The sequence below is a fragment of the Monodelphis domestica genome, chromosome 8 (genome assembly GCF_027887165.1).
Source record: "Monodelphis domestica isolate mMonDom1 chromosome 8, mMonDom1.pri, whole genome shotgun sequence".
Lineage (NCBI taxonomy): Eukaryota > Metazoa > Chordata > Mammalia > Didelphimorphia > Didelphidae > Monodelphis > Monodelphis domestica.
In genome coordinates this window covers 88849356-88921444 of record NC_077234.1, presented here as the reverse complement: position 1 = coordinate 88921444, position 72089 = coordinate 88849356, and the positions used below count along the sequence as shown (strand labels likewise).

At 37.1% G+C, this 72089-nt stretch overlaps 1 pseudogene; it reads left to right on the top strand.

Annotated features, from left to right (window-relative positions):
• The first annotated feature begins 16986 nt into the window (after nt 1-16986).
• Nucleotides 16987-67981, top strand: LOC100619575 (purine nucleoside phosphorylase-like; annotated as a pseudogene).
• The last annotated feature ends 4108 nt before the right edge of the window (nt 67982-72089 follow it).

Here is a 72089-nt window from a genome sequence, read left to right as displayed (position 1 = left end):
TGAACAGGTTAACTGATTGTGGTTTTCTCTCTTTACAGGGTTCTTTACCATAAACACTTTAAAGTAATAGAAAGAAAATGGAATTGAAAATTGACAATCCTACCAATGGACAATGTCCTTATTTTAAGGGTTGTTAGTATGTGCTATCCACCTCCAGAGAAAGAAGTGTGGGAGCAGAAATGCAAAAGAAAAAAATATGATCAATCCTATAGTTTGATGGGGATATGATTGGGATTCTGGCATTAAAAAAACATTCTACTGCAAATATGAATAACATGGAAATGAGTTTTGAACAATGATACATATATAACCCAGTGGAATTGCTTGTTAGCTCCAGGTTGGGGAGGGGGTGGATAATGAATTATGTAATCATGGAAGAATATGCTAAATTAAAAAATTAAAAAGGAAGGAAGGGAGAGAGAGAGGAAGAAAGAGAAAGAAAGAAAGAAAGAAAGAAAGAAAGAAAGAAAGAAAGAAAGAAAGAAAGAAAGAAAGAAAGAAAGAAAGAAAGAAAGAAAGAAAGAAAGAAAGAAAGAAAGAAAGAAAGAAAGAAAGAAAGAAAGAAAGAAAGAAAGAAAGAAAGAAAGAAAGAAAGAAAGAAGGAAGGAAGGAAGGAAGGAAGGAAGGAAGGAAGGAAGGAAGGAAGGAAGGAAGGAAGGAAGGAAGGAAGGAAGGAAGGAAGGAAGGAAGGAAGGAAGGAAGGAAAGAAGGAAAGAAGGAAAGAAGGAAAGAAGGAAAGAAGGAAAGAAGGAAAGAAAGAAAGAAAGAAAGAAAGAAAGAAAGAAAGAAAGAAAGAAAGAAAGAAAGAAAGAAAGAAAGAAAGAAAGAAAGAAAGAAAGAAAGAAAGAAAGAAAGAAAGAAAGAAAGAAAGAAGGAAAGAAAGAAGAAAAGAAAGAAAGAAAGATACAGTTGTTAGTATGGACCTGGAGGTTGGGAGTCGACAGTCCTTTACAGAATTAAAATATTGGACTTATTTGCAACTACTTAAGAAGGAAGCAAGACCTGATGTAGTCAGATTACATTCTCAAGCTCCTTGAGGAAACACAATGTTACACTTTTGAAGAATAATAGTAATAACTAACATTTATATAGTGCTTACTATGTACCAGACATTGTGTTACATGCTTTACAAATATTATTTCATTTGGTCCTCACAACAACCATGTGAGGGAGGAATTATTATTATCTCCATTTAATAATTGAGGAAACTGAGGCAGACAGAGGTAATTTGACTTGTTATTTGACACAAGTTAGTGTCTGAAGTCAGATTTGAACTCGTCTTACTGATCCCAGTTCCCACAGTTTATCTACTACTCTATCTAGGTGATTCTTTGTATCTCCAGTGTTTAACATGGTACCTGGCATATAAGTGCTTAATAAATGACATTATTTCTTGACACTTCACCTTCCTCTGAACATAAAGCCATGCAAACATACACCTATACATATACACATATGTGTACACATAATATACATATATGTAACTCAATAGAATTGGTTTCCTTTGTAATCCTATCCATTTTATTTTATGCTTTTAAGTGCATAATTCTGAGGAGCCCATAGACTATAAAAGACTGCCAAGTGAGTCCATTACACACACACACACACACACACACACACACACACACACACACACAGAATTAAAAACCCGTGGCCTATACCAAAGCTTCCATACTTGGCTATCACCCTTCAAAATGTGCTGTATTGCTCTAGTGAGATATACAATCCTTCTAAAGGATGGAATATATCATTTTATATTTGCAGGCCCTGTGGCTAACATAATACTTGACATATAGTAGATTTTTAATAAATGTTTTGGTTGATTGACTAAGGCCCCATCCAGTGCTAAGATCCTAGAAATTTATTTTAGAAGAAAGGAAATGGAATATTAAGACATGGCCAGAGTAAACCTTTGGAAGGGACTTCAGAGGCTGTCTAATCTGACAGGAACGTCTGAATAAGAAAACTATCTATGAAAAATGCCCTTCCCCCAAACACTCAGAATAAACCTAGTGCCAAAAAAGATAAACCAACAGTAATACTCTGAAAGAAGGAAAACTGAATAGAAGTTCAGAAACATCACAAGACATTGAAAGATATTGTACAATGAAAGAAAATGAAATTAAAATGCCAAACAAAAGAAAACTCTGCAATCTCTCCAGAGAACAAACAACAGAAACTCCAGAATGGTTCAATGTAAAAAAATCAATGTAAAATAAAATGCAAATGTAAAATGTAATAAATATAAAAAATTATAATATAAATTATGTCAGAAATCAAAGGTCTCAAAATAAAATTAATGAAGATGAGCAATTAAGATATTTAGCATTACAACAGAAGAATCTCACCAAAGTACTGGTGTGGGAAAAGAATATAATATATTTGGCAACAAAAAATACAGAAATAATAGAACATTTGGCAGAAGAGAAGAAAAGTTAATAACTTTGAATGATCACATGAATTCCTAGATAAGCCAAAGTGATCTTAAATTGAAGAAAGGATAAACAGGTATAATAAAAATGATAAATATCTTGTAAGAACTTATTTTAAGAACTTGTTCAGTTGTGTCTGACTTTTCATGACCTTGTTTGGGGGTTTCCTTGGCAAAGATCCTGGAGTAGTTGTTTTTTTTTTTTCCCCAGCTCATTTACCAAGGAAACTGAGGCAAATAAGGTTAAATGGTTTGCCCAGGATCACAAAGCTATTAATTTTCTGAGGCTAGAATTGAATTCAGGTCTTTCTGATTCCAAGCCCAGTATTCTATCCACTGTACCACCTAGCTGTCCCTTAAGAGCTTGAATATGTAACTATGGGAAAAACATACTATAGGAGATGATACAAGAAATTTCTTCAGAATATTTGGATATGGTGGATTTGCATATAGATAAATATATGAATATATGTATACATATATTCACACAAAAAGAAGGAATATAGAATATTTGAATACAGAGAATAAATAAATCCCTGAAATATAAAATCTACAAATTACCAACTAAAAAAAGTTCCATGGTTGAAGTTACAAGGCACATAACTATTTTAGTTCCAATTTGTACCAAAAACACATTCTGTAAGTAGTAAGATGAAAGATCAGTTCAGGTAACACAGGATTACTCCACGGTTTTGATTTTGAATAATTTGAATAATATGGACTAGTATATTCCAAAAAGCAAAGGAGCTCAAACTCAGAACAACATATCCTTCAAAGCTGTTTAACTTATAAACAAAAAAAGATAAGCGCTTAAATAAGTCATACATTTGAAGCTGGCCTATCAAAAAAAAAGTCATCTTTAGTGAGCAGAATATTTAATTTGTAAATATCCATGAATAACAATAAGTAAGAAGGGATTAAGTGGAGAAAGAGAACTCTTTTTAAAATTTATTCATTTTGATTAAATTAATTAATTTAGAATATTTTCCCATGGTTACATGATTCATGTTCTTTCCCTCCCCACCTCCCATAGCCAATGCACAATTCAACTAGATTTTACTAGTATCATTGATCAAGACTTATTTCCATATTATTGATATTTGCACTAGGGTGATCATTTAGAGTCTACTTTCCCAATTATATCCTCATCGAGCCATTTGTTCAAGGAAGTGTCTTCCTTCTGTGTTTCTACTCCCACAGTTCAGAAAGAGAACTCAACAAATATTATCAATACATATTGATGCAAAAATTTTCAAAACAATTCTAGGAAATCATTCACTATGGTCATGTTGTTATAACAGAAGTTATAACAGAAGAAGGATACTTCAACATTAGTATGACAATTAACCTAATTATCTTAAAAACAAAAACTTTCAAAGCAACATGATTAGACACTGAGGCAAACCTATGTCTCAATTTCATATATATATATATATATATATATATATATAAGATTTCTTTCTTTTGGAGGAGCAGATTATTATCATTTAAAACTCTTTATCTTCTGTCTTAAGATGAATACTAAGTATAAGTTCCATAGCAGAAGTAAGGGCAAGGCAAGTGAGGTCAAGTGACTTGCCTGGGGTCACACAGCTAGGAAGTGTCTAAGGCCACATTTGAACCCAGGACCTCCAGTCTCCAGGCCTGGTCCTCTATTCATTGAGCCACCTAGCTTGCCCTGGAGTAGAATATTCTTAAGAAAGGTCAAAAAATTATTAGCTTCTTTGCTTTTGGTATAGAATATTCCATCTGATAGCTCAATATTTGCTTATCATACTTCCTCAAAGTAAATTCACCTCTTTTTATTAGTATTTTACTAGTGTATATTTTTTATTTTAAAATATTATTTAAATTATCAATAATTAAAAAATTTTAAATCATAAAAAATTTTTAATTATTGATGCCTTTAATTTTCACATCAGTTCTTTCTGGATATATCACTCCCAAAATCTTCCTTTGTATCAAATTAAAAACAGTTAAGTAAAACCTACCTCTATTTGCCTCTGTCAAGTTTAAGAAGTATCCTTTAAATCTCATGAACAAGTCAATGTTAACCCTATGTAAGTGTTAGAATTTCATTAACTCTGATTTTATGCCCTTTAAGCCTTTATCTTTCCAGCCTGAAAAGCCCTCCTCTTTTAAGTCTTATTTCATATAGTAGCCTCTCCATCACTTTAATCAACTTCATTGTCTTTCCCTGGTCCTTCTCCAGTCTGTTATGCACTGAGAAAAATGAAGCACTGAAAGGTGAAGAAAGCTTCCCAGAAGTTATTCAGTGAATCACTGCTCTAACCAGTAACAAATCAGGTCTTTTGATTGCCATTTAATTTGACCAAAAAACAGATAAAATTGTTGCACCTAAACTCTCAGTTACTGGTTTTCCTCTAAACTAACATTCTGTTGGTCCAATTGCCAATTTCCTGCTTTGGGGGAATCCAAGTTAAAACTCAAAGTCTGATATTCTCCGTATTTAAAATGTGGGAGAATATTCATCATGAGTCATTACAATAGGGAGGGAAATAGTTTCTGCAGTTGGAAAAGGGCAGTAACCCTAGAGGGTTAGCACTGAAGAGCAAAAGCATAATTTGATACATTTTCTTCCATGATACATTATGTTTAGGGTATTCTGTATCTAATGGGCTAAGGATTTCTAAGCTTAATTTTCTCCAAACCTGGATTTCAGAGACCAGCCCAAGGGAGCAAGAAGGCAGCACTGAAAGAAGCAATCAGAACAGGAACAGGAACAAGTGGAGGTACCTACTGATTGTACAATCTCTGAATTCCCTCCTGTTGCTAGGGTGTATTTATTAAGTGCCTACTATGTGCCAGGCACTGTGTTAAGTAATTTACAAACATTAGCTCATTTTATCCTCACCACATCCTGGGGAGGTAGGTACTGTTCTGATCTCCAGTTTACAGTTGAGGAAACTGAGGGAGACAGAAGTTAAGTGTTTTGTACAGAGTTACACAGGTAGCAAGTGTCTGAGGCTGGATTTGAACTTGAGTCTTTGGGACTCCGGGCTCTTCTACATTGCCTGGATACCATTGGAATCCTATGTGGCTAGGGGATAGAACAGGTAAGACTTTGGCACAAACAGAAGAAGGACCCCAGAAGTAGGTGTTCAGTAAACATGATAATGATGAAATCCTAATAGGTAGATGCTACCTAATCTGAAGCTATCGCACGCCCACATATTACCATTCTGCAATCTTGGTTTCTAGAAATGCCTGTTTTCCTGTCCTCCTCCACATCAACCTACTCCTCCTTTCTCTTAAAGATACACACATTTCCCTTTAGCTCATAGCTCTGCTTCCCCCTCCTACCTTCACCCCCAAACACCACCCCCAGCTTTTGGTCATCCTACCTACCTACATTTGGCATGACCCAGTTTTCAACCAATGTTGCGTCTTGCTCCAACCCTTCTTTTAAATCTGGAGAATTTTGTATCAGCAAAGACAGCCTATCCTAAAGATCTGAGGTGTCTCCAAGCTCTAATGCATTAGCAGGTTTGAAAATGCTAATAAGAGCCTGTGGAAAGAAAAGCTAGTTAAATAGAAATACTGAGCATAGGAACTGGGGGAGGGGAGGGAAGGGTGGTAAAAACAAATTGTGTAAAGATGAGAAAAGTGTTTCCAAAACTGGCTGTGATTTAATCTTACATTGGGGAATTCCAGAAGGGAAGGGAGAGACTTATTTAAGCTGGAGCTGGGGAGGCCCAAATCAACACTCTTTCCAAAATGATCAAAAACCCTGTAGATCTATTAAATTAGCCTCATAGAAAACTGTCACCAGACAGAAAAACAATAGGGATCACAAGTGTGTGAAACATATTTTCTGTTCACTTTGATGAGGTGTTAACTTCAAAGACTGAAAAAGCAGATTTAAATGCTATTAAACATGTCAGGGTGGAGAATGAAACTGGGTTTGGGTTAGCAGGAATTTTTTTTCTTTTTTAAAAAAATAACCAGAGTGCTCTGCGGTGCCTTGAAGTTTGGCAGCAAATTTCAGCCTATCGTAGATTAGGAGAAAGGAATACCAGGTCTTGCTAGCTCTATCCTGTATTCAGGAAAGTGTTTCCCTGACATACACCATGCTTCATCCAGAATGACCATTCTGTAACCAAAATGTTGCAGTCATTTGTAAGAACACCTACATTAAGACAAGAGTTTAAGTAGTGTCTCACTTGTCAGGAAACCCCAAAAGATTCCTATCTGTGTTATTGTTTAATGTATATTCATAGGATGCTTGTGGGGGAAGTTAAAGGTTGATGTTAACCTTTTTTTTGTATTTTTTTAAATTGGGATCAGGAAGCTAGAATAGAGATTTATTTTATTTTTTATTGTTTTATTATTTTATTATTTATATTTATTTCATTATTTACATTATATTTATTATTATTTTATTTTTATTATTTTTTAAATTTTATTTTAAACCCTTACCTTCCATCTGAAAATCCATACTGTGTGTTGGTTCCAAGGCAGAAGAGAGCTAAGGGCTAGGAAATGGGGGTCAAGTGACTTGCTCAGATTTGAACCTAGGACCTCCCATCTCTAGGCCTGCCTCTCAATCCACTGAGCTACCCAACTGCCTCCTGGAATAGAGATTTAAACAAGATCTTATCCATTTCTATTGCAGAGGTAAACCCTCACAACATAGGACATTTGATCTACTTTATGACGTGTGATATATAATTAAGAAAATGGTACCAGACCTGTGATTTCATTAGTATATGCAATTATGCCAATTGTAAAGACTCTCTTCACCAGTGAAGTTCAGCAACTCAGATGCAATTTATATGCTCAGAATTTAAATGATTTACTAAGGCAGAAAGACCATCAGAGATCACTGGATCCATTATTGTACGGATAAGGAACCTGTAACCCAGAGCCATTAAATACTTCAACTTGAGTCACACAAAAAGTAAATATCAGAGATGTGAATTGGATGAGTGTTCTGTGTTTAAAGTTTTTTTCCCACTAAACCATGTGAGAAGTAGGATTTGAACCCAGTTCTCCCTTATTCCAAGGAAATACGCTCTCTTTCCATTACTTCTGCTACTTTTCCTCCTATAATGTAGTTGCCAGCTTGGTGAAATTCCAGTGAGCCTTTGTCATTCTAACCTTTTTCTGAACTGAAGGCAGTGCATGGGCACATAATTATGCTGAAGTCATGTCCCCCTGAGTGTCTATGCAAATCCAGAACCATACACTAATCAGCATACAGTGAAATGAACAACATATAGTTGATGTATTGATGTATCGATGTATCTATGTATTTAGCTCTAACATTCTCTAATTCTGTTATAGCAATACCATTTGTGGGCCCCCTTTTAAATTCTGTACCCACTGGGTCCCCAAGTGAGCAAGTCAGGATGATGACAGAGAGATTCTGAGTTTGAATGTAAATGTTATTCAGGCAAAGCTTTACCTAACCACCTTGCGAGACACCTAAGGTGATGAGAAAAGACTGTGGGAATTGTATTCCTTCCTAGCTGTAAGGGGACTGCATCTAGAAGTTTCCACTGTAGCAATACTTTTGAAAATTCTTTGGAGAGTTATTTACAGAGATTGGATCTTTCCAATGCAAGCAGCAATAGTAGTAGCAGATGGAGGTCACTTTCCAGAAGAGTTATTCTAGGCCTTGTTTTGACTGGAGTCTTTCCCTTTCCTTGGCTCACTGAGAGAATCCAGTTCCAGTTCTGCCTTTTCTATGTCTCTTTCTTAGTAGAGACATAATGCAATTTCCAGGATCTTTAGAATCTACAAGGTAGCTAGATGGTCCAAGTCTGACCTGACAGTTACACAAGACTCAAGACTTTGACTTCTAGGTTTACTTTCCAATCTTGGCATCAACCTTGACTCTATACCCATAGTATCAAATTCAAAGAGAAACAGGAACCACTAACTTGTGTGTAAGGATCCCTGTGGGCCACATATTGACTTAGAAAAACCACATCTTTATATATTTCCTTCCTTATTGATTTATTTATTTTGCAAAATATCCCTATTACATTTTATCAGGTTGGCCACGTGTACCATGGGGCCACATGTTTGACATCTCTGCTCCACACTGTCTTTAATCCCCACATTTAATTAACTGTCAGATCATGCTGATTTCTTAACCCAAATGGGATCATAAAGAATCTGAAACAACAACAATAGTGAATTGTAAGCAGATCAGAGTCAAAGTGAAATAATGGAGAATATTCACTCCAGAATGAAAGAAATTGAATTCAGTTCTCGTCTCTATTCCTGACTCGTCCTTTAAAGGCTCAGGTCAAATGCTCCCTTCTTCATTAATTCTTACCAAAGCCCTCCCCATTGGTCAGCAATAAGTTCTTTCTATCAATCTTTACAGAGTATTTGGCTAATTCCTCCCATATACACTCAACTTTGTACCTTCTCAAGAGAGTATTCTACACACTGTAGATTCTAAATGACTTTATTTCTTAGATCCTCAGGGAATTCTAAGATATTACATTTCAAACAATGATGGAGGGATTTTCCACACCATCACTTTCTTACAGCAATGAAATCAAAAGTATCTCCACCTCCTCAATGGGAATACTGGTACTGATACCCCTTACTTCAGAGTAGCTTCAAGAAAAATAACCCTTAAACCTTAGTGTTATAAAAATACGCTATTATCATCATTAATATTATTGCATGCTTAAACAAATAATAATGCAGACAGCTAGTTACATATTATGAAAATATTTCAGATATGCAGAGCTCTTTCTTTTGTTTCCCTTACATGGAAGTTTATCTGCTAGTCATTATGATTTTCATCATTTTATCCTTTTAAGTAAAAAGTCCTAACTGACTTCCTCTCCCCTTGAGCTCTTTGACCCCCTGCCCTATCAGCACTCATCATTCTCCAAACCCAAATCCTGAACTATTCCAACCATCTGCCTTCTCTGTTGCTACATGCATGTTGATGAACACAGATGGAGGAAGTCATGTAACAGTGCTGCCTGGGTCCACTATAAATTTATGATTCATAACCCCAACCTGTTGCTTTGCCTCGAACCTTTTATATTTCAGCAATTAACTAAAACTGACTCCCTTCAGCATCTGTTCCAAAACCTATCTCAGATCTGAAGACACCTATATTACCCCTTCTCCTTCCCTTTCAGCAGAGAATTTCACCAAATAAATCACTGGGGAAAAAATGAAGCCATCTGTTGGTGTCCCTCATGCCTGGAATGCACTCCTTCCTCACCTCTACTTTTAGGATCTCTAGTCCCCTTTAAATTCAGCTTAACCATCTCATTTCTCCTGATTCCCATAGCCACTAGGGACTCCCTCGACGCCATGTTCTTACATTCCTATATATATTTTTGATGTGCCTTTATTTATACATTTTGTGTTTGACAGAACGTAAGCCCCCTGAAGGCAGGGACTTTGTGTCACTTTGTATTCATAGCTCTGAACATAGTGCCTCAAGCATAGTGGGTACTTATTAATGTTTGACCTATTAAAAGTTTTCTCTTCTCTCCAATTCTACTCTCCAAATCACCTCAATATAATTTGCTATTCTTTCTTCCTTTTTTCTAGCCTCAGTCTTTTCTTTTATTTGAGTCCTTGTCTTCATCCCATTCCATTCCCTACAGCAGCTTGGCCTTTGGATTTTCCCTTCCCTCTTCAATTTTTTTATCTCTTCCTGTGCACTGGTTCCTTCCCTACTGCTTAAATACATGCCTGGAGGTGCAGCTAGGTGGCTCAGTGGATTGAGAGCCAGGCCTAGAGATGGGAGATCTTGGGTTCAAATCTGAACTCAGATACTTCATATCTGTGTGACCCTGGGCAAGTCACTTAACCCTCATTGCCTAGCCCTTACTTTTCTTCTGGCTCAATAGTATTGGTTCTAAGAAAGTTGGTAAGAGTTTAAAAAAAAACATGACTGAATCTCCCCTAACCTTAAAATGCCTAAACTTACTTCACTTCACCTATTGTTCCCTCAAACTATTGTTTTAGTCTTTCTTTTCATAGCTAAATACCTACAAACTTGCTATGTCCTGGCCTCTTCTCTCTTCATTGTTCCCCTTGAAAATTTTCATTCAGTTTTTTCTATGAATTCTATGGGTGGTTTGGTGGCAGAATTCTCACTTGTCACATAGTAGGCTCAAGTTCATTTTCCAGCTCCATGCATATATGCTTTTTTGAGGCATTTAGTTTGCACAATGGATATAGCACCAGATCTAGAGTCAGGGAGGCCTGAGTTCAAATATAGCCTCAGACACTACCTGTATGACTCTGGGCAAGTCACTTAATTTGCTTTCCCTCAGTTCCACATCTGAAAAAAAGGATCTGAAGAAGAAAATGGAAAACCACCCCAGTATCTCAGTCAAGAAAATTCCAAATGAGGTCATGAAGAGTCTGAAACAGCCGAACAACAATAGTAAATTCTAAGCTGATGAGAGGCAAGGTGAGATAGTGAACAATATTCACTTGGGAGTTAGAAAAACTGAGTTCAAATCTTGCCTTTATCGCTGACCACCCATACTTTAAGGTCAAATGCTCCCTTCTTCATTAATTCAAAGCCCTTCCCAGTAGTCAGCAATAAGTGCTTCCTAGCAGCCTTCACAGAGTACTTGGTTAATTCCTCCCACATACATTCATCTTTGTACCTCCCTCAGGAGAGTATTCTCTACTCAGTAGCTACTAAGTAAACATCTTTAGAATTGGATTGTCAGGTACAGTCTTGTCTTATCATTACTAATTCATAGAAAGACAATCTTTATCAGCCCAAAGCACATTGCTCTCCATGTGGAAGCTTACATTGTGGGTCTGTGACTTCACTGGCATATGGAACTTTGGGTGAGAAAAGTTCTTTATTTATGGCAGCTCTTTTTGTGGAAAGCATTGTTCTCAGAAATAGCAATATTGTACAATGATCAACTGTGAAAGACTGCTATTCTCAGCAATACAATGATCCAGGACAAGAATTGGAAATTGAGGGGATGTCCCTCAACTGGGGAATAGCAGTATTTGTTGGTAGTAACGGAAAACTATTATGCTGTGAATGATGAATAGTAAAATCCATCCTGATTAGAGAAATGCAAATTAAAATAACCTGGGGTACCACCTCACATCTAACAGACTCTCCAATATGGCAACAAAGGAAAGTGATAAATCTTGGAGGGTTGTGGCAAAATTGGGATACTAATACACTGTTGTGAACCATTCTGGAGGGCAATTTGGAACTATGCCCAAAGGGCGCTAAAAGGCTGTCTGCCCTTTGATCCAGCCACAGCACTGCTGGGTTTATACTACAAAGAGATAATAAGGGAAAGTACTTGTACAAAAATATTCATAGCCATGCTCTTTGTGGTGGCCAAAAATTGGAAAATGTGGGGATGCCCTTCAATTGGGGAATGGCTGAACAAATTGTGGTATATGTTGGTGATGGAATACTATTGTGCTCAAAGGAATGATAAAGTGGTGGAATTCCATGTGAACTGGAATGACCTGAAGGAATGGATGCAGAGAGAAAGGAGCAGAACCAGGAGAAGATTATACAAAGAGACTGATACACTGTGGCACAATTGAGTGTAATGGACTTCACTACTAGTAGCAATGCAATGACTCAGGACAATACTGAGGAACCCAAAGAACACTATCCACATCCAGAGAAAGAACTATGAGAACAGAAATGCAGAAGAAAAACATATGATCGACCATATGATTTGATGGGGATATGATTGGGGTTTTGATGTAAAAAGATCACTCTACTACAAATATGAATAACATGGAAATAGGTTTTGAACAATGATACATGTATAACCCATGGAACTGTTTGTCACCTTTGGGAGGAATCATGAATCATGTAACCATGGAAAAATATTCTAAATAAAAAAGGGGGGAAATGATGAACAGGATAATTTCAGAAAGATTTGGAAAGATCTGCATGAACTGTTGCAGAATGAAATAAGCAGAACCAGGAAAACATTGTTCTCAGTAAAAGCAATATTGTTCAATGATCAACTGTGAAAGACTTTGCTATTTTCATCAATAAAATGATCCAGGACAATTCTGAAAGACTTATGACAGACCAAAACATTCTATTTTTCAGGTTAGTTTGTGTTTTTATTTTGACGTTTTGTTTTTATATGGGTATTCTCTTACAACAATAGAACATATAGAAATATGTTTTGTATGATTCTCCGTGTTTTATCCAAATCATTTATTTATTATCTCCATGAGTGGGGTGGGAAGGAAGGGAATGAGAAATTTTGAATCTTGTAACTTCAGAAAATATTATTACTTATAATTGGAAAAATAAATAAAATATCTTTTTTATAAAGAAAGAAAAGTTCCTCTTGATATGTACTTCATATAAAGGAGACAGCTTAATAGTTCAAAGGACAGAACATTGGACCTGGAGTGTAGAAGATCTGAATTCAAATCTAATCTCAGATATTTACTTGCTGTGTGACCCTGAAAAAGTCACTTAACCACTGTATGCCTCAATTTCCTCATCTGCAAAATAGAGATTACCATAGCACCTGTTTCCTAAGATTATTGTGAGGGTAAAATGAGATATTATATGAAAAAACACTTTGCAAAGTTTAAAGGACTATACAAATTCTTGTTACCTACTTCTCTACTCTTGGACATTAACATTCCTTTATCTAATCACAAACTTTTATCATTCTATCTTTCCTTGTTCCTTATAATCTCTAGATAAGAAGTAGCTCTTCTCCTTTCCAAGGCAAACCTCTCTACATTCAGCCAGAACTCTATCCTTCTTTGTGTCTCTTCCAACAAATTTCTCCTGCTACCATCCCTTTTCCATCTAATCTTTAATCATGCCTTATCTACAAGCTCCTCCCATGCTGTCTACAAACACATCCATATCTACATCAACCAACAAAAACTTTCACTTGATCTGATTATCCCTGCTAACTATCATCTAGTATTCCTATTCTTGCCTAACCTCTTTGAGAGTGTCCTTTGCACTAGATGTCTACTTCAAAGACCCTCCTTTATTTTTTTTAAACTTATCTTTAGTCATAGAATCAATACTGTGTATTGGTTCCAAGGCAGAAAAGTAGTAAGGACTAGACCAGTGATGGCAAACCTTTTAGAGACCTAGTGTCCAAACTACAACCTTCACACCACATGTGAGTGACCCACATTGCCCCCAGACAGGGGAGGTAGGAAGTGCTCTCATTGGGCTGCTGGGAAGAGGGATGGGTAAAATGAGGAATGTCCTCAGGTGCTCATGGAGAGGGGGAAGGGAGCAGCCCCCTCTGTAATACTCTGGCATGTATGCCATATGTTTGCCAACATGGGGCTAGGAAAGGGTTAAGTGACTTGCCCAGGGTCACAAAGTTAGGAAGTGTAGAAGGTGAGATTTGAACCTAGAACCTCTTATCTTCCTCCCTTACTTTTAAACCCACAGCAATCAATTTTCTAACTTCATTAGGTATTTGAAACTACCCTCTCCAAAGTCAGTAGTGATATTTTAAGGGACAAATCTAATGGCTCTTCACAGTCTTCATCTTTCTTGACCATTCTGCAGTTTTTTAACACTGTTGATAACCTTTTCTTGGATACTCTCTGCTCTCTGGCTTTTCATGATATTTGTACCCTCCAGGTTCCCCTCCTACCTGTTTGACCAGATTCTCATTCTCTTTCAGTGACTCTTTATCCAGGTTATACTTACTAACTGTAAGTATTTTCCATTTTTGTGCTCTAGAACCTTCTTTTTTTCTCTCTTTACACTATCTCTACTGGTTATCTCCTATGAGTTTAACTATCATTAATCTCTCTCCTGAAACACCACATATGCACAGAGAAACACACTCCCTCTCTGATTTTTTGACATCTCTAACTAGATGTCCAGTAAGCATGTCAAATGGAGCCATGTACCAAATAGACCACTTCCCTTCTATTTTCTCCCCTTCCTTAAGCCTCCCCATCTCCAAATTTCTGACTATTTTTGAGAATATCACCATTTTCTAGGTCCTTGGGCTTACATGTTTGGTATCATCCTTAACCTCTCACTCTCAACCTCACATTTATTGTCACATTTTCTCATTTATACCTTCATATCTCCTATACAGATACTTCCCTATTAAAGACCATCTTCTCTTGTCAGATATATTCTAGTGTTCTCATTGTTTTTCCTTCTTCAAATCTCACATCAACCCATTCTCCATAAAGCTGTCAAATTGAATTTCATGAAGTTCAGGCCTAATCACATCATCTGCATATTCCTATCAGAATATTCCAGAAGTAAAAAAGAATATCCCAGTAGCATCATTTTTCAGAGATGTTGGGGCCCAAGACTAAACCCAGAAGCATGAAAAGCAAATCATGCTATTGCTACTCACTCACTAAAACCTTTATAGGAAATCAGGTTAAAATTAATATTAAGGGCAACCTTAAAGGAAAATCAAATTTATTTATTTTTTTTAAATATCACAAGGAGCAGGTTGGTGGCTAAGGGGATAGATATCCAGGTCCAGAGACAGGAGGTCCAAGGTTCAAAATTGGTCTCAAAATTTCCTAGTTGGGTGACTCTGGACAAGTCACTTAAACCCCATTGCCTAACCCTTACCACTCTTCTGCTTTGGAACCAATAAACAGTTTTCATTCTAAGATGGAAGGTAAGGATTTAAAAAAATATCACTGAATCTAAGAGTGCAATTTAATCTTCTTTGCTTTCATTGACATTCTGGTTAAGCCAGGGCTTATGTGTATGTGTGAAGTAAGATTGACTAGGTCTTTTTGCATCCAAGATAAGTATTATATACCCCAATTGGGTCAAGAAACATTAGTCTTAGTCCCAATAATCTTCTGAGATGGAGCACTAGAATGTCAATCATTGCTGGGATGGCTAACCAATGTTGGTAAGAATGGGTGAAGGAAGATGGCAAAGAGGACAGAATAAGAAAGATTCTTCTTTTGACTATTTATCCTTACTAAATTATAGTGCTCAAGCACTATCTTCATTACTATCATTGCCCTTTATATTTTATTCCCTAGGGAAAAATCCTAATCATCCCACCATCTTTATGACTCTGTCTAGAACTCTCAGATGCTTTTAGAATGAGATCATAGGAGTGAGTCTTCTCCTTCCATCCTTTGCTAGCCAAAGAAAGGTGTTCACATTTGCCCTTACTTTTGGGGGTCATCTACTAAACTTCAGCTTTAAATTAGTGCCTGGAGCATAGAAGGCACTTAATGAATGCTTGTGATTTGACTAGACTCTTATTGTTATGCCATCATTTCAATTGTTTCTGACTTTTCATGATCAATTTGGGGTTTTTCCCTCTATTATTTTCCTTCCACAGAATCAGAAAAGAGCACTCAAATAATGATCTTTTTCAGAGATTTTTGCAGTCCCCACCCCATCCCACCCCAGTCAAATACAACTATTCCTTGAATATTATTTTAACTCCTTAAGTACTGCAGAGGCCAGGTCTTGGCATTACATTTATAAATCAAATAGGGGAGTTTGACCAGCTTCCTATAACTAGTTTCCAGGCAAAGGTAATGCTCAGAATACACAGGCCTCCTTCCTCCTGAGATGTGAGACACTTATTCTCTGAAACACATTTTTTTGTTATCTCATGGTGTGAACACACCATTTAGAGCAGAGCTTATCTAGCTCTCCCTTGACATGCTTGGAGAATTTCGAATGGGCACTTCATTCAAGAGGGTATGGCTTTTCTAATATTTCATATCTTCCTAGCTCAACTCAGAAATGATTTTTGATATTTAATGATGAGAACTCTCCGAAATCTCATTCCTCTCCTCCTCTTTCCCCTCATGTAACATGGTAAAAGATTTATTTAGACTTTGAAGTCACAAGTATTTTTATGTTTAAGAACAAAAACAAAGCCAGGTGGCAATGTGGACATTTGGGGCTCTTAACTTATAGACAAAAAAAAATTGCAAGGCTTATTTTTTAGGAGACATTTCAATGTCACAAAAGATAATTATTAAAGATAATATATCCTAAGGTGAATTCCCTCATTTGTGACTAATTTCTTCTCTGTCTCTGTCTCTTTCTTTTCATCTCTGTCTTTCTCTTCCTCACCTTCTTTTCTTGGTAAAGGTGTGATCAATGTGTTTTAGACACAGTCTTCCTATGGGACTAGACTGAGGCAACACATAAAATATATATATATATATATACATATACCACTACTGATGTGTACAACTTGATCATCTGTGCTCCAGTTATTCAGTTTGAGTTACTGACTGTAAGGGGTAAATTTTTTTAACTGAATATAAATTTAGTTGGCCGCCAGGGATTAATTCAAATCCCAATAAAAACACTCAAGTCAGTTTGGGAATTTTATGGTGTTTTAATTAATATAGAGGAAAGGAATTAAGAAGAAGAGAGAAAGAGGTATAAGAATTTCTGGCCTAACCTAAGCTAAGGGAAGTTCATAGACCTCAGCCACGAGGCCTCCTCCAAGATTAAAACTAGCTCAGCTTCCAGCCATGAGGTCTACCCTGAGATGAGGGACCTCCTAAGAGGATAGTGCTTTTGAAGGTAAAGGAAAAAGGAATCAGTCTAAACTCACTCACCTAGCATGCTTACGCCAAGACCGGACAAGAGCTGCAAGCACTCCAAGACACCAAGGCACCAAGATGCTCAGCACGATGCCACCAGCCACGTCTCAACTGCGAAAAAGAGCACGGCAAGAGGAAGTAACATTAATATATATAGACTTTTTATTCACATCACTTCCTGTGATTCACCTGTACCAATGGTAGCTTAAGCTCAACTTAGGACAGCCCAGGTGATCTGTCAGTTACCTCTCATTTGTCACTTGCTAGCACATGTCTGTCATAGGCCATCCTCCTCAACACTTAATCCTTAAGTAGGGGTGTATACATTGTAATAATTAAAATAGTTGTATGCCATAAACTGTGGCAGTTAAAAGAGTTGGGGTCATAAACTGTAGTGAGTTAAAATGTGAAGATATAATTTGTGATAGATATAAGAGAGGGTGAGTAAATTTGACCGCAGAAAATATGTTTCACTACAGTGTCTTGGTTTTTAAATCAAATATAAGGTGGTCACCAGGGAATATATTCCCAATTATGAATATGCCCAAGTCAACTGGGTTTTATAGAGATTTTAATTAACAATACAATGAGTAATCAAAGAAAGAGAGAGAGAAAAAAAAGGTATAAGTATGAAGGGCCTTAAGCCAATATGGCCTAGACCTGAGTCTTAAGAGAGAGAGAATCAGTCAGTTTTTTTATCACTCACCACAAGATTTGTCTTAAGCAAAGATGTCTGGGGAACAGAGTCTCCCCAGAGGGAGTTCCAGCCAGAGTCAGCTTCCCAAGGGACTTCTCAAGAGATCTTCAAAGGGCCTCCTCCAAAAGGATCTATCTCCAAAGATCTAAGGATCTCCAAGCCTTCTCTCGCTCAAGAGATACCTTTTCTTATATAGGGTTTTTTTTCCTATGTCACCTCCCCTAAGTTCTTCCATCTACCAATCACCGTAGATGTTTCCTAAAGGAATCTGAATTCCTGCTAAGTCGACTAATCCCCTCAGTAATTCTGAACCAGAGAAAACACAGCTGAGTCGACTAATCTCATTAAGAGAAAACCTGCCCGACCTTTATAGGTACCTAGCATCCCATTGTATAAATTCTAAAAACAGGCATGGCTCAAAGAACTCCTTGCCTTATTATAAGCATGGGTGCAAGTACTTTCATTGTTTAGCAAGGAGTTTTCTCCCCTAAAGCAGTCTTAAGTATGGGTGGAGTAGAGGTCCTCCCATTTCTGATCCTGGGGAGTTCTCACATCAAAATGGGGAATGTTTCCAGTAGGGAATTTGTTCCAATGGAGGATTCCTCAATGTGGAAATTTTTAACATTCACAAGTCTGAGAAATTTCAAGATTTACAACATTCCTGATTGCTAGACTAAGCAGGGTTGAATTAATCTAAAATTCATATGACAATGTTAAAAACAGATGTACATGTACCATTCATAAAGTAAGAAGAGAGGGGAAATAATAGGAATAATGAATAAAATAAGTAATTACAAAGATATTTATTGAGCATCTACTACATACAAATATCTGCTATAAAAACTTCATGAAATATATATATGATTAAGACATACTCCTTATCCTTAAGACATTTGTATGGTTGGAGTATTTGTATGTGTGCCTATTTTTGATTTTTAAGAATGTATCAATGTAGAGATACTAGTATAAAGAGTGTTCAGGGATATTCTGGTAAATATTTAACAATGAGCTCTCTGAAAGAAATGCACACCATATACTTTTAAGTTTAACCTGTATTGTTGATATTTTCTCTATTGTTTTTTAAACCTTTACCTTCCATCTTACGCTCAGTACTGTGTATTGGTTTCAAGGCAGGAGAGTGCTAAGGGGTAGGCAATGGGGTTAAGTGACTTGCCCAGGGTCATATAGCTAGGAAGCATCAGAGGCCTTCCCATTTCTAGGTCTGGCTCTCATTCAACTCAGTCAGTGGGCTGCCCCCTATTATTTCTTAATAATAAAAACAATAAGTAACATTTACATAATAGTTAATGCATACTAAACACTATGCTAAATAAGTTAAAATTATTTTCTCAGGGGTAGCTAGATGGCTCAGTAGATAAAGAGTCAGATTTGGAGAAAGGAGGTCCTAGGTTCAAATCTAACCTCAGATATTTCCTTAAAAAAAAAAAATAAATAAATAATTATCTCATTTGACCCACATAACAACTCTGGAAAGTAAGTACTATTATAACTCCCATTTTAACAGATGAGAAACCTGAGGCATATAGGGATTAAATGACTTCCTCAAGGTCACACAGTCAATGAGTGTCTCAGGTTGGCCTCGAACTTCCTTACACTTTATCCACTGTGTCACCTAGCTTGATTATCTAGAATTTTTAAAGTCTAAACAGTCAAGAAAATAAAAAATCAAACCCTAATTTGTTTGCTGATCTCCAAGGTGCAAATGATATCGGAGATGTAATAATTGGCTTTTTTTCCAGAGAGGTGTTTCAGGTGGTTCTAGCACCTCTTAGTGAACCAAGACTTTTGGAACACCTGGAAGGTACAGCTGTTGGCAAAATCCACAAAAACAAGACTAATCACTAACATTTATATAGCATTTCTATGTGCCACACACTGTGCTAAAACCTTACAATCATTTCTCATTTGACCCTCACAACAACCCTAGAAGGTTAGTGTTATTATTATCTCCACTCTACAGATGAGGAAAATGATTGAAACTCATTAAGTGACCTGCCCAGGGTCACACCGTGTCTGAAGTCAGAACCAAACTGGGGCCTTCTGGACTCTAGATCACTGGCTGCATCACAAAAAAAAACCTGAAAAACCGTTGTGAAAATTACTCTAGGCAAAGAAGCAATACGCAATCCTTCTTTAGATTCTACACTAGCGTTTTTCATTATTCTTGGGTTGGAATCTTACTAAAAGGCAAATTAAAAGCCATTCTCTTAAAATGGCAACCCAATTTGAAAACCAACTGGAAACTGGACTCCGGGGTGAAGGGGTCTGCCAATTCAGCTCATTGTGTAGCAAAGCAGGCACACCACCTGACTAGTTGGCTCAGCTCAGATCAGGCAATTAGGCCTTCATTACGTGAGTACCCAATTTACTCGCACATTTTAAAGTTGTAAAGTATAAAATGATTTTTTTTCATTTCCCAATTACAAGTAATAAAAATTTAAGGGAATATAAAGCTTAACTTGTCCGTTAATTGAGGGGAAAGAGCCATGCTAAATCAGTCAAAAAGAGAGCGGTCACTAAAAACTTTGATAGAAGAACTGCCAGGGGAGAGTGGGGATGCTAGTTTAATTAGTATCTGTCAAAGGGAAGAGAATGACAGAAAAAAAATAATCCTGATTAATGAAATCATCGGCATAACTTGAAAGGAAAGGTGAAAATGAACATCTCTCAGCTGACACCACCTTGCCAATCTTTACTTCAAATTTCTGGAATCCGTTTTTAGACCCCATCAGACCAAACTGTTCATCTAGCTCCTCAATTAACTTCAGGCATAATTAAATGCCTTCAAGGACCTGCTTCTGCAAGGACTGAAGCTCTAAGTCAGCAAGAATGGGACCTGCCTGCCCGCCCGCCTGCTTGGGGGGAGAGGACAGGATCCAGCTTCCCAGCTTTCAAGGGGAGATGGGAGAGAGACTGCCAGCCCTGTTCTATGCTATTTCCCAAATCGTGTATGTGTAGACCAGGGATGCTACTAGGATTATCTCACGACATAAATGGGAATCCGGGAACAATACAAATTTGTACCATTACAAGCTACTTTTAGGGACTGAGATAGATGTTAAAATGTTCTAAATTATGGAGTATTTTAAAGCAGAAGTTCCCAGTATATAAGGTAGTGAGGTTAGCATGCTAGAGTAGATCTTCACCTGAGTTCTAAATTTATCTCCCATCAACTAGATACTGCTATGTGATCGTGGGCAAACCGCAGAGCCTTTCCATTTTCTTATCTGTATAATGGACATCATAACAGCACCCACTTTCAATGTTGTTGTGAGGATAAAGTGAAATCACATGTAAAATACTTTCAAAATCTTAAAGTGTTGCAGAAATTCTATCATCATCTTTAGACAGTCAGCCATTAAGTTTTATTGTAAGAGTCTCAATTCTTTATCTACACACATAGAAATTATATTTATGACCATTTTAAGATGTATAGGATATCATTATGATAAATGCAATTAAAAATGCTTAAAAGTATTACTTAACTCATAGTAAATTTTTGACCATTGTGGTTTTTTGTTTGATTTTGATTTTTTGTTTTCTAGTCAATAAATATTCAGCATGCATGCATGCATCCATCCATCCATCCATCAACAAGCATTTGTTAAATACCTACTGTATGTCGAGTACTAAGGATTCAAAGACATCAGATAATCCACAGAATTACTTTATTATGTCTACATTTTTATGTCATTGAGGCCTCATATGCAAAAACATTGGAAACAGCTTGAGAATATTTTTTATTCTTAAAAAAACAGTCAAGAGAATTTTCAGTGAATGATTTTTGCCTTTGAAGTAAGCTTGGCATCCCTCTCCAGTATTATTAAATATTCTACAGACATGCTTCAGAATAGTTTTGCTTTCTTTGTTAATGTCATATTCATGCCACAGACAAATGACTGGTAAGTTATCACCTCTGACACTCAGTTTTCTCCAGGCCCACTTACAAATTAACCTTTATATAAATACTAAGATTTGAAAACTGTAGGCACAAAAGGAAATGCTCTGTTTCAAAAAAAGGGATTCTCTGATAGATTTGTTTCCGTCAATGTGAAACTATCACCACCAGTCTCAACTTTCCATAGAAGATGAAACAGAGTAAGAGATCTTATCAGGCTGCCATGGAAATGAATTTAAGTTGCAAATGTTTGGGAGTACCCTGATAATTGCACTTTTCAAATCATAGGTATAAATTCAATTCAACAAAAAGTGCTAGATACAATGTTTAATGACAGGATCCCTTCCCATTTTTTTTAAACTTTATTTTCCATCTTAGAATCAACATTAAGTATTGGTTCCAAGGCAGAAGAGCAGTAAGGGGTAGACAACTGGGATTTAGCTAGGAGGAGTCTGAGGCCACATTTGAACCCAGGGCCTCCTGTCTGTCTCTCAATTCTCTGAGCCACTTAGTTACCATGATCCCTTCCTTCTTATAAAAGTCATTTAACCATGGGATCTAGAACCAGAAGAGACCTTAGGCAATATCTAATCTAATTCTTAAGTGACTATTGAGTTCATAGAGATAGTAAGTAATCTGGGAACAATTTGAACCCAGGACCTCTGACTCTGAAGATAATTCTTTCCATCATGATATTTGAAAAGTTTTAAAAGTTCTATGCGGTGCAAGGCATCAATGTGGTTATTATTATTGTGCTATTATATTGGGCATTGGGTGGATGTGACAAAAGTTTCCTTGGGGGGAAAAAGATATTAAACTCTAAAATGAGAAAAGTTCAGTGATCATTTTAATACCATCATTACACTTCATTTAAGAGCACCCCATTCAACTACAGGTCCATCTATGGAAAGAATTCTACACTTAAAAAAGAAGATGAAATGAACAATTAAAAGGTAGGATAAAAAAATAAATTCCCCTTGGAAATGCAAGAACATGGCGTGTTCAAATGGCAACTGACAGAGTGAGGTGAAATCTCTCACAATTATCAGATTGGTATGAGATTCAGAAGGGGGAGCTGTCTAAGAAGGTCTGGGGAGAGTATAGCTAGAAGTGAATTTGTGAAACCCAGCAAAGAAAAATAATCACTTCTATAGTTTTCTCCCATCAGAACCAATTAGCTCATGGAACAGGCACAAAAAGTGGCAAAACCCTTGTTGCTTGAGGAATCCCCACCTGGAGAAGAGTGGAGCTCTGTCAAATCGGAAGCCTAAAAATGAACCCAAATGGACCAGTGAGAATTAAGCCTCTTTCTCACTAGAAATACTCCCCTTAAATAAGTGTGACTGAAGTCAAAGTCTATTGAATATAGTTTCCCACTAAAACCAGATGGTTTTCCTAATTCACTTTTTATAGTCTTATTCCATCCCTTCTAACCTTTAACATTTCCTCCTGCATTTGGAGACACCAGAGACGGGAAAATTCCAAACTCACCCCAACCTACCACTCTGAGTGTTAAGCAGCTTCTATGCCTGGACAAGGTCTCATGTTAAAAGAGAACAGAAAAGCTCACTAAGCCAGATTTGTTCACTCTGACACATTTCTGTAACATCTCAGCAGAGATGGGGAGAGTTAGGAATATTGATGGAGGTTGGCAGGACTGTAGGGAGAGGAAGGATGGAAAAAGAGACAGAAATTTATTTTTAAGTCAAAAATCATCTAAGCCACAGTTGAGGGTTTTAAAAGTAAGTGAAGGGTCAGTTCATTGAAAGCAAGAGAAAGTCTTTTTTATGAGTAAAATAAATTATCTCTTCAAATAGATGGTAGTAAAATGTTAATGGGGGCACAAAATAAATATGGGCAATGGCATGCATGGACCATGTTCCCTGAATGCTAAGCATGGAATGAGCTTATTCATAACCTTCCCTGACTAAAAGTAGTTACAAACACACCTTGCTTTCTTTTAGGCTACCATACTGCTTTCTTCTTTAGCCATTATGATTTCTGCATGTGATCAGATGGCTTATCCTTGTTTACTGACCCAGCATCCCTAGCACTGCCTCATAAAGCAGAACTCCTGCCCTGTGTATTGCTGGATCCTGTCATGCCTCATTCTTCACTAGTTTGGGGAAAGGTTTAGCCAGTCTAGTAAACCATTTTGGATGAACACTCTTCTCTGCTTTATAATTTAAAATAGATTATTTTCTTTTCCAATTAGAATGACAGGAAAATGCTGGTCTATTGGCAGTTACTGTAATGATTAAAATTTAGGGAGATGGGGAGACTGAGGCAGGTAGAAGTTAGTTTCTCTCTGCAAGGAGTATTATATTTTTTAGAGGCTTATTAAGGATTAAGGATTAAAGAATATACAAGTAAGAAACATGTGCCTAGGCCAGAGGCTTAGACAAAATAACCTCACATCATGGAAGAGACGCCTCTGCTCCAAAATGGAAGTCCAAAAGCCCCAAAAACCTTTGCCACCAGCTTAAATCCTTCCTCCATCTCGGCCCACCTCAGAATTCCCTTGAGATTACAAAGCATTTTGGGGAAGTGGAGCAAAGGCTTGTGGGGATTGTAGTCCTGTATTCGAGTCTATTTTTTACATCACTATGGTAACCAGCAGCAACTTACTTCTCTTTTAGAAGAGTGGACACCAACCCCTAAGACTTCATTTTATGGACCCCAAACCCAGCCCTGTGAAATAGAGAGGGTGTACACTATATCATAAAATGCATGTAAATATATACGGCATGAGGGTTTCCATACCTGTGGCTATGTGAAATATTCATGAGAGCCTAGTCACAACTCACTTTATGAAACACAAAGGTTACTTTGCCACAGAGATCTACACAATTTATTTGAGTTGCAAAAGAAAACCAAGAGTTGCTTTTAAGGCTAGACTTTTCTTTTATGGAATAGAATAGAAATGAGTACTAGAAAAGAGAAAATATAAACTCCCTTGAGCAAGGATTGTTGAATTTTTTTTCTTTGTTTTCCCAGTGCCTAATATGGTAATTAGTAAATGATTAATATAATATGTTTTTTTTTAAATGCTTAAAAGTGAGGGATAGCTAGGTGGCTCAGTGGATTGAGAACCAGACCTAGAGATGGAAGGTCCTGGGTTCAGATCTGGCCTCAGACACTTCCCAGGTATATGACCATGGCTTGCCTAACCCTTACTACTCTTATGCATTGGAATAAACACACAATACTGATTCTAAGATGGAAGGTAAGAATTTAAAAATACTTTAAAAGTAAATTGCTTTCTCATAAAAAAAACCCAAACAAAAGATTCTTGATGACTTTGAAATGTGCAAATGCATTTATTTTTTTAAAAATCCCACTGGTTGACTGGAATTACAGTTGAAAAATCATGAGCTTTATTTATTCTTTGGTCCAAGTGACATTACTATTAGCATATATGCCAAGGATGCCAAACACAGAGGAAAAGATCCCAGTATACCAAAAATATTTGTAGCAGCCTATTTTTGTTGTTTTTGTTAGGATTTTTTTTTTGTAACAAAGAAATAGAATCCAAGCAAGCGTTCACCAATTAGGAAGTTATTGAACAAATTTGTGGGATATAAATGTAATAGAATTTTATTGTGCCACAAAAGAAAAAGAATATGAAGAATTTAAAATAAACTTGGAAAGATTTATCCAAACTGGGGCAGTGAAATGAACAGTACCAGGAGAATAATTCACACAGTGACCTCAATAATGTAAAGGAAAAGAATTGCATTGGTCTTTAGAACCCTGACCAATGAAATCAATAGACTTCCAAAGACTGATGGCAAAAGTTACTTTTCTTAACATTGCAGTTACATCATGATAGCCTCTTCCCTTCTGCCCATTATGGGAAGAGGTGGTGGCAGAGCCAACATTCTTTCTTCTTCTGTACCATGATACCTCTATAGATATTTAATACGGCTTTCAGTATCAGATATGAGTAAGATGTATGTTTTACTTAGCTTTACTTCTTTGGCACAAGGGAGGGTTCAGTAAGGGCAGAAGGGAAGAGGCTATCATGATGTAACTGCAATGTTAAGAAATATTTATTTAAAAAATACAAGAGTACTCTATTATACAAAACAACAAGATTGTTCATATTATAAACATTTACATCTTTCTTTTTTTTTACATTTTTTCTAATGGATTGCTGTTAGTAGGTGACCTCAAATTATTAGAGATAGCTTGTATAAGGGTAAGAGGTCTATTGGAATGGAACTGGAGTGGAGGGGTGGCAAGCTTATCTATATATCCAGTCGACTAAAATAAATTCAAAGAGATAACTTAAAATATGAATTCAACCAAGTAGCCACGAATTTCAAACAAAAATCCCCCAGATGAATGGATTAAGTTTGTGAAAGTTCATTTTGAGTTACTGGAAAACATGCTAAGGTCATACAGATTGGCAATATAAGATGATGGGAGCCCTTTGCCATTCCAATCCTATTTATAAGATGATTCCTTCTCAGATCTATCACAGCATTTTAAGGAGTGCTGACTCTATAAATTTAGACTTTTATCAACAGTGTTTCAATAATGTTCAGAAAATAAACTTCACAGGAAAACCTCGGGTGTTCAATTAGTTTTAAATGTTTTAGGGCAGAAACTGAGATAATGAAATTATGAGGACCACGGCAGCTTAACGCTTTGCAGTTCACATGAGATTTATGTGTTCCAATATAACCCCGAGCTATGCATATGGCATAATAAAAAAGAATGGATTCCTGGCTGGGGTAGAGTAGAGAATCTGACTGTACTAGTCTCAGCATTGGGTCTTTGTCTGGATAGAAGGACTCGAAAATGCTGCATCCTTCCATTCTCCCTCTGGACAATAAACTCCTAGGACAAATTCCTTCAACTTCCCTGTCTCCCTTTCACAACCCCAAACCATAGAGAGCATTCACCAAAAAATCTAAAGTAAAATATAGCGTCTTTCACAAGAAGAATTTCCTCTCCATTTAAATAGCATTAGGCTCACAGGGGATCCTGTGGGAATTACTAGTCTAAAAAAGTCAGGGAAGAAATGTCTGGCTCCTTCCCAAGTACTGCAAAAAACAAGAAGGAACCAGCTTGCTTATATGAATTTTCCAGAGTTTCAGTAGGAAGTGAAGGCTAAAGTGATGATGCTGGTCTTAATGTCATTGACCTCCTGCCTCCTCCCTGCCTGTTTGCTGGTCCTGGTTGGGGTCATGTGCTTTCCTCAGATGGGAGAGGTACTTTTTAGAGAGCCCCATCCAGCCCCAAGTATGTTTTAGGGTCATTAATCCACAGGATGGCTTAAGGAAAATGGAAGGCTACCAGGAAAACTGGTTATCAAGGTCATCTCTCACAGCATACTTGAGTTAAAAGAGCAAATGAAAAGAGGTTTCTGATGGATCACAGGATTATATGGTTTTACAACTAGGAGGTACCTAGTCTACAACTCTCATCTTCATAGATGAAAAAGGGAACAGAAGTTCACAGCGGTTTATAAATTTGCCCAGCATCACCCAAGTTTTAGGGGGTTTTCTATCAAAGCCATAGATTTACCAAAAAGGTTACTTGAGGAAAAAAATAGCACAGTTCTTTCCTCTGAGACATTCTTCTTTCCAAGTCAGGTTACTAACTTGATTTTAAGATAATACCCATTTTTGAATGCCTAAATTTCCCTCTGCAAGTCAAGGAAAATCTGCTAATTTAAATCATTATTCACATACAAAAAGTGAGCTATTTGATCAAATGATACGCCCTCATATTAATTAAAGTTATCCCAAGAGAAGGCTAAGTAAAATATGATTGTAGAAATGGTTCCTAAAAAAAAATGTTTTTAACTTCTTAATTTGTGAGTCATTGTAGAAAAAGCCATAATCTCTTTCAGAATCAGTCATGGATGGAGACAGTCTAGGCAGCTGCTTTGGGCTATGCACTTAGCATACAGAATTTGAGTTCCCTTGAGGGTGGTTAAGTTGGCATATGGATGCCCTAATACAACTTTATTTTTTTTTCTCTCCAGCAGTGTTGACAGACCTATATCTTCAGTTTCAGCACTTTCAAAAGAACCTGTTTTATGAAACCTGGATATGAAAAGGACCTCCTGGGATCATTTGATTGATCCAACTATCTTTAAAAAAAAGAGACTGTCTAACCAATCAAAAAATAAATGTATCACCAATAACAGGAAACCTGTTTTCTTTTTTTTTTGAACCCTTAACCTTCCATCTTAGAATCAATATTATGTATTGGTTCTAAAGCAGAAGAATAATAAAGGCTAGGCAATGAGGGTTAAGTGACTTGCCCAGGTTAACACAGCTAGGAAGTGTCTGAGACCAGATTGAACCCAGGACATCCCATCTCTAGGACTGGCTCTCAATCCACTGAACCACCTAATTGCCCTCAGGAGCCCTATTTTCAAGTGGCAGCCCTGCCATTAGGAATGTCAGGCAAGTCTCTACATTCTCTGATCTCGGTTTCCTTATCTGAGTGTGAAAGAGTTGGACTAAAAGGCTCAAATTTTCCTTTTAAGTTCTAATAATGCATGAGTCTAATCATTCCTAAGTTCTTCCTTATATTTAGAGGTATTTCTTCCATATCATTTAAGTGCATTTGTCTTAATTGGCTTTTTTGTAGGTCTAGGACTATGGAGAATTAGTAATCATCTTCATTACTCAAACAATGTTTAAGCACATGAATAGTTAAGTGACTCCTTGGACTTCTTTTCTTTAGGAGAAAATCCCAATGCTTTCAACTTTTTCTCGTAGGAATGAGCTTCTACCACTTCGATAATTTTTACTGTTAATTTCTGGATTGTTGGCTCATATTCCTTTTAAAATGTGAGAACTTGGGAAACTAACAATTAAATACACTTCCATCCTTTCCATAGAGAGGTGGAAAACTATTAATACAGATTCTGTCACATATGGTCACTATGTCAGTTGATTTTGCTTAAATGTAAGATGGAGTTCAATGAGGTATGTGATTTAAAAGGAAATGATTATGGGGCAAAGATAAAGGGAATAATAAAGCTTTTTTTTTTTTTTTCAAATGTAGGGACCAAAGTTGGTCACAACTTTGTTTTAGTTGGGACCTGGATCAAGCCAATCATAACAGAATTACTTACCAGTTTCATGCATGCCATATAATTGTAGTATATCATAGTACCATCTTTATGCTTTTGGTAGTGTCTACATTCTGCTTACAAGTAGCTTGGTGGCATAGTAGATAGAGGGCTGGGACCAGAGTCAGAAAAACATGAGTCCAAATCCAGCATGAGATACTTAGCTGTGTGACCCTAGATAAGTCACTTAACCCTGTTTGCTTCAGTTTCCTCATATGTAAAATAATTTGGAGAAGGAAATAGCAAAATATTCCAATATCTTTACCAAGAAAACCCCAAATGGGGTCTTGAAGAATTGTACATAACTGAAACAACTAAACAACAATAATATTCTCCTAGCCTGAAATAATCCAGCTTAATTACCTTCTATTTGACTGCCATCACACAGACTGGAAAATAAGAGAAAGAGGTCTTGCATGAGATTTGCCCACTCTTCTCTATTGCTAAATCAATTACATTTGGATAAGATAAATCCCAAGTTTCCTTGTCAAGATTATCTTTCACTATATAAAAGCTGCTATATTGTATAAGACATACACATCTTATTTTCTCTTGAATAATATTAAATTTATATCAAATGTAATCAAAACTATTTTGAAAAGACAACATAGATTTATTGGAACTATAAAATATTGTCATCAGAGGCATGTGCAGAATTCTAGAAAAGGGATTTACAGAAATTGACAGGCGCCTGTCACATAAACTAAATAGCCACATGAGGCAAATTGCTCAGGGCTCTGATTGTGAGAGTCTGAAGTCTTCTTCAAACCAGGAATGTATTTTTCTTTTCTTTGATAGAACATGGCTGTCAGGGCTGTTCACAAAGTGTTTTCTAATTTGAAAATAACAGCATGACCCTATAATTGTTAGTGGCCTTATCACTTAGCATCACATGGAGAAAAAGCAGATGAAAACTGAACCCCTCAAGTATTTTTGCTGCCTAAGTGCAGGAAAGCAATCATTCCTTTGAGGCTCTACCCATTTGCAAAAGATCTGGTCAAATTCTTCCTTGCTTTTCCATGCAGCCCTCTCTCATTGAATCTAATGAGAGCCACCAGTGTGTATCTTTGAGGTACCATCTAGTCCATTTCCCTTCACATGCAGCCCTGGCAGAACCAAAAAGCCAATATACAGTAACACCTCTCCTGGATTAAATCCAGGATATTTGAGGTTGCAAAGTATTTCCAGGGTGTTAACCATCATCGTTAATTTTGTACAATGAACTCATAATCCAGCACTTGACTTGAATACTAAAAGAATTTCCCTTCTCCCTCCCCTTCCACATATTCATTTTGTACCCTCTGGTTTGCACATGTAACTGTCTGCATACTGTTCATCTGCCTACACATGTGCGTGTGTCTTTCAAAGCAATCTTAGCTCTATTATTTCCTCCAAGTGGGGAAATCAGAATAACCCCATGCTCTCATCGCACAAGTTGCCAAAAATTATGCTCACTTATTGCACAATGTGGGGTCGCTTCTCCCCCTCATTGTGCACATGTTCCTCCCACTGATGCTAATGAAAGTTATGCATGCATGTCATGGGAAGACAAGACCCCTGTGGATGCTATCTCCCGAGTATAGATTTAAAGGCTGGCCAGAAAAAAATGAAATATCCTTTTACTGTTTATTTTTTATCACACTGGTTTTTATTAACCAGATCTTGCATGATGAGGCACAGGCATCTCACCAGCATGATTGTGTTGTTGAAGAACATGTGACATTAATCTGTGTATTCTCTGATGCATAAGCAATGCTTGGGAAAGCTGGGTGAAGGCAAAGAACATGGTGGAAGTACACTTGTAAAAATCAGGTTTACATTATTTGACCCAAGCCTGGGACTGATCTATAGCAGAAAAGAGTCTTGAGGGACTGAAAGTTCTCTTGAAGTCTCTGAAAATTCCTTACCTCTCTCATAATCTCAGAGTAAATCTATGTCCGAAAAGAAATTGTTTGTGAAACAGACTTCTTTTTCTCTGCTTGAATTTCTTGACCCTTTTCACTATAAATTTTCTGTGCCCTGCTGATAATGAATCTAGGTGCTTTGTGATACCTTGGCCTTGCAGCCTGGCCTTTACCAGCTGGGTGGCCTTGCAACAATCTGAACTCTGGTTTCCTCAACACTAAATGGGAATGATCATAGTTGCACAGGGTTATTGTGAACCAAATGTGCGCAACTATTTTTATGTATAGAAAAATGTATAATAGTATATTGAAAAATGCTTTGTAACCATAAAGGACTACATGAATATAAGTTATTCATATTAAAAACAGATTTTCTTTTCAACCCTGTGAATGCCCACATTGCTATATGTAAATTTTGGAAGGGGGAAAGGAAGGTATCAAAGGGAGAAGGCACAATTAAATAAGATGAATTTATTAACAAAGAAGGGATAAAGGGAAAAGGGTTGCATCTGACTCTTATTCCAGTTATTAAACCCACCATCTAATTGCACTCAACTAAATACCCAAGTTTCCTCAGGGTAAGTCCAACAGGGAACCAGATTTCTCACACACACAGAGTCCTTGGTGGGTCAGGTACAATCATCCAGCTGAGTCCTCAGATGTCCCAGGAAAGAGACGCTCCTCCAAGTTTCCACTCTGTCCACCAGAGTATATGGGGAACTTCCTCTCACCCTTGTTTGATGGTATTCAAGGCAGTTTGTAAGATGTTCAGGAACGTCCAGGAGAGTCCAGATCTACACCCTTCAGGCTTGACCTTCAGCTCCAGACAGATAGTTTACCTTCAACAGCTTGGAACTCTGACCCAGCCGGCTCATAGAGAATTCAGAGGCTTGAGGGCTGTCAGTCAAACTCTTGCAGCTTCTGTGCACTTTCTACCTTCCCTCGCTACAAGACTGAACATATCTTCCAGCCCAGGTGTCTTGTTCTTACTAGTATACCTTCATACTGAAATCAGTATAGTTCCAAATATTTCCTTGATCACATGGTTCAATGGGGATATGATTAGGGTTTTGATGTTAAAAGACCACTCTAGTGCAAATATGAATATCACGGAAATATTTTTTGAACAATGGTACATGTATAACCCAGTTGAACTGCTTGTCATATCTGGGAGGTGGGGAGGAAAGATATTGGGGGGGGGGACATGAATCATGGAACCATGGAAAATTTTTCTAAATGAATAATTTTTAAAAAATCATCTGGTCTAGTAAAATCACTTTATAAATGATGAAATTGAGACAACAATGACTTTCTCAAGGGAAAATAGTACAATATTACAAATAGTACAGAGTAAATCTAGAATTTAAAGATAGGCTTTCTTAACTCTATATTCAATTATTTATACTATGCCATGCTACTTGAAATATAGTTATGCATTTTGGGAATATTCTCCTTGAGTATACCTGGAGCTGAAGAGGTCAGAGTGGTTTATTTAGTGATTACCCAGGAGCCAAGAAGAATGGGATTCTCTTATTCAGTTCAAGATGGGTTAGGCAACTATTCATTTGTAAATGAGCTAGAAATTGTCCAAGGAGATGCCTCTACTCTGGTAGGGAAAATAGAGCTAGTTGGGGCACTTAAGTGGCTCAGTGGATTGAGAGCCAGACTTGGAGATCAGAGATCCTGGGTTCAACTCTTATTTAAATGTTTCTTAGCCCTGTGACCCAGAGCAAGTCATTTAACCCCAATTACTTTGTCTTTGCCACTCTTCTACTTTGGAACAGATACTTGGTATTAATTCTAAGATAGAAAGTAAGGGTTTAAAAAAAAAAGAAAGCCAGTTAACTATAAAGGGTTCTAGAAAGGTGGGTAGAATTGAAAGAGGATGACAGTTTTAGAATAGAAAAGAGAATGATTTTTCTTCTGGTTGATGATGAAACCAGAAGACCTGTGTAGGAGCACAAGGTAGACTACATGGTAGAAGAAGGAGAAAATGACAGTCAAAATTCTGCTTCTATTGGGTTTACATGGTTTACTGCTTCAAAGATCTATGATTTCCTTGATTTGGGCACTCACATCATTGGCACAGAAGCTTTTATGCAACCAAGGAGTAGATCTTGAAGGCTGGTATGGCTGAGAATTTCATCATTCTGGGCCAACATAATAACAAGCCACTCTGTACTTAGGTGGGATTGCCTTTAGATGACAGACATGGAGCCCATCTCTGGTCTCATTTGCAAAGCCTTTCCACCTTGGTAGCACCTGAAAAAACTTCACTTGCACTAATATAACTTTCAAAAATTCAGAGTCTCCTTGACAAGTATTTATTACATATGAAATGTGCCAGGCACTGAGATAAGCATTAGGTATATTAAGAAAGGCAAAAAACGAGTTCCTTTCTTTCAGGATCTCATAGTTTCACAGAGAAGACTTGGGCATCAAAATAAGAACTTTAGTGGAATGACTATCCTAGCTTAGATAAATGGGCAAAGCAGAAAGGTAGGACTGTGTTTTTACTTATCTTGGTGTTATCTAAATCATCTCAGATGGATGAGGCAGAAAGACATCTGCTAAAAAATAATAGCCAATTACAGAGGTGTGTATAGGAAACATAACTAAAATAGACACTGAAGTAGGTAGATTTCCCACGAATTAGAGATTGCAGTGAGGGATGGAGAAGAAAATTATTATGATGGCAAGATGACAAGAAGATGCTGGAACAGGCATACGAAAGGACAAACATTTTTCTCTTCCAGAGTCAGGAAAACAAAAATGGACTCCAAGCAACATTATTTTACCTGTAGTAGTCTTTTGAATAAACGTAACATTACTAAGAATCAAAAGAGAAAATCAAGGCTCAATAAGAAATTTTGATCCAGAGACTTCAGGGTTGAACAGGAATGCTCATTGCCCAATACTAGAAATAGTGAGGAGTGGGCCATTAACTGAATTTGATATTTAAATGGATAAGTAGTTAGGAGTGCTCAGACCCAGGACCTTCCACAGTTATTGGGGGGTATTTTTAGACACCAACAGGACTTACCACTAGAATACCCAGACTCAATCAAAAACTGCAATCTAGTTTTATTGTAAATAGGAGATAGATCATTCCGATGCTTACAACCCTGAAAAAAATTCTCTCTGTGTCTTCTTGCCTTTAATTCCTTGAAGTCAAATGACCACAAAACTCTTACTAACTTCATATATTCATATACCATAAAGGCAAGAGGGTTACTGATAGGCCGATTTCCTTTTGGGAAAGTTAGAAATCAAAGTTTTAGTATAATAGAATGGAGTGAAAATTATGTAGTATTTTGATTCTTCTATTTAATAGCAATTAGGCAAACCAATTGATACTTCAGAACTTCAGCTACTTGTCTATAAAATGAGGGACTTGGACTAAGTGATTTTAATGATTCCTTTTAGCCCTGACATTCTTTGATTTCATGGAGAGGTACGATCCTTAGCAAATATATAGATGATAGACAGTTCTCAGTTGAGAAACGTGAGTAAATGGTAGACATGGGAGGATATGAATGCAGACTTGATAGGAATTTTTGGTATCCCATCCCTTGCCTTGTCTATTACTATCCCCCTTCTCTTTCACAAACTCTTCATTATTCTTTTCATTTTTGTGGCACATGCTGTCCTTTCTATAAAGAGGAGTAGGGGATAAGGACCAAGGTAAATAATTTGCACCCCCCACCAAGTGAACCTTAATGGTGTCAGGAAGAAATCCTAGGTCTATCTCCTGACATCAACCTTTAAGGCTAATTCATTGGATCCCTGATTCAGACATCACCAGGGGATATTTGGTGTTATAGCAAAAAGACACACAAAATAACTTTTTTATTCCCTCTTTTCTCTTTTGTTCAGAGATATTTTTCTTATATTCTCGAGATGTCCAAGGCCTTTATTGCTTCAAAATTGAATAATTTCCATGCTTGTTATCTAGGGCTCCCTTGATCCCAGTCCTGGTAATAGAGGCTACATCTGAATGGTTACATAATTGTGTTAGCCATATGGAGGTTGTTAGATCTGTTTTGAAGAGTGCCCTTCTTGTATCCTTTTTCCGTGTGTAATTCTAAGCAATAACTTTGATCTGTAGACCCACTCTAGGTTCTTTTTTAGAGTCCATATTTTTTCCTGGTCTTACCATATTCATTGAGATAAGTAGAGGCACATTTGCTGACATTAACAATTGAGCCCTAAGAAGCTTGAGGAAAGCTTTACTTCCTAAACTGATGACTTAGGAGTCAGAACAGGAATCTTTCCTTTTCTTTTCAGATAAAGGCGAAACCTTCTGCTCTTCATGGCACCAAGGGAAATTTTCTGGTTCTGTCAAATACAATGACACTGTTAGAAGAGTTTACTCTTTCTGATTGGGAATTTACTTTAAAGATATGAGGTAACAAAAAGAGATGAAAAAGAAGATGTGGGCATTGACCAGATGATAAATTAGGTCCTGGTGGCATCAATATCTTTAATCCACTGAGATACCACTTAATGCATAAAATTACTGTTCCAATGAATACAGTTCTCTAAGTGCCAAACATGATCAGAGGGAACTTACACAGAAAGCTGTGTCCCAATGCATCAAACAATTTTATGCTTTCTTTCTTTTCATTATTCTGATAACCACATTTATATTTCTATTTTTTGCAAATTTCTCCCACAAATGTTATCTTATTGGATCTTCACAACAGAGCAGAGAGTGTGTGAAGGAAGAAATATTACTTTCAATTTACAAATAAAGAGGCTAAAGTACAAAGATCAAGCAGATCACTCAAAATCAAATAAATTGTAAATAACAAAGCCAAGACTCTAACCAAAACTTGTGACTCTGAATCCAGTGTTGTTTCCAAACAAAGGGACAAATGCATATCTAGGTATCCATATATAAATGTATATTGTATGTGCATATATATTTAAAAGTATATCTATAGTAGACAGCAAGGTGACACAGTGGGTTGAGAGCCGGGTCGAAAGATGGGAGGTCCTGGATCCAAAGCTGACTCAGACACTTCCTAGATGTGTGACCCTGGGCAAGTCACTTAACCCCCATTGCTTAATTCTTACCACTTTTATACCTTGGAACCAATATATAGTATTGATTCTAAGATGGAAGGTAAGGATTTTTTTTTAAAAAGTACATTTACATATTTGTTTCTGTATTTCTATCATGAAGCCTTCTTCACTCCTAAGCTCCCAGAAGGCAATAGCTATGTACTCTATAATAGAAAACAGAATATCTTCTGTAGTATGTGCACACGTATATATATATATATATATATATATATATATATATACATATATATACTGTATTATATATAATTTAAGTGGAAAAGTCAATGCACAGAGACAGTCCCATTCTCTCAGCGTTGGAAGCCTGGGTCCAGTGGCACGAAAAATCGTTACTTCTGGAGACTTCCTCAGCTGCATTGGATGGCCGTGTTGTCTTTTGTGCTCCAACACACCCTAAGCACTCCACAGTGCTTTGCTGCATCGCCATCTCAGCCGTTGAACCTTATAATTGGTTTCTTCTGCCCGTTCTGCCGAAGCAGTCTTCACATGCTGGTGAGCAAAGCCCTGGTTCACCAGGGGTCAATGACCCGATGGCTACCCTCACAAGGTTTGGCCAGCCTGTCGAAGCCGTTGCCCGGGGTGTGGCCGCTGCCGCATGCTAGCAGCTACTGGGAGCCACAAGTGAGAGCTGGGTGTCAGGTGGGGGTCAGAGGCTGGAGATCTGCCCTAGGAGGGCATGATTAGCCCTCCATACCAGAGATACTTCCCCTCCCTGAGCACCCCATACACCCCAAGTTTTAACCCGTGTGTCCCTGGGTGGGCTCGAACCACCAACCTTTCGGTTAACAGCCGAATACTATTTTTCACACAAGTATTACGACATGCTGTGATGGATCTAGACCTGGGCGTCTACATCAATACCGACTGGATGGTTCACTATTCGACCTTCGCCGCCTGACTGCAAAAACAAAGACAACAGAGAGACTCATCCTGGAAGCTTTCTTCACAGATGACTGTGCTCTCATGGCCCACCAAGAAAATCATCTCCAAACCATTGTGGACAGGTTCTCCACCGCAACAAAACTGTTTGGCCTGACTATCAGCCTCAGCAAAACAGAGGTGCTGTTCCAACCTGCACCAGGGAGGCCAACGAACCAGCCGTGCATTACAATCAATGGCACGCAGCTTTCCAACGTCAGCACTTTCAAGTACCTGGGCAGCACCATCCCCAACGTCGGGTCCCTAGACCACGAGATTAATGCCAGGATCCAAAAGGCCAGCCAGGCACTCAGGCGGCTGCGCTGCAAAGTCCTCCAACACAGCGGTGTAAGCACTGCGACGAAGCTCAAAGTGTATAACGCAGTGGTCCTCAGCTCGCTCCTGTACGGTTGTGAGACATGGACACTGTACCGGAAGCACATGAAACAGCTGGAGCAATTCCACCAACGATCCCTCCGGTCAATCATGAGGATCCGATGGCAGGACTGAATCACCAATCAGGAAGTCCTCGACAGAGCCAACTCCACCAGCATCGAAGTCCTGGTCCTCCAAACCCAGCTACAATGGTCTGGACACGTCATCCACATGGACCCACAGCGAATACCAAGACAGGTATTCTATGGTGAACTGTCAGCTGGACTCAGCAAACAAGGTTGACCAAAGAAAAGATTCAAGGATCAGCTAAAGTCCAACTTGAAGTGGGCTGGCATGACACCAAAGCAACTAGAACTCGCTGCCTCTGACAGAAGCAGCTGGCGAACCCACATTCACCATGCCGCCGCCACCTTTGAAGATGAACGACGTCAACGTCTTGCCTCTGCGCGTGAACACTGACACCAGGCCACACCCGCACCTCCCGTAACAACTGGCGTCCCATGCCCCATGTGCCACAAACTCTGCACCTCAGCCTTTGGACTCCAAAGCCATATGAGGGTACATCAATAGATGATAATGCACAAAGACAATAGTCATTCTCAGTCACCGAGAGACTACCACTACTATATATTATTATATATAATATTGTTTTTACTGGAGTATTGTAAAAATTAAATTAGTCTCTAGTAATAGAGATATTATATTTTTATGATGTTTATTAAAGATTATTAGAAATCAAAGAATAAGAAAATACAAATAAGAAAGCCACATGCCTAGGGTTGATTAGCCCATTCAATGCTTTCTTACTACATCTTGCAAATGGCCGAACAGAGAGAGCACAGAACATAGACGAGCATAGAAGAAGGTGTGGTCCGCATTACTGCCAGTTTAAATACTCATTGTGATCTCCCCAGGTGGAGACTCAGGTAAGATCATAGGGAATTCTGGGAAATACCAAGGACTTCTGGGGATTGAAGTCCAGGGTTCAAATCTCCATTTTACAGTATGTAAACATATTTGTATATGTAAACACATACATGGGAACTTCTCATATTACCAAGTTCTATACAATGCTATTCACACAGAGACAGGGGTTTCTAGTAAGTGTATGTTGTTGACCTGTGTATCTTAATTTTAGAATTGGACAGTGATCTCAGAGGCTACGTAGCCCAACTTTCCTACCCAATGATGAATCCATTCTATAGACAAATCTGTATTTAGTTCTTGTCTGAATATCTCCAATGAGGAATAATTTAAAAAGCAAGCTATTCTATTTGGGGGAAGTTCTTTATATTGAGCTAAAATGTCTCTCAATAGTTTTCTACCAGTAAGACTTAGTTTGGCTCTCTAGAACAACAAAAACAAATAAGTCTAGTCTCTTTTTTCCAGGACAGATCTTCAGATTTTTGAAGTGAGCAGTATGTTCACTCTAAGTCTTCTCTTGTATAAGCTGAAATGGCCAGCTATTTGAACTATTTCTCATTTTATTATTGCATGTCACCCCAGTTGCCCTTCACTGGATATACTGTAGCTTGTCCAGAAATGTGGTCCTTAGAATTGAATACAATATTCCAGATTTGGAATGATCAGTACAGAGATTAGGAAACTATTATCTCCCTTGTTCTGAAGACTGTAATCCTATCAATGTAACCTGAGAACATATTAATTTTTTGGCAACCACATCATATAGTTGACTTATATTGAGTTTAAACTAAAGTTCTTAAGCCTTTTTGACATCAAGATAAACGTCATTTCTCTAATCTTGTCCTTGGATAGTTGATTTTTCTTTGAGCACAAGACTTTACACTTGTCTTTATTCAATTTTACCTAGTTAGATTTAGATCATCTGGTCCCCCAGACTCTCAAAGATACCCTTAGTGTTTTGAGAAAGAACTTAATGCAATCAAGGTCATTTCTGAAAGACTTTCTCATCAGCTTTGCCAAAATACCAACCTTGGTTGCAAGTGGTACTATAAGAGACTAGATACCTGGAGAAGATATGTAGAGATATATATCCTCTTCTCTCCTCATTTGACTCCCATGCTCGACTTTGCAAATCAGTATGCCATAAAAGACATAAAGGGAAATTTCTCATCAGTACAACTAGACAGTGAAGCACTGCCCATTTTTTGTCCTCGAGGATTTTATTCTGGATCTATGGGGAATCTGAAAATGCCTAATGACACAAAAGTTGGCCAACCTAATGAATAAATCAGTAGCTCTCCTCCATATTAAATGTACTTGGTAATTTGACCCTTAAAAGAAATTACACTGGAAGCAAAGTAGCCCAGGAGTGAGGACTCCACTGCCTCCATGCATTTCTTCAATATAAAACCAAACATATCTTCTTTGTTTTGCCATAACTGCTGGCCATGGTGCTGACCACCATTTTAATAGTACTAATACTGTTATTCACATCTGTAAAGAGCATTTCTTTTGTATGCTGGTACCATGATTAAATTAATTAGCCTTGTTCAGTTTCATGTTGCTTGGAGAATTGATAAACATAATCATATTTTCATTGAAATGATTGATTAAAAAAAAACACCTAAGCTTCTGTCTTAGAATCAATTGTAAGGATCATTCTAAGGCAGAAGAGTGGTAAGGGCTAGGCTTGGCTCTCTATTCACTGAGTCACAACCTGCCACTACATTCAAATAACTGATTAAAAAAGAAGACTGAACAGAAAAGGAAATGAAACAGACAACTCTTTTTTCTTTAGACTGTCCGTGAATTTAGACCCAATGTTAATTTAGACCCAAATGAAATAAATTGGGTCTAAATGACCCAAATGAAATAATCAAGAGTATTTGGGTCTAATTCAACAAATAAGAATGAATCTATATCACTGTAGTTTTGTCCAAATGAGGTTCCCTATCAAGATATCATGAAATATTTTATAAACTCCCTTTCTGAAATCTGGAGATATTCTTATCTACATATTCCTTTGATCTACTGGCTTAGCAACCCAGTCAAAAAAAAAAAATAGAACACTAAATTAATGTGGCATGGCTTATTCTTAGTTAACCTATACCAATTTCTAATGACTGAATCTTTCCATAAGTGATCTCAGTTATTTTAGTAATATATTTAAACAATCAGTTTCACAAATACAGTATATAAAAGATGTTACTAGAAACAGTTTGTCTGAAAAAAAAATTAAGGTCACTAAAGGTCATTGTGGAAAAGCCAGATACTACTTATCAGGTATTTTATAAAGGTATTTCTGTTCATGTATAAATGGGATAAGATGTCTCTGGGGTCCTTTCAACTCTGAGATTCTATATTTTGTTATTTTCTTAGTTCTTCTATGAACATAGCTATTTTAAAATCTCCTTCTATTACTGTTCACATTGTTTTACATGCTTTAGTTCATTGAGTTTGTTCTTTCTTGGCATTACTCTTAGTTTTATTCTGTTCTGTTCTATTTCTCTTCATTACAGACCCCTCTTTCCATCTTTTTTTTAAACCCTTACCTTCTGACTTAGAATCAATACTAAGTATTAATTCTATAGTATGAGAACAGTAAGGGCTAGACAAGTTGGAGTAAGTGACTTGTCCAGGGTCTCACAGCTAGGAAGTATCTGAAGTCAGATTTGAACCCAGACTTGGAACTCTACTATGCTACCTAGTTTTCTCTGCTTCATCTTTTGTAGATTTCTTTCTCCTTTTATCTGAGGTCATCAGAGAGCTTTTGTGTGGCCATACTAATCTCTTTAGATGCCTCTCTCTTTTCTTCCTGTTTGGGAGTGTTTTCAATTTATCTGAATTTCTTTCTTGAGGGGTTTTGGTATCTCTTGATTCCTATTCCTTTTTAAGAAGGTCAGATTGTGTGATCATACTTCTCTTCTCTATAGATCTTTGGAAATCTTTGTTAATGGACTAATGTAACTTGTCTTTGATTTCTCTGGTGAATTTCTTGAGGAGAATCATCCTTTACTAAGGTGAATGTGCAACTGCTCTGCAATTTATAATCTCCAAGTTGCTTGCAAGAGTTAACACTTAACAAAGTTAACAACTTAGCAAAGAAGTTAAGTAAATTTTCCCAGGGTCACACACCCAGGATGTTCGAGAAAGAAGACTTAAACCAAGATCTTCTTTTTTCCAGCACTACTATGCCACACTGTCTTTTGGGCTTAAATTACTAACATGTATAAATATATACCTCTTCTTTTCAACATTTAGCAGCTATTACTTTTTTCCTATTTACTTTTTCAATGAGAATCTTTCACTATTTAAATTTGGAAGCTTCATTTAATTGTTCTGATTTTCCAATTATAATAAAGTTGTGTAGCACAATACATGTGTGCTCCCCATTCAGTCCTGTCAGGGAAAATTCCACAAGGATTATGATTTTAAGTTTTTCAGCACCAGGTCTAGAATCACTATTGGGTTTCTTTTTCTTCCCCTAAAGGAATGCGGGATGCTCATCAAAATCCTTGAATATTCCAGCAATATGCAAACCTTTCCCCAATATTCTGTACCCATAGGCAACAGCATATAAAAACTAATCAATGGCTCCATCATTTGGAATGGAAATAGAAGAAAATCCATAATTAAAATATCTTATTTTCATTTGTATAAGCCAAAGGCAAGTTCTGCATATTGTTAACTGTGGGTACTGATGAAAAAGATATGGAAAACCAAAATCTGTACTTGGGCATATGGAAGAAAGTTCTCAACATGAAGATTCTAATCATAGAATTTCTGAACTGGCAGGGACATCGTGCCAAGAATGAAAGCTGCATTATCATTAGTTGGCTTCTGGATGCATTAAGATACATAAGCAATCCAAGATTAGCTGACCCAAAGAGAAAATTGCATGTTACTCACATGATTTCAATCATTTCACTAAATGTGCAGTATTTAAAAGGAACTACGTCTGTGACAGTCTACACCTGCAATTAGTAGGGTGAGGAATTCTTCAGGCTGAACCAGGGGCTCTCAATGTGGATTAGATCAAAGGTTGAGGAGCCCTAGTAATGTCCACATTTTAACGGCTTAACCTGGAGAAAACATGAGCAACAGGATAATAGTGCCCTTCTGAACAAAGTGGGTTGGAAGCAGTCAGGAAAGACTGGCCATCATCAATGGAGTGTTTTCCTATGATATTTAGGGTTTTTAAGATGTCAGATGGTGGCACAGCAGGCTAATGTGGTAGCATGTTCTGAGGAATTAATTTAAGGTTTTTCATGGCTAAATAGGACCCAAAGTGAATTTTCATAATTAATAGGCACTTACCCTTCTTTCGTCATATTGTCAGCTTCAGTTAGTTTCTGACTCGCCATTAAAGTGTCTAATGCATATGTCAAGCGGAAGCCTGACATACTCACGGCAAACAGTACTCTGTGAAGGCGGCAATGTGTTAAAACAATTGAGCGAGTGAGCACTAAAGTTTGTGGCTCTGGCCATATGTTGCAGTGTTTAATTTCCCGTAGTGGAGAAACATGTTTGTCAGAGAAAAAGATGATGAATACATTTACTTTGGGCAACTTATTACAATGAAGAATGACTTTCCAGAGGAAATGAACAGAAGAATTAGACTTAGATGGGGAGCATATGGGAGGCATTCAGATACAAGCAAGAGGAGCAGGACTGTGTGCTTGGAAATGAAAGACATTTAATCAATGCTTGTGGCTGGTGCTGACATATGGAAGTGAGAAATGGGATTTGATTTGGAAGACAGGAAGAAGGTTAACGGTAGTACAGGTGGTTACAGAGTGATTGATACATAGAGTAACTAACAGAGAAAGAGAATGCAACTCTTTCAGTGGGGCAACAGACCCCAGAGAATGAAGTAATTTAGAAAAATACAGAACGTGAAATGATCCGGAGCAGGTCACTTGGCTACAAAGAGAGTTGACAGGCTGAACAAGCTGATGATCGAAGAGTAGCTGAGGGACAGTGCCAGAGGAAGGAGAAGGCCAAGGGAGGCTAAGAGCACCATACGGAGAAGAGGGAAAGGTCTGAAGACAGGGGAGAATGGGAAGGACCCTGAGAGAAAAGAAGGTAACAACTTGTCAGGATATTTTTAGTGTAAACCTCTAAGAGAAAAATGCAGAAAGTGGAAATGTTCTTTGAAGATAGAACTGAGAACACCCCCTTGCCAGTGTGTGGAAGATATCTTCTTTAACTCTAGCTTCAGAAATGGGAGTTAGTAATGCCTCAGACAGTCAAAGCAATTAATTTGTATTTTCTATTTTCCCATTAAAATCGTATCTGAAATGAGACAGTCCACTTATTTAGGGAACGGTAATAGAAAACAGTTCATTTCTAAATACTACCTCCCTTTAAAAATTTTATTGATATGTCTTGTTTTTACATCACTTTTATTGCCAACCATATCTTTCCTCTTGAACAAATAATTTAAAAAGGAGGGGGAAAAGGCTAACTTCCAATAGGTCCCATTTCCAGGACAGAGAGAAGAACCAGCTGATTGAATCTGATACAGACTTCCCTCCACTACTTCCTAATCCTCCCCTCAACATCCCCCTCCTCAGACTAATTCATATCCTCTCTTCTGGGTACAGAAAAAGAACTTTTCAATTACCTTTATCCAAGCTGTATTTAAACTCAGGCTTCCAGAAGTGAAAGGTTAGACCATGAACTCAGTGAAGCATCATATGATTTAGGATTTAATTTCTGCTCTCTCCAATTGTTTTTGTTACTTGGTCAGGATGATGGCATTGGAAAGATAATCTTTCAGAAGGAGAGATTTTGATCGCTAATGAACATTCCACAATAAGAGACTATGGGGTAGCCAGATACTAGTGCTGAATAGTACAAGTGCTTCCCCTATAGAAATACTGTGTACACAAAGAAATGACCACAGATCAGTCTCTCAAAATAGATCATTTAAAGTGTGATTAAGATAATGGATTTAGCAGTCAAAAACAACCCTCACTTTTTTTTAAGGGAAAGACTTTTACTTGACCCTTTAAAATGTTGACCTCACTAATAAAAACTATTGTTTTCTTACATTTTAAAATTAGATGATTCCCTTTAGGAAAGCCCTCCACCCCATCCTCAATTCAATTTTGTTTCAAGAAATAGCATTCAAATAGAGATATTCAAATAAAAGTTAGGATTTTTTTTAATGCTGCATTTGGAATCGGAGTTGGACTTGAATTCTAATCCTTCCTCCACCTCTTTCCACATATGGAATGAAGCCACCTTATCTTTGAGTCTCCATTTGCTCTCCTGTGGGGCTCATATAAATAGCATCTGCAGTTTCTTTTAACTATAAATCTGTGAAGGAAAGTCAAAAGGATGGGGAATGAAAATGTAACATGGTATTTTGCTGGACTTGTTTTTAACAATAAGCTTGAGAAAGGCACATTTGGATTGAGCCCATATTTACAATGTCCTGTCTATATGACATTCATTCTCCATATTTCCTAGAGATTAACCCAGAGTGGAGGAAGGAGTCTCATTTTGCCCTACTAACTGGTGATGTTATTGATTAAATGCAGACAGTCAGTCTGAATTGATCTGACATAAATTACCCTTGAAATAAAATAGTTAGAATGAGTGATTACAGCAAGGGACCAAGAATAAGGAATAAGGATAATTAAGTTTCCCTCTCCATTCTTCCACTGATTCACAGTCACCTTAATTCAAAATGCATTCTACCTCAGTTTCCTCAACAAGAAAAAGAAGAAAACACCATCTTCCTCACGCCCTATCTCATCAACTGCCAGGAAAAGCAATTATCACCTGAAAACTACTTGGAGATCATTTGAGGAAAGGTGCTACAGATGTGTAAGGAAATGTTCATTTTTAATATCACACAGATAGCAGTTACTTTATTCCTCCCTTGGAGTCTATCACTTCTATTTTTCACAAGCATCTCTCTTGCTATGCCACCTTAGGCCCCCTTGATAATGCTATAGTGTCTAGCAATTGCACTTCAGAATAAAATGATTATGGACACTGAGATGCCATCATGCCCCTTGAAAGGAAAAAAATCACATTCTCACCTGTACATATTACCCTCCAGTGAGTTGAAATCAGCATGATGGGCTGCCTAGAAAAAAAGACCAGAAGACAAAAATTTGAGTAGCAAGTCTGAATATCTTCTACTTTAAACACAAATATTGCATGTTTCATTTACTACCCAGGGGTAGCAATTATTATTGATACAATGAAGGTATATAGATCAATTCATTATAAAACATAAGAAGGAAAGGAGAGATGACATTAAAAAATGCATTGTGTCCCACCAAATATACTATTTATTTTAAAAAAACATATTGTAAAATTTCTTCTTGAACATTTTACTTTCTAGAGCAAAATCAATCAATCAACAGGAATTTTTAAGCCTTTACTATGGACCAGGCACTGGGTTAAGTGCTAGGGATATGATGAAAGGCAAAAACAGTCCTTGTCCTTAAAGAACTTAGATTGTAATGGGCAGCTAACTTGTATATAAGTAGATATAAGATGCATACAAAGGAAATACCCTTTGAACAAGATTTTAGGGCTAAGTACCAACTCAAGCATCTACTAATTGGACAAGTCATTTAATTTCTCTGGACCGCAGTTTCTTTATCTGTAAAGTAGAGGTAACAAACTTGCATTATCTATATCACAGGATTGTTATAATGCAAGAAATTTGTAAATTATAAAGCACCAGATAAGTAGAATTATTATTAATATTATTAGTGTTTTTAACTTCAAACTTTTAAATTTGGAAAAAGTTAAGTAGCACATAGATACAACCATATGTTCCAAGAGTCCAAATTAAAAAACATATCTTCATTGTTCTTTTTAAAATATGTGAGGGTACAAAAAGATATGGAATGTGTTTCTAATTAAATGTTTTATTTTTCCAATTATATGTAAAATAATTTTAACATTAATTTTTAAACATTTGAGTTCCAAATTGTCTCCTTCCATGCTCTCTCTGCTCATTGAGAAAGTAGGCAAATTGATATTGGTTATATATTTATAGTTGTGAAAAACATATTTCCATATTAGTCAGCATGCATTTTTTTAAAACCCTTACTTTCCATTTTGGAATCAAAATTTTGTATTGGCTCCCAGGAAGAAGAAAGGTAAGGGTTAAGCCATTGAGGTTAAGTGACTTGCCCAGGATAACAACACAGTTAGAAAGTGTGCAAGGTCAAATTCAAACCCAGGACCTCTTATCTTTAGGCTTGGCTCTCAATCCACCAAGCTACCTTGCTTCCCTAATATGAATTTTTAAATAGAACTAAATTCTTCTCTTGTAAGATTACTGATAGTATAAAGACAAAAATGAAACAATATCTGCCTTCATAAAAATGTAACTCTATTGAGAGAAACAACATATCTAAATTTTAGTAAAGCAAATAGAAGATAATTTGTCACAGGATTGTTATAATGCAAGAAATTTGTAAATTATAAAGCACCAGATAAGTAGAATTATTATTAATATTATTAGTGTTTTTAACTTCAAACTTTTAAATTTGGAAAAAGTTAAGTAGCACATAGATACAACCATATGTTCCAAGAGTCCAAATTAAAAAACATATCTTCATTGTTCTTTTTAAAATATGTGAGGGTACAAAAAGATATGGAATGTGTTTCTAATTAAATGTTTTATTTTTCCAATTATATGTAAAATAATTTTAACATTAATTTTTAAACATTTGAGTTCCAAATTGTCTCCTTCCATGCTCTCTCTGCTCATTGAGAAAGTAGGCAAATTGATATTGGTTATATATTTATAGTTGTGAAAAACATATTTCCATATTAGTCAGCATGCATTTTTTTAAAACCCTTACTTTCCATTTTGGAATCAAAATTTTGTATTGGCTCCCAGGAAGAAGAAAGGTAAGGGTTAAGCCATTGAGGTTAAGTGACTTGCCCAGGATAACAACACAGTTAGAAAGTGTGCAAGGTCAAATTCAAACCCAGGACCTCTTATCTTTAGGCTTGGCTCTCAATCCACCAAGCTACCTTGCTTCCCTAATATGAATTTTTAAATAGAACTAAATTCTTCTCTTGTAAGATTACTGATAGCATAAAGACAAAAATGAAACAATATCTGCCTTCATAAAAATGTAACTCTATTGAGAGAAACAACATATCTAAATTTTAGTAAAGCAAATAGAAGATAATTTGTCACAGGATTGTTATAATGCAAGAAATTTGTAAATTATAAAGCACCAGATAAGTAGAATTATTATTAATATTATTAGTGTTTTTAACTTCAAACTTTTAAATTTGGAAAAAGTTAAGTAGCACATAGATACAACCATATGTTCCAAGAGTCCAAATTAAAAAACATATCTTCATTGTTCTTTTTAAAATATGTGAGGGTACAAAAAGATATGGAATGTGTTTCTAATTAAATGTTTTATTTTTCCAATTATATGTAAAATAATTTTAACATTAATTTTTAAACATTTGAGTTCCAAATTGTCTCCTTCCATGCTCTCTCTGCTCATTGAGAAAGTAGGCAAATTGATATTGGTTATATATTTATAGTTGTGAAAAACATATTTCCATATTAGTCAGCATGCATTTTTTTAAAACCCTTACTTTCCATTTTGGAATCAAAATTTTGTATTGGCTCCCAGGAAGAAGAAAGGTAAGGGTTAAGCCATTGAGGTTAAGTGACTTGCCCAGGATAACAACACAGTTAGAAAGTGTGCAAGGTCAAATTCAAACCCAGGACCTCTTATCTTTAGGCTTGGCTCTCAATCCACCAAGCTACCTTGCTTCCCTAATATGAATTTTTAAATAGAACTAAATTCTTCTCTTGTAAGATTACTGATAGCATAAAGACAAAAATGAAACAATATCTGCCTTCATAAAAATGTAACTCTATTGAGAGAAACAACATATCTAAATTTTAGTAAAGCAAATAGAAGATAATTTGGTAGAAATAACAGTAGCTATCTAAAGGGAGAATCAGGAAAGATCTGATGTAAGAACTGGTACTTGGGCAGGCAGGTCAACCAACAGACAACAAGCATGAATTAAATACTTACTGTGTACCAGACATGCATAGCAAGCACTGGGAATACAAATTCCAGCATAAGACAGTATGTAATTGGAAATCTGTTACCCTAGAAAACTACATTTCCCAGGAGCCCACTGAATTCCTGTCATTACTTCCTATAGACAGGGGATAAATTCAGTGGGTGTTCCAGCTCTGTACTCTTTTTTGGCTCCTTGTCCCGAGCATGGTAGTGGAAAACATGAGGTTTTGAACTGACTAATTAGCCATGGGCATGTGGTTTTATATCCCTTTTATTCCTTTATTTCTAATGATCATTAATAAATCTCTTAAAATATGATTTTTTTAAATTGAGATTTAATTTTAATTTTTACAACAGCCTCTGCCTTCAGAGAGCAGAGAAGGCATCCACATAAAGGCCTGGTGGGGAATTTTAGAGTCATTCTCAGGAAAAGAATGAACCATGGCCAGTTTGGACCCATCTTCAAAGCAGATGCCTTGGAAGGAAGTCATCAGTGGAAGAAGGGACAGTATGGTGGAGGAATGTTCCAGGAGGAGAAAGTCTAAGGTGCTCAGGAAAGTTAGAGCAAACGATAATGATACCAAAAGCTAACATTTAGATAGCTTTACTCTTTGCCAGGTATTGTGCTAAGTACTTTACAAATATTATCTCATTGGACTTTCACAACAACCCTGGAAAGTTCATGCTATTGTTATTCCTTAGCTAAATTATAGCAGTAGCCAGTTGGTACAGTGGATAGAGTGCCAGGCTTGTGGTCAGGGAAGACTCATCCATCTTCCTGAATTCAAATCTGGTCTTCAGCACTTATTTCTGTAGGACCCTGGGCAAGTCACTTAACTGTGTTTGCCTCAGTTTTCACATCTGTAAAATGATCTGGAGAAGGAAATGGCAAACCAGTCCAATATCTTTGCCAAGAAAATCCCAAATGAGATAATGAAGAGTTGGACATCACTAAAAAGTGAATAAGCAATAGCAACAACAAAAATTATAATGGCAAAATCCAGAGAGTCAGAAACACTTTCAGGAGGGGAATGAAAACTTATTGACTTGGGCCTGTCCCCAAAATGAAGGAGTGCAGAAAGAATTTAACAATGGGAGAAAGGGAATGTCATGGTGGAGGGATGTTTCCATGTAAGAAGACCCTTGGCTCTTGGTCTGAGCTTTGTAAAAAACAACAAACAACTAGGGCTTGGAGGTTGGGGATGGGAGAGAAAGTGTAGATTATATTCACAGAAGCTTAGATACAAAATGGAATATCATGTGTGAAGAACATTAAGTCATTTGGTCATTTGGCCAAGAATTAGACTGTATGACAGGATGAATGAGGTGTGCAGGGATCTTCAACACCTCTGGAATGAGAACTTGCTGAGCCCTTTTTAGGGCTGCTCATCCATTGTCCAGCTTTCATCTAACTCTCACTGTCATTCCAAGAGACTATCTAGGTAACTCCCTAATAAACTGTCTCAGCAGAAGAGCTCAACCAGGTTGAGGGTAACCAACAAGCCTCAAACCCATTGGTGAGTCAAGGAAATGTCTACCCCAAACATGGGAAGACTTCTCCCCTGCCCCCAGAGGAATGGGTGCATAAGAACAATTTTTTCCAGTGGCCAAGAAGGAGGCTGAAGTAGGCACTGAGGAGATCCTAAAGATTGGTTGAACAATTAAAGATGCCAAGGTCATCCCTGAATCCTGGGCCATGGCCAATTGTCCTACCGGTTGTCTTGCCACTGGACTTTCATGACTCTGGAAGAAAGAGTGAGGCTGATGACTTCATGCACCTCTGCTTCACCTAAATCCAATTCATGCTCAAATCAAGACATCACCCAGTGAAGTCACTGGTCCTCATCAAAAATGAGGGACAAACAATAACATAGACTGAATGACAAAAAGCCAGGAAAGGTAAATTTTAGCCAGAAAGGAAAAGCAAAGGAACTGAGAGTCTATCTATAAGGAAGAAGGAACCATTGAAGTTTTTGAATACAGATGTACCATGGTTGGACCTATGCCTTAGGAATACCACTACTAGGGACAGCTGGTAGTTCAGCGGATTGAGAGCTAGTGATAGAAACCAAAGATCCTGGGTTCCAATCTGACCTCAGATACTTCCTATCTTGGCGTATGACCCTGGGTAAGACACTTAACCTCCATTGTCTAGCCCTTACTGCTCTTCTGCCTTGGAACCAAAATAGTTTTGATTCAAAGATGGAAGATAAGGGTTTTTATTTTTTAAAAAAGAATATCACTATTTCTGATCACTAGGGAACTATTTAAATTACCTCAAACTTAAATTGGTCTATTCATAAATTCTACTCATTACTTCTAATTCTGGCATCTGAGACAAATATTCATCATCACTATTACATATACACACAAGCAGAACTTTCTTGAATTAAAAACAAACATTATTATAGTCCAGAATCCTAGTGACTATTTCTAAATAGTTTCTGAAAAAGGGATCCATACCAGCTCTCACTATGAACTAGGTTAATAACTCCAAAGTAACTGTTTGACCTAAATGTCCATGTAGCCAAAGCATATTTTACAACAGTAAGTGTGAAAGATGAGTTGAATATTAGCTGAGGTTGTGTTAAGCTAATTTCAATTACTGGGAAAGATGAGATAATGGAAATTTTCAATTTACCTCTATTGAACTAATCCAACTATTATTTTCTGTATTATAGGTCTAGAAATGTTCCCAATTATTTAATGTATATAATCAGCTACCAATTATTGTATGATCATAGATTTAGAGCTAAAAGGGAGCTTAAGGAGTTCCAACACCTCATTTTACAGATGAAGAAACAGGTGCAGAGAATAAGTCATTTGCTCAAGATCACATAGATAGTTAAGTGACAGACCTGGGATTTGAACTCAGATCCTCTGATGTTCTTGGCATCACCCTGAGCTTCCTTCTTTTCCACTGTCAAGTTTGTCAGACTTTGATCAAAAAATTGTTTTAATATTTTTGTTTTTGTCAAAAACTACAAAATCATATAATAGCTGGGAAGTATATGAAAAGATCATAATGTACAGCTCTCTCTTTTACAGATGAAGAAACTGAGGTCCAGAGAGTCTGTACTTCCCCTAAGGTGCACAAAGCACAGATGAATCTAAAACCCCTATTCTTCAGTTATAGGGTCACAAGCTCATCAAGATGGGAAGGACCCAAGAAAGCATCTAGCCTACTCTGTTCTTGAACAAGGATCCCCATTAAAAGCCTCCCTGATGAGTGGTCATGTGAGGCAGCCCATTCTACTTTTGGGTATTGCTTGCTGTTGTTCAGTCTTTCAGTTGTGTCCAATACTTCTTGGCAAGGAGATTGGACTGATTTTCTATATCTTCCTACATTGGATTCAGTGGTTCCTTTTGTTAGGCAACCAGAGGTTAAATGACTTGCTGAGGTTCACACACCTAGAAAGTATCTGAGGTTGTATTTGAACTCACGTCTTCCTGAATCCAGGCTCAGTGCCTCAGAGTCATATCTGTCTCTAGTGAAATTTTATCTGATTCTCCCCTTTTGGTCCTACTTCTTTCCTCAGGTCTTCTTCTTTCAAAGGACAGTCTTGCAAGGATGTGAAAATTGTTTTATCCCATTTCTCAAGATTGTGAAAAAATATGTACCAAAGAGCTCTATGTAGGATGTTATACTTCTTCTCTAGGCATTCATGTGTTAAAGTAGAAAGTGGACTGGTCTTGAAGTGAGGAAGACCTGAGTTCAAATCCTGCCTCAGATATTTACTAGCTGGGCAGTCATGGCCAAGTTCAGCTCTTAATCTTGGTCTCCCTGTCCATAAAATGGGTGACATCTACTTTCCCAGAGTTATAAAAATAAAATGAGATATGTAAAAGTATTTTACAAATCCAAAGCATTGTAAAATTTTAAGCATTATTATTATTATTCAAGTCCCTTTATAATCTGGTCACAACCTAACTGTCCAGGCATGATGCTCACTATTCCATCTACATGAACTCTTGGCTTTATTTTATTTACTCACACTCCAAAATTAGCCTTGTTTTCCTCATATTGAAACTTCCTGGCCCATTATTTTATTCAAGCTTTTCTTGTCTTCCTCTTGTCCTACTCAAGCTATATCCGTCCTCAAAAGCCAGATTGATGCTGATCTCCTCCTCCCTGGTCATTGGAGCTGGAAATATTTTTTCCTTTCTTTTTTTTTAAATTTCATTTATTTATTCATTCATTCATTCATTCATTCATTCATTCATTCATTTATTTATTTATTTATTTATTTATTTATTTATTTATTTTGGTTACAATACTCACTTTATTTCCCTCCCTCCCCCGCCACCCACCCTTCCCGCAGCCAAGGCGTAATTTCACTGAGTATTACTCCTTGATCAGAACCTATTGGAAATATTTTTTCTTTTCAAGTGTATGTATTTTATAAATCTTAAAGTACTGTGTAAATGATAGTTCTCTACCTATCTTCACATGGCATATATTACTCTTATTCCTATCACCATTTCTTAAATGAGGACGCAATACATTCCTAGTACTCTGTGGATAGAAAAGTAGATTATCATGCTATTTTTCTATTCTTTTTTTCTTCCAATAATTTCTCTTTAAGTGCAGTTTCAAGATATAAATATATACCAATTCTATTTCTGGGAATTTCCAATACTCCAAGAATCAAGTGAATTTATAATCACTTAAGGAGTTCCAACACCTCATTTTACAGATGAAGAAACAGGTGCAGAGAATAAGTCATTTGCTCAAGATGGAGGGATTGCCCTCTTTGGCAATGCAGATTAGAAACCATTTATGACTTCCCATCCTCTGTGGCTCTTGTGACTGTCCCCACAAAGTGCTGGGTGTCTTCCATATCACATGGATACCAATGGAACATGCAGGCTATCCAATGATAACTCTTTGCACTTTGCTTCTCCAGCATAATTCTTCATCTTCAAGAGAAGGCAGCTGGCTCATAGCTTCTGCTGTCCTCTGAGTCATCTTAATTTCTTTGGTGACTATCAATGGCAACTATAAAACCACTAGAAGAATATTCTGAGACTTGGTGAGTCTAAAATGGCCATTAATAACTGACTTGGTTTCCAGCAATAGCACCATCATCATCATTACCACATCCTCCTCCTCACCATCAATCATCATCATAGTTTTACCTTCAGTATTTGGTACAAATGGGTAGGTCCCACAGCCCTTTTACTTTAGAGAGATTTGGGGCATGAGAGCAATCCAGTCAGGAATGAGAGAGCTAAACTGTCAACATTCTTTGTCACCCCCAAAATCTGTCATCACAGCCTTGCTTTATGAGCAACATTTTACAGTTTCACAGGTCATGCTATAGCCAAATTGAAATTGTTTCATTTTAGTTTCTTGTCAAAATTTTAGGATGTCACCTTAATCTTAATGACAACTAATCCTTAAATCATGTGGCAATGTGGGCTATTTGAAAGACTGAGGCCATGTGGTGCAGTGGGAAGAACCTCCTAGAGACATAATAATTTGGTTTCTTCATGATGTAAGACAATTAATTTCATTTCTCTTAGCCTCAGTTTCCTCAAGCAGGTTTCTATTGTATTTGGACAACTTAGGAAGACCTGAATTCAAATTCTCAGAAACTCACTAACTAGGTACCTCTCTCTGCCTCAGTTTCCTCATCTATAAAATGGCAATATGTTTTTAAATTAACTCATTAATTTACTTATTTTTAAATGGCAATATTAATAGCACCTATCTCTTAGGATTTTTATGAGGATGAAATGAAATAACACTTGCAAAGCTCTTCGCATACCTTAAAGTGCTATGGAAATGTTAGCTATTTTTATTATCTATAAAATGAAAGAGGATGTCTTTGTCACTAAAATGAGGTGCCTTGGATATTCAGACTATGATTCTGGGGGTGGCGATTGCCATTTTTGTCATCCTCCTTCAGATTCTGACTTTTCTGCTCTTACCTTTACTTTTTGCCTATTAAAGAATAATGATTCCCATTTCTATGTCACTCAGAGTTTATTAAGTGATTTCCTCATAATGTGCTCATTAGGTAGCTATTCCAAGTGTTATTATCCTCCCTTTGTTATGGATGAAGAAACTGAGAATTAGAGAGGCCAAATTACTTTCTTAGGGGTACCCACCTAGTAAGTGTTAGTGTAAGACTGCCTCTGCATCCATCTCTCTTTCCACTTCACTTCATCTACATATGAGTGTTAGATGAAGACTTATGTGGTCAAAGAGGAAAACAAAGCATCTTTGACTACTTCTTAGTTCCCAGGCTTTTGTCTCTCTCTCTTGTGATTTTTTATGTCATTATGTTCTGAAATCATTGTTATGTCTGTCCATCTCCCCTATTAGACTATAAGCTCCTTGACGGCAGAGACCCCAGTTTAATTTTCTCTCGTATTTTCTGCTCCTACCTTAGCACAGTATCTCACAAATAGTAGTCATAGTTGTTGCTCGGTCATGTCTGAATCTCCATGACCCTGTGTCCATGGGTTTTCTTGGCAAAGATACTGACTGGAGTGATTTGCCACTTCTTTCTCCAGTAGACTAAGACAAATGGAGGTTAATTGACTTTTCTAAGGTTACATGCTAGTAAGTATCTGAGGCCAGATTTGAACTTTGGTAGAGGTATCTTCCTGACTCTAGCCCCAGGACTCTATCCACTGAGCCTGCTAGCTGCATCTCACATGCAGTAGGTCCTGCCAAAGTTTCACTGATCAAATGAATAAACCTATGAGACATTTAAATCTCGTTTGTTTAATTAACTTTGCAATGAAAAGTCAATTTAAATGTATGGACATCATCAATGACAGCTCATCAATAACACACTTCCTTATGAGATTGTTCATTTATTCATGTACACATAGACATATGCATATATTCACATAATGGTAATCAATATGTATGCAGGCCTTCTAGTTCTGCTTTTTCCCTTTGCATTATTTCACATAGATCCTTGCATATTTTCCCTTCTTATGGTGATATAGAACCATTGCACTCATTGGTTATTACCCAACCAACCACTGCACATTTATATTGTTTCCAGTTTTTCCCCATTACACATAGCACAGCCATAAAACATCTTTGTACAAATAGGTCTTTTTGCTTTATAATTACACCCTTAGGATATGTTCCCACTAGAAGGATTATTGGGTCAAAGGGTAGGACCAGTTTTATGGCTCTGTTATGTCTTGCCAAATTAAAGTATCAGAGGTTTTTGAAGACTAGCCTTTTATGGACAAAGGAAAGAAAGAGAACTAGGAGACCTGTGATCTAATCCTAGTTCTGTGATCCTGGGCAAGTAATTTCAACTCCTTGGATTTAATTGCCTATATATATAAAATAAAGACGTTGATTCATTTAATTGCTAAGTATTTATTAAGCATCTACTATGGGTCAGGAACTGTGTTAAGCCTGAGAAAAGAGGGGCAAAAAAAGGGGGGGGATAGCTCTTGCCTTCAAATAACTTACCTTCTATTGGGGGAATAAAAGATTGCCAAGATTTCTTTTGACCTCCAAATTTTATGATTCTACCAATATTTGAGAAATACTTGGATTTTCTACATTTTAAACATTTTTTAAATATTTTATTTATTTTTAATATTCTTTTCTTTTTTAAATTCTGGATTCCAGATTTTCTCTCTCCCCCTACTCCTTCCCTACCCCTTAAGAATGCAAACAAGATGATGTCAATTATATATGTGAAATGATGGAAAACATATTTCCATATTAGCCATATTGCAAAGCAAAGCAAAAACAAAAAGAAAATGAGAAAACAATAGATCAGTTTGTAGTTCATCAGATCTCTCTCTCTAGACGTGGATAGAATTTTTTTTCATAATGAGTCTTTTCAAATTATCTTGTATCATTGTATTGATCAGGATATCCAAGTTTTTTATAGTTGGCCCCCATTACCACACTGCTGTTACTGGGCACAATGATCTCCTAATTTTTCTCACTTTGCATTAGTTCATATAGGTCTTGCCATGTTTTCTGAAACCATTCAAACACAACAGTACTACATCACAGTCAGATGCCACAATTTGTTCAGTCATTCATCTAATTGATGAGCATCACCTCAATGTCCAATTCTATGCCATTACAAAAAAAGCTGCTATAAATATTTTATACATATAACTCCTTTTCCTTTTCCTTTGCTCTATTTGGGAGTGTAAACCTAGTGGTAGTATTGCTGGGTCAAAGGATGCACACAATTTTATAGGACTTTGGGAATAGTTCCAAATTGTTCTCCAGGATGGTTGGACCAGTTAACACCTCCACTTCTTCTTTTTTTAAACCCTTACCTTCTGCCTTGGAACCAATACACAGATTGGTTCCAAGGCATCAGTGGTAAGGGGTAGGCAATGGGGGTTAAGTGACTTGCCCAGGGTCATACCTAGGAAGTGTCTGAGGCCTAATTTGAAACTAGGACCTCCCATCTCTAGGCCTGGCTCTCAATTCACTAAGCTACCCAGCTGCCCTCCTCCACTCCTTAATGTACCTATTTTCCCTCATCTCCTCCAGCATTTGTCATTTCTGATAGGTGTGAGTTGGTACCTCAGAATTGTTTTAATTTGCCTTTCTCTAATCAAGTGATATAGAACATTTTACTTGGATCTTTAGACAAAAACTCAATGACTGGTTGTTAAAATCCATAGCTTAAAAGAACTGAAAATAAGTAGGTGGTCATCCACTATTTTAAGAAAGGTTCAACAAATTAAAGTATATAAATGGCAAAAATCAAAAATATAAAGAGACATGGGGATGCTTGTATGCACTGATGCAAAGAGAAGTAAGCAGAATCAAGAAAACAATATTCAGAAATCCAAAAAATATGAATGAAAGAAAAACAACAATAAAATTGAAGAAAATACAAATTATAATTTTCCTTCATTCTCATTAAAGGTGAGGGACCATGGATGTGGAACTTTGCATATGTTGGACATCTTGATCGATCTTTTCTATACATTAATGTAAGGGATAGCTCTTCAGATTGTGGAAGATGCAGGGTAGGGATATATAGGGAAATAAAGTTACATAAAAATCAAACCAAAAATACCCACGGCAATCAATAAAATTATTTTTAAAGAAAATTTAGTGCTTGTTGGAAATCTTTGCTATGTGGGCAAGTCCCCTAAGTTCTTTGTACTATGGTTTCCTCATTTTAAAAATAAGGTAGCTATATTAGGTATGTTCTAAGGTCACTTCCAACTTTAAAATCTGTGATTCTGTTGAAGCAAAAACCCTTCAGATGTCCTTCTCCTGCTCTGGGGTGTGTTCATTTGGACCTGATGATTACACTGAATCTTGAGAGGAAAAGTATACAAAGTCCAGCCATGTATAAAGTTCATCCCTGGTCTGAATCTCCTAATTGGCTGATGAGCTGGAACTCAGGATTCTAGTTCTCAGGGGTTGGAGGTATCCTCACTCTCTATGGAATCTTAAGACATGAGCATATATTATGCCTAGCCAAGATGGCTCCTGTGATATGACCATCCTTCTGTGTTTTATTATTTCTAATGCAGGGCTTTGTGAGAATTCAAAAGGCCTGGAACTCTGTGGTTGAAGCAGCAGTATCTCTCATTGGGAAGGTAGTAAGGCCTCCTTGAGGAGCAGTGTCTGATAGTGGGGGGTGGGGAACCCCAGAATTCATCACTTTGACCACCTCCATGAAAGAGTGCCCAAGAAGCAGCAGGAATGGCCTGGCAGCAAGGAAATACTCCGTATTTAAGAGAAAAGAGGTTGGCATTTGATTGGATTAAACTTAGTAGAGGTGAAATATGAAATAGCTAATTAGTAGCCTTGTAAAAAACTCTTTCAAGTCCTCAAAAGGCTTGAATTTGAATGTTGGCCTTTCACTTTATTGTACTAGTACTGAAAATTGCCAAATTCTCTTCTAACCATTCTATTGCATACTAAAGGTTTTTTGTGCTTAGCATTCCCTGGATTGTATGGAAATCAAGAATCACTTATGTACCAAATTCATGCTTACATATTGGGTATCATTTTTCCTACTCCTCCCTTTTAGGAAAGAGTTCCTTAGACTAGAACCAGAAATAGAATGGGGTTGAGACTGGCAAGCCAATGGAAGTGAGAAATGGAGAGCTTATTTCCCCTTTTGAGAAGGCAATGAGGGATGGGTAGATACCCTGAGTCCCTGTGAGATCCAGTGTCTCTACACTCTGTGAAAAATAATAATCTTATGTGGTTCTTCATCAAAAGCATGACTTCCCGTGCTCATTGTAATAAGATTGATTTTCACAGATAAAGCATGATATGGCTCTTGATCATCCTAATCCAATACAGCTTGACCAACAGCAGGCTTCTGCCCAAATTGGGCCAGCAGTGCAGAGAAAGGAGGAAAATGCCATTCAAAGAAGGCTGGTGTGACCAGCCAAGAACAGATATTGGCTTGAATAATTCACCATAAGGGAATGTAAACTAATAAAGCTGAGAAGAAGAAAAAAAAACCACCAGAAGGGAAAAGGAATGTAGTGATATACTATAAAATCCAAGAGCATTAATAAAGAAGCATCATTATAAATCACAGGAAATTATTATTGCACTGAATAAATATAAGCTAGCCTAGAGTTGGGATACAGTGTACAATTTCAGATCCTATTATATTGTTCCCAATATAGGATATTATAGAAATATACCAAGAGGTGCCACTGAGGGAAACCAAAAATGTCTCCTGCATGTGAACATCTTTAATACTCATAAAAATCAGGGATATTGAATTTACAAACTCTACACCATTGGAGGTTTAGCAGGCACCCTTTTAGGTATGTTTCCATAATAAAATAAGATTTCTTAATGGCTGTTGCTTGCTTAATCAAATCTATCCAACATATGTGAGACAGGGATAGCTTTTGGTCAGCCCCAACCTAAGCTGGGAAACTAAGCCCTCATGCTAGCATGAGACCTTCAGTTAGATCCGATAGTCGAGAGAGAGATTAATCATAGAAATGCAGCCCAGAGTTTAATTCCCTCGTTTATAGATAAGAAAACTGAAGCCCTTGGAGATTAAGTAATTATTCAAGGTCACACAGACATATAGATGGCATCATTAAAGGGCAGGTTTGAATTCAGGACCTTGGACTCTAGGACTATTTAATGAAAAATTCCCTACCTCATCCCAAAAAGTCAGCTTGTATTTTTTGTGGCAAAGGCGATATGAGGGATTCTTCCCCATACTAGGATCATCCAAGCCCATGCCTAATCAAACAATGGAAAGGGTCTAGGGAGAAAGCCAGGAATTTCCCACAATTCCTATCTTTAGTAGACCTAACTTCCCAGCTGAGATTCAGGATCTATGGGTGCTAAAGTATGGTGTATTCCTGAACTCTGAATCAGAAAGACTAAGTTCGAACTCTGCCTCTGAAACTTATTAGCTATGGGACCATAAGCACATAATTAGTATCTCAAATCCTCAGCTTCTTCATTTTGAAAAAAATGAGATAATATTATATGAGCTAAAGTATTAAAGTGTCTAGCAAATTTTAATTCACTCTATAAATGTTCATCTTTATTATGAATGAATGAATCAGTATTTATTAAGCATTTACTGTGTGTCAAGCACACAATGCAGTGCTAAAAATACAAATAAAAAAGCGAGTCAGTTTCTGCTAAAAAAATTCACATTCTAGTTGGTAGAAACAACAGATATTAAAAGGTTAGCTTCAAGGAAGGTAGTAAGGCTCAAGGGTTCTTCAATCACAATTAAAGATCAGAATAGAAAGCCTGAAGGTCCTTCACCTTACTACCTCAAGTGACTGGATCTTTCTGAAGACATTAAGGAAATTCAGAAACACAAACAACTTTTTAATGGAATTACAGGACAGCAAGAGGCACAGTGGATAGATTTCAGAACTTGGAGTCAGGACATCTAAAGTATAAATCTTGATTCAGGCACTTACTAGCTGAGTGACCCCGGGCAAGGCACTTAACTTTGGTTTTCCTCAGTTTCCTCATTAGTAAAATGGAGATAATAAATAATAGCACCTAATTCCAAAGTTTATTATGAGGATCAAATGCGTTAATATATATCAAGCATTTTGCAAACCTTAAAGCACCATCTAAATGCTAGTTAGCTATTTATTTAGTGAGGCTATTGCAGAGTGGTAATGAAAAGCAGAACAGCCTGAAGGACAGAAGTCCAGGCTAAGCACAAAGAAGGTCAAGTTGGTTTTCGTCATGTCCTCAGATGAGTTCAACATCAGACTTCAGCATGTTAATCTCAAGGCAGAGATGAAATACTGATGAAATAACTATAGAGTGGGATGCTAAGGGAGAGATTTATGATGTAGCAATAGATTTTCGAGACTACCAGGAGGAGAGAGGAGGCATCTATGGGCTGCCTCATTGTAATTTCTAAGCCTGCAATAATCTATCTATCTGCAAACTTTTGAACCTACCCTATTGCTCTCCCAGGGCTTATATACCTTGACATTCTCAAATGGAGTACGTGCTCTCCCAACGTGAGCATGAAGTCGGTCCCTTGTTCATTGCAAGGGCAAATTTCAAGATGACATGATCAAAGATGGCGGTGGGCCTCAACATTGGGAGTAGTTATTTACATCACACTGGATAAAGAGCCCCATGGGTACCATATCAAAAGCTCTGTTTGTGACATTCAAAAAGGAAAAAAAAAACAACCACCACGGAGCCAAGAAGCAGCAGGAGGCTTTGGGTTGCCTGGCAAACATTCATTTTTTATGTAGATCCTAAAAGCATCGCAGATTTCGAACATAGATCAGAAGAACATAACTAAAAATGGCTGGAAGGCAAACATATTTGAGCTAAGCAACATGCGTTTAAAATACGAATAACCATCTTCCTGTATTAATCACTTCAAATGATTCTGTTTTTCTACAGTATGCAGATGTCTCTTGCTAAGCAAAGTAACACATTTCTATTTCAAGGCTATTAACTGTGGAGCAGCTGTAACACTATCAGGGAATTTTTAGAAATCATAATGAAATTAAAAAGGCAGAGACAGGGAGGAGAAAAAAAGCAAATAGCTTCTTCACAGCTATGAGGGTTGATGGCATTATCATATGAAATATATTTGCGAGTACAAGATATACTCCTCTAGTGTGATGTTAAGCTGGTATAATGTAACTAATTGGAACAGAGCCTGGAGGTTTAGAAAAATAAATCTTGACGTAAAGGGGACAAAATGCTTCTCTCAGAGGTACCTGGATGGCCTTTTATCCATTCTTGGAAGCCCTTCTAAGTGTGCAGGATGACCGTTTAGTCTTCAAAACATTGACTGGACTCAGGAGAGCTCTCCCCATGTTCCAGTTTGAGTGAGGCAGCCAATGGTTATTTGGTGAGCACCTCCAATCAGCCAAATACTGCCTCGTACCCTCTAGGCACTGAAAATTTAGAACCAAGTCCAGTTTGTTTCTTTCATCGCATAGTGGGAATGGACTTGGATCATATTAGCTTTTAATTAAACAAAAACTCACGTTTACATAATGATCAAAGGTTTACAAGGTACTTTGAGAGGCATCCTAGAATCCAGTGCATAGAGAATCAGATTTGGAATCAGGAAAGCCTAGGTGTGAAAAGCAACTTAGATGTGACTCTGGTATAATGACTTGACTTCATAAAACCTCACTTTTGAAGAAGAAAGGGAGGAGGAGAAGCAAGGAGGAGGAGGAAATAGAAAAGGAGGAGGTGGGAAAAGAAGAAAAAGAACAAGAAGAAGAATGAGAAGAACAAAAAGAAGAAGAAAGAAGAGAAAGAAGAGGAGGAGGAAGAAGAAGACATTTTCAAAGGGTTTTTATAAAGATTAAGTGAGATAAGGGTCAGGAAGGAGCCTCAATGGATTTAAGAGCCAGGTCTGAAGCTGGAGGACCTGGGTTCAAATATGACCTCAGACATTTCCTAGATCTATGATCCTGGGCAAATTACTTAACTCCCATGCCTATTCCTTACCATTCTTCTGCCTTGGAACTAATACATAATATTAATTATAAGGTAACAGTTAAAAAAATTAAGTGACATGAGGCACATAAAGTTTTTCAAACTTAAAGATGTCATATAATTATTAATAATCCTATGATGTAAGTATAATTATCAATATATATGGAAATTTTAGTTATCCTTATTTTATTGATGAAGAAACTGAAGCTAAAAGAAAGGTTGTGATTTTTCCAACAAGTATTATTATCATCCCCATTGTACAGATAAGGAAACTGAGACTCAAAGAGATGATTTGACTGGAGTTACAGAGCCAGTAAATGAGAAATCTAGGACTTGAACCTAGGATGTGATGGTAAATGTTTAACAGCCATGTCTTGGGGGTGGGGTGGGGGAGTATATACCAACCTACCTTTAAATTCAGACTGCATTATTAATATTTCCTTAAGTTTAGTCAACAAAACAATGAATCAAGCCCTAATTTACAGTCTTTGTGGATTCCAACTTGTAAATATTCTCACTGAAAATTTAACAAGCTTCCAGATGACTCAAGCACACCCCTGACTTGAACCCATTTGCTTGGTGCTCTTTCAGGTTTCCATAAGGCCTCTCCATAGAATGCTACCAGTTTGCTTGCACTTCCCTAAAATACTGATGTTTCATTTTTATTATGGTCATCTGTATATGATTTTGGTCCCCCACTGAATATAAGATTCATAAAGAGAGAAATTACATGCTATTTATTTTTTGCTCCTTAATCTCCTAATTCAGTGTCTACCATAGGGATTTGTATCTCCTGCATACTTTATACATTTTTCAGAAGTTTAATTGAGTTAAATTCTATATCATGTTTATATACCCATTTTCACCTATGTTTATTTGCTTTTCTCTTCTTTGTCTACCTCTCATGCCATCTCCTTCATGAACTATCTCCTCAAATTCCTTCGTTAGAGCAATCCCTTGCTTCTGGAATTTCTCATTTAATTCTCTTTGATCTCATGTTTATGGTTAATAATTTATTTATTGCATTATATATGTTTGTGTACATGTCTAACAAATCTCCTACTTAATGAAGAAAAATGATGGTGGCATTAAAACATAATATAACAGGAAGAACATTGATGGGACAGCTAAGCAGTTTAGTGGATTGAGAGTCAGGCATAGAGATAGGAGGACCTGGGTTCAAATCTTTCCTCAGACACTTCCTAACTGTGACCCTCAGTAAGTTTTTTAATCCAAATTGCCTACCTCTTGCTGCTCTTCTACCTTGGAACCAACACTTAGTGCTGATTTCAAGATAAAGGTAATGCTTTTTTTTTTTTTTTTTTAGAAAAAACATTGGTCTTGGAGTCAGAAAAAAACTGGATTACGGTCACATTTTGGACCCTTGTTAGCTATGTGATTCTGAGAAAATCAATTAACTTTCCATCTATAAAATGTGGAGAGTCATACCTGAGACACCTATCCCATAAGGCTGTTGTAAGGAAATTGTTTTATAAGTGAAATACAAATATTACATTAAATACTATAAAAGTAGTATATTAATATGAGCTGTTTTTTAATTGAATATATATTTTTATATTCTACAATCAATCATACATTTAGTACTGGAGAGGGACTTTACACCAATGCTCATTAAAGTGCATCACACATATCTTAATGAAACTGTCTGATTTTCTACAACAATTATTATTCACTCTATTTAAAATAATTATCTTTTAATGAAGTTGGAATATCCCTAATCTGCTGAGAGACAGTATTCTTTTCATCTTGGGATGGGGGAAGGGTAGTGGGCCAATAGAATGCTCCAAAGGCTAAACCTATTAAGTACACATATATTGAGGAGGATGAGCATGGCAGTGGGAAGAAATCTTTAGCAGGAACTATCAAACATGTAGACTATTAAGGGGAAATTCCTAGCTCAGCACAGGCACATACATGTATCCAAAATGTCATCTAGATAATGCAATGTAAATTGAATCTTTAAAACCAATATTAAAATAAAAGACACACAATTGTCTGAAAGGAAAATGGCCTTTGCTATATCTCTGAAACTCATATGGACACACCTTGACCTGAGGACACTTTCCTCACAGATTTCCCAGCTCTCAGTAGAACCCAAAAGGCTTCTTTCTGGTCTCCTTTGTATCAAGTAAAGAAGAGATAGACTATGAGAGGTAATCCACACTGTGTTGTCCTGCTCAATCAGAAGGAAGGAGAGTAGGGTCAAGAGAAGAAAATAGAAAGCCTGGGACTTTAAGTCTCACCTATTATTTTTTCAAGAAACATGCTAGAATCGATACATGCTCACCTATAGTCTCTTGAGAACAGGGGACAATACTGATCATCTACATTCCAAGCACTGCCATATCTAAAGACTGACAGAGTTATTCCCCTACTTTCCCAAGAGTTGTCAGGTTCGAATTGAAAGGCTCTTACCTTATTTATTACAGAAATCTACCCCTCAACATCGTTAATTACTCATTAGATCCCATTTTTCTGGTTGGAGCCAAGTAGACGAAGGACAAGGTATTATTATGTTCCCTCAATTGCAAATAGAGAAAAGGAAATTGGATGTCAGCTGTTAATTATAATATGGTCAAGTAGAGTTGAGCTGGAAAGCTGCAAACACACAGTAAACACTTAATAAACGTTTGTTGAATTTTAACTTATTGAATTGGAATAGTCAGAAAGGACATTCTCATTTGCATGTCATAGGAAAGCTAAGCATATTTTGAAGACAAAAACTCAAGTAAATGAAAGTGAAATGAATGAAAATATGTTTTTCTTCTAGAAGAAACAGGCTACTTTCATCTTGACTTTAAAACATTGCCTAATAATGACAAATAAAGGTTACTTGCAAAGGAAACAATCCACGCTAGCACATCATTACAAGGAATATAATTCCCTCTCCCTATCTTCATTAGAGATATAAGCTGTCAAAAGCTTAAGATTTAACCTGAACAAAAATAACAGTCAATCCTGCTCATAACATTTTTCCCCAATGGAAAAAATACTATTTTGTGTAGAATAAATAATTTCTTTTATATCCCATGCTAATGATAGGTCTTTAGAATCTCAAGCCGACCTCCTGAAAGAAACAGAATCAGGGAGCCCAGGGGATTTTTTTTGTCTTTGTCTAGCATAGACATAATGCCCAAGGGATTCCACAATGAGAAAAAGGTCATTGGGGTTCTACAGTACTGAGTGCTTGGCATCCTTGGTCGTATGATGAAATGGAAGTATGGCAACACTTTGTTTAAAACAGTTAAAGTTTATTCTCTAGTTAATTAAAAATATGTACTATGTGTTACTAAAGTATTGAAATACATACATACAAATATAGTTCCTTATATATGTGCCTCATTACCATTTTACTCCACGTGTATCCCCACTCTTTCCATGGATACGATACATATTTGTGGGAGAATGAACTCTGGTGTTATCAGGCAATACTTCATTGCTACCATTTTTACTGTGCCATTTTAGCAAATGCCTTTGCTTTAAGCTAATTGTGTATACTGGCTGAATCTAAATGGGAAGTACACAAGAGGGACTTACAAGCTATAATTTTAGGAATGGGAATCAAGGTACATCATGAAAATGCACTGAGGAGCCAACTTGTGATTGCTCGGCTGAGAAGGTAGCCTCAGACAGAGCTACACTAGAAGAGAGGCAAAGACGGTGGCCATTATGCTGAAAACGTGTGTGTAAAAATAGTGTGTGTATATATATATATACATATATATATATATGTATATATATATATTTATATCTAATATATTTATACACATGAACTCACATAATATATATTTTATGTGTGATATGTAGCCTGTTTGATTATGCATTATATATATACATCTACATCTATATCTTTACGTAGCACTACCTCAAACCTAAAAAAAGATAGGATGAGGCACATACACAAATAAATACAAGCTAGGAAATATTAAATGCAAAGAAGAAAGTAGAATAGAATAAGAAACTTTAGGAAGGACAATTTATAGCTAGGAAAATAAAGGAATGCTTCATAGGGAAAGCAGCACCCAAGGAAGACACTGAAAAAGAAAAAAAAGATCTCATGTCTAAAATATGAAGAATAAACAAATGGGGAAATTAGAAATGAAATATTTTTCTCCTCACCTCTCTCTATATATATTCTCTCCCTCTGGCTCTCTTTTTGTCTCTTTCTGTCTGTCTCCTTCCCTCTCTTCCCCTTCTGTCTATCTGTCTGTCTTTCACACACATACAAACACATGTACCTACATAAGTATATATTTCAGTACTTCAAGAATACCTAGTCTATATGTTTTAATTAACCAGAGAAGGAATTTTACCTCTTTTAACCACACTGTTGCTATTCTGCCATTTCATCAAACCTTGAGCCAAATCATCTTCAAAGCATGTCTGTCTGTGACAGAATGATTTGTTATTGTTGGGTTGCTTGTGAAAGCTGAGCTCCTGGCATGGGTTTTATTTTAGGGAAAAATTAGTTTTAAAGGAAAAAGAAACCTGATGTGAATCACATGAACTTTATAGTTGAGAACACTCTTCAACTCATGCTCAACAATTTTGACCTTTAAACACATCTTTTTGTTTTAATTCCTTTATCTCTGAATTGATATCATTTCCAGAAAAGCTCCAGTTATTAAAACTGCACATCAGAAATAATCTCACTGAATTTATTAACCTCAATAGAAACAAAAGCTGTTCCATGACAATGGGGTTGTTATAAACGCCCATCAACTCTGCCTAGTTTGGTTGAATAAAATCTAGTTGAAAGTTCTAAATATAGAAAAAGCCAGCAAAAGTCAGTGTTGTGTCTATCTTTGTAATCTGTGTTCTACTGGCAGCAGTGCTAGATTTGGAGTAAGAGGATCCAGGTTCAAATCCCAGGTTGGTTAGCATTTGTGACTTTATTATTTGATGTTGGCTGGGTCAATCTGGGTTTCAGTTTTCTCATTTATAAAAACAGAGCTCAGACTGAATGACCTTGAATATTGCCTTCTATCTCTAAATCTATGCATTTATGATTCTGCATGCCCAAGATATGTAGTACACACTTAACAAATGTTTACTTAGTTCTTTAAAAAAAAAAACAACTCCTAGCTGACTGGAGCATTCAAAGCTCAGTGGAGCAGAGTCCAGGAGAGTAGACAGAAGCTGAGTGGAGCAGGACACCACAAGGGAGCCAAGGAGAATGAGTACAAGTATGAGGATTATAACAAAACAGCTGAGTGGCTTTTGTCCCATACTGAACATTGACCCCAAATAGCAGTGATCTGTGGTTCTGGATTGGGGGGACTGGGGGTTGGAAAATAGAGTGACCCAATTGCAGGCCTTGGACTACAGTGAGATACCCAACTTCCCTCAGAGCACAGTACCAGGTCATGCAGGGCGATTGGTATTTGGATACTTAAATGCCAAATGCTGTGTGATGATGCACGGCTGATTCCACATGTATGAAGGCTATCCACTCTCAAAGGTGGCATTCCCTGTGAGCGTTTTCCAACTTACGAATGTGCATATGTTAACTGTCACCAATGCTGCTGATGGACTGAAACCTGAATTTGAAGTTGGAGATGTTATGCTGATCTGAGATCATATCAATTTGGCAGGTATCTGTGGCTAACATCCACTCAGAGGACCCAATGATAAAAGATTTGGAGAAAGGTTTCCTTCCATGTCTGATGCTTATGACTGAATTTTGAGACAGAAGGCTCATGGTATATGGAAATAAATGGATCAAGAACGACCACTGCATGAAGGAACATACATTATGGTCATTGCAGATTGTCAGTTTCTACAGAAAATAGGGGCTGATTCTGTGGACATGAGCACCGTGCCAGAAGTGAGAGTGGCTAGACATTGTGAACTTTGGGTCTTTGGATTCTTCTCCCTTATTATGAACAAATCAATATTGGACTAGGAAACCCACGAGACTAAGAATCATGAAGAGGTACTGATGGTGGGGCAGGATGCTGCCAAGAACTTGGAACAATTTGTCTTGTATTCTTGTGGAAAACATTCAGCCACCATCAGAAAAGACTTTTTGACCTCTCCTTCCCTGCTGCCTACTTTTCATTCCAGATCATGGCCAGCTTTTCATTGTTGCTGAGCCACTTAGCTTCTTTCCCTGAGGTGTTGGTAGAAGAACTGTGGGTATTTCATCTCCTTGGGATACCTACTTATCCTATTAGGCCTCCCCTCCTCCTAATGCTTTCTAATTCTCTTTTTTATTCCTTTGGTCCCTTTCCGCTAAAGCTGGATCATTCCATTGTACCTCCTAACTCATAGCCAACATTCTTCATTCCACCTCTAATGGATGTGAGGATTAAGCCCACATTACACTAAAGCTGCTGCTAATATTTTGAAAGGACTACTACTCTTACATTCCCTGGGGCATGTTCTCTGCCATCCTATGACTTCTGAGACTTTAGTCCCAGCCTAGTGTGTTTTACAAATAGTACTATACAGCAATAAAAAGATAGCCAGAAAATAAAACAAACAAACCTGTGATTTTGAGGGAGCTTATGGTGAGAATTTCCTTTCACTAAGAGCTCCATTTGAAAAGATGGCTTCTCTGTTTTCTATAGCTCTGACATTAAGAAATCATAGAGAAATGTCATGACCTGTAAATATATTGGTTCAGATTGACAGTTGATCTCAAAGTCAGGAAAGCCTAGATTCAAGTCTTCTCACTGATAGATAGTAGCTATGTGACTCAGAGCAAGTCACCTAGAGAGATCTAAGTGACGCACTGGATAGAGCACTGCTGTTAAGAACTTCCCTTTACTAATGCTAAAGAAAGTCACAATCTTAGAGAGATGTCTAGGAGTCCTGAGAGCTTACATCATTCTTGTCTGGTCTTTGCAATAACCCAGTGAAGTCAATAGTGATTATCCCTATTGTATACATGAGAAAACTGAGGATGAGAAAGGGTAATGACTTCTCTGGGGTCCCTCAACTAAGGAAGTGTCTGAGGCAGAGATTAGAAGTGGATCTTCCTGACTCTTTAAGTCTAGTGCTCTATCCAATGAAATCCATGTAGGTAGCTTGCTCAAGGTCACATTGCAGCTATCTATCAGAAACTCGTCTTGAATCTGGAACTTCCTGCCTATGAGATCATCTGCTATGCAGTGCTGTCTCAAGCTGAAGAACCAATATGTTCAGAGATCATGACATTTCCTCATGATTTCTTACTGTCAGAGCTGTAGAAAATGAAGAGAAACTGTCTTTTCAAATGGAGGTCTTGCCTAGAAATGAGCTCTGTATAGAAACCAACATCCTTGGAGAGGATTCTATAATTCTGAAAATGTTCTGATTCACACTGGACAAAAAGATGAAGAAAGCAAAAGATTTGTATTAAAAAAAAAAGAACTTCCAAGGCAGCAAACCTAAAAGTAGGCTTTAATTATCTCCAGAATGCTCAAAGAGCCTTTTCTAAGGGCAAAACATTGTTTGTTCTACTGGTTAAAGTACCTCTAACATATGGTCTCCAAGAGACCTTTGATCATGTCTCTCTCTTTTTGGTCTATTAGGAATATTTTCTCCACTTCCTTTCCTGAAGAGTCAACACACAATATTAAACCTCCTGTCAGTAGAGTCTAATTAACAAACTGACTGTAGAAGATCACTTACAACATAAAATATTAAATCACTCCAAAAACTAATATTCTCTTCACCTCATAAATTAAAATAAGCAAGAGATTTAAATGAAATTAAAATTTGACACATATCACCCTAAGCTTCTCCTCCTCCAAGAGATAGAATACTCCCAGCAGTGTTTAACAATTACAGAAATGGAATGCAGTGACCAGACACGAGCTGGCCACTTTACCCTCCTGGTAGCAGTTCTTAAGTGGAACTTCAATCTCTCCTGCCCTTGATCTCAGACAGTCTTCACAAGTCATTCTAAGTTCATATCCAAAACCCATCACTTATATATGTTTTTATTCCTCGATGCAGGGCTGTTGAGGGGCTCGGTTCTGATCCCATTGGGCTAACTGGTTGTCATTTATCTGCTTGGTGTGTTTGGGGCGTAATTGGACAGAAATACTAATCTGTTTGAAAAACACAAAGGGCTGTTTGATATTATTGCAAGGAATGATTAATCAAAAGGAACTTGGTCTTCCAGTAGAAAGCTAAAGTTGAGGTCATTAGTAGGGCAAAAGCAGGAAGCGAGCTTTGCCTACAAAAATATCTCACAGGTTTTTAAAAGCAATAACAACTCTATTTCCATTTATTTTCTGGATTTTCATCTTAAAGAAATATTGTATCAAATGAGCTGAAGAAATACTATCTTATTTCTAAAACTGCTACTCATTTTCCCTTTTCTCTCCACAACTCCAACACTCCCAATTTTGGGAGACACTCATAAAGAGTTCTCATGCAGAGACTCAGGAAGTATCAACGATTTCAAAGTAGAAGGAATCTGAGAGGTTATCTAGTTCATATGCCATCCCTCATTTTATGAATGAAGAAACTGAGTCTTAAAGAGGTTAACTGACTTGCTCAAAGTCACATAAGGAAGGTAAAGGGGCTGGGATTTGAACCCAGGTCATCAGATTTCATATCCAACATTTCACTGAACCATACTATGGGAGGAATTGTTGCATTGTTGGTAGGGAAACATAGAGAAGACTTTAAGAATCATCCCTTCCCCACTCTCACCAATTCGCTATCCCCAAACCCCAATATCCTTGATAATGGTTAAGTTTGGTCCAGTTGAGTGACAATCACATGGAATGGTACAGATCATTGTCTTAGATTAAGGGAGTGGATTAAGGGAACTCAGATTAAGTTGGAAGGGACTAAACAAAGCAAAAGAAGATGGATTCCCTGCCTTTAGATTGGGTAGATGAAAAAATACATGGCACTAAGACATCAGAAACACATTAAATGTCAATTAACAAAGTGTGAACTATAAACAAGTACTAAGGTGCCAATGTGCAAAGTAATGGAAGCAGGTTAGAGTGAACCTAGTAAGGTTTCCTGGAGACAGTGATGACAGAATAGGATTTTGAAGGAAGAGAAGGATGTGGTTGATTGTATAAGAGGGAAAAAATCATGATGAGCATGTTAAAAAATGCCCATAGAATAAGGAGATTTTGGTTAGCTGATTCCAACAGAATTCATGGTAAGAAATGAAGAGAAATAAGTTTTATATGACCATCATTGACTGAGGGCATTAGAGGCTATTTTGAGGGGGTTGGGTGTATCCCCCAAATTAAGAATTAATTATGTAGTCTCTAGTAGTGTTTGCTAAATATGTATATTAATCGTCTCACTCCAAAGGAAGTTCTCGACTTTTGAACTGCTTACAATCCAGCCCCTTTCTACTTTTCCAGTCTTCTGATATTTTACTCCCTCCAATGTGTAAACCTCAAATTTCCTTAGACTTATAATTGTTGAAAATTTCACCATTGGGATATTTCATACTTGGAAAATTTCTTACTGATAGTCTATTGGAATGGGAACTCCATTGGCATGGGAGGTTCCTTCTCTTCCCTTCTTAAGATTACTTTAGGACAGAAACCCTTTGCTGAACAATGGAAAGGACTTTGACCTATGCTTAAGCATAGAACAGGAATTTCTTTGAGTCTTGATTGATTTTAGAATTGATACAATGGAGATACTCCACCCTATTCAGTCCTAATAGGATTGAGTAAGGGCTGCAGCCTAGATCAAAATTTAATTATTCCAATCTCTACCATACTCAAGTTAACAGGAATTAGAAAGGGCTGGAACAAAGGAGTAAAGATTTAATCATTTGAAAAATATGACCTTCAACAGACATGTGCAAAGGCCAGAAACCTCTGGGCGGTCCTGGGTTAAGCGAGAGCCTCCATTGACAGGGAAATTGATGAAGAGTGATTGGTAGATGTGAGGACTGAGGGGAGGCAACTTGGATGGTGTCCTTAAAGATAGGAGGGTCTGGAGACTCAGGGGGAGGATTGAGTTTTTGGTCGTTGTGGTTCCTGGGCTCTGAGGAAGCTTGCTCTGAAGGAAGCTGAAGGTGGGGGCCTCTGAGACTGTTTCTCCATTTTGGACACGTGAGTAATAGGGACTGATCTCCTTTCTTTGCCCCAGCTATCTAAGGGCTTGGGCCTTTTGGCCCAGCCTAAACAGAAGGGGTATTTAAGCCCTATTCCCTTCTCTCCCCTTTCTCTCTCTATATATATATCTCTAATTCCTTTCTTGCTCCTATTGTAATTAAACTCCAA